Genomic DNA, 71173 nt, shown 5'->3' with positions numbered 1-71173 from the left:
TCAATGGGTGCTATTTGGATTGGCGGTTGGTGACTAGTGGAGTGCCCCAGGGGTTGGTGCTGGGGCCTCAGCTATTTACCATTTATGTAGATCTGGAGGAGGGAACCGAGCGTATGGTGTCGAAATTTGCTGATGACACCAAGATTGGTGGAACGGCAAATTGTGCGGAGGGTGTGGAGAGTCTGCAGAAGGATCTAGATAGGCTGGGCAAATGGGCCAGGAACTGGCAAATGGAATTTAATGTTGGCAAATGTGAGGTTGTCCACTTTGGTAGGAATAATGGTAGGAAGGACTATTACTTACATGGCGAAAAACTGCAGCATGCGACGGTGCAGAGGGACCTCGGGGTCCTTGTGCATGAGTCGCAAAAACCCAGCCTGCAGGTGCAGCAGGTGGTCAGGAAGGCGAATGGGATGCTGGCCTTCATAGTGAGGGGGATTGAATATAAAAGTAGGAGGTCTTGCTGCAGCTGTGTAGGGCACTGGCGAGGCTGCAGCTGGAGTACTGTGTTCAGTTTTGGTCGCTGCACTTACGCAAGGATATTTTGGCCTTGGAGGGAGTGCAGAGGAGGTTTACTAGGCTGATTCCGGAGTTGAGGGGGTTGAACTATGAGGAGAGGCTGAATAAACTAGGCTTATACTCGTTAGAGTTTAGAAGAATGAGGGGAGATCTCATTGAGACGTATAAGATGTTGAATGGGATGGATAGGACAGAGGTGGAGAGGCTCTTCCCGCTCAGAAAGGACAGTAGGACTAGAGGGCACAGCCTCAAGATAAAGGGGGGGCAGTTTGGAACGGAGTTGAGGAGGAACCTCTTTACTCAAAGGGTGGTGAATCTCTGGAATTCTCTGCCCGTTGAAGTGGTGGAGGCTACCTTGCTCAATATTTTTAAGACACGGGTTGATAGGTTTTTGATAGGCAAGGAGATTAAGGGTTATGGGGAGAGGGCGGGAAAGTGGAACTGAGCCACAACAGATCAGCCATGATCTTATTGAATGGTGGGGCAGGCTTGAGGGGCTAGATCGCCTACTCCTGCTCCTATTTCTTATGTTCTTATTCTTCCAATCTTCCGGCATCTCACCCTATGTTGAGTGATGATTAGAAATTCATCCTCAGAGCATCATTATCTCCTGCCTCACCTCCTACAACATCCTAGGGGATAATCCATCCAGCCCCGGCAACTGTTCCTCCCCACCCTCTCCGCTTACTATCCCAGATCCTAAACACTCCTTTCTGGGTGAAGCAGTGTTTCACATGCACCTCCTTTAATCTGGTCTATTGTATTCGCTGCTCCCAATGCAGTCTACTCGACTATGGAGAGACCCATTGCAGACAGGGTGACCTCTTTGCAGAACACCTTTGATCCATTTCAACACACCACCCTCCTCTCCTGCCCACATGTCCATCGTTGGTCTTTTGCAATGTTCTTGTGAGCCCCAATGTAAACTGGAGGAACAGCACCTCACGTTCGGTTAGGCATTTCACAGCCTTCGGAATGAACATTGAGTTCAACACCTTCACAGCCTGAACTTGTTCCTCCACCTTCACCACATTTTCATTTATTTTATTTCACTTCATTTCATTTATTACTTTTATTGTTTGATTTCTCGTATTTAAATTTTCATTTCTTCCATTGTTTCATTTTACCAATTATTTAAAATCTCGTTTTCCAGCTTATTCCTCCCTCCACACCCCCTCCCCCCACCCCACTAGGGCAATCTGTTCCATGTCTCAAGTTGTCCTTTGCCAATCTGCTTACCTCTGTTCTGACATTTACACATTCTGATCTCTTCATGGCTGGTATTAGCACCCTTTTTAACTGTGGTAACTACTACTGACATCCCCTTTGCCTTTTTGTCTATAATATCTTTGACAATTAACACCCCTGCCTCCACCCCTTCATCCCTCACCCTAACAGTATAAACCTTGTCCTATTTTCTTCATCTTCAACTCTGACGAAGGATCATCCAGACGTGAAACATTGGCTCGATTCTCTCATCATAGATGCTGTCAGACCTACTGAGGTTTTCCAACATTTTCTGTTTTTGTTTCAGATTCTAATAGCTGTAGAAATTTGCTTTCACCTCGGATCAGCTGCCTGAGCTGGGGCCTGCAGGACTGTGTCGGAGAGCAGATCTGGATCATATATCATTGTGTCCACATTCCAGGGCAGCTCTAGGATTCATCTGGAAGGCACTGATTAAAGCAACACCCTGGGCTGAAAAAGTTTCATTTGTTTGATTCAATTGTGCAGGATTCATCATCACTGGAAAACTGGAGATTCTTATCTGACTTCAATAGACCTTTAATGGTCTGTTCCCCTCCCTCCCTGCTAGAATTCCTGTGCTGAGCGGGATGGGAGAATTAATATCTCACACTTCCAACTCCTCTGGAATGTGAATGGCAGCAATAGCTGAGCTGATTTACTCAGATTTTTAGCACAAGGTCTGACAGGTGGTGAGTGTTCAGGTTTGTCCAGCAGAGCTGTGACAGTGGCTGAATGTGTAAAGGAAAATCGGAGCATGGGGACTGGAGGAAAACCTCCCCCTGTCAGTTTCTCAAGTGCTTCCACATTCTCTGCTGTTATAGCGCTGTAACATTGTGGGCTAAACAGAGGTGAATATCCACTTGTTAGTGACAAATTCGCCAACTTATTTTGAAGATTGTGACATGGTCCGACGCTGCCACTGTCCCAGTACTTTCAGATCGACACAGACACAGGATCACAACACCAATGTTAAGGTGAAAGTGTGTAACTTTAATGCAGCCACCAACACAACAATTCACACATTCGGAACAGTTCACTAGACTCGCTCCCAGTCACCAGAGGGTGTCAAACAGTAATGAGCTTGGTTTCTGAGATGCGGGTCACCCAGGGTGTGCTCTATTCTGAATTTTTACGGCATATCTGTTCCAGTTGTGAAATGTTCCAAGTAAAGGTGGGTCACCCTTTGGGAGTTTGTGTTTTGTGGGTGGATTCAGTAGCTGCTGATTGCCTATTGGGTGATGATTATTGATTATATCATGTTGAGTCAGCAGAGGGAGAGAGTATAAAAACCTCACTCTCACACCAAGAAACCATCGTTAGATTTCACTGCTGCTCATCGCACTGAAACCTGACAACAGAAACACAGCCGCTGACACCATGAACAAGATTGTGCTGTTCGAAGAGCCAGATTGCAGAGGCAACTGGAAGGAGTTTACAGACAGTGTTTCCAAGCTAGAGACTGAGTCATTTGCTAAAACTGCTCGCTCCCTGAAAATGGAGGGCAAACACAGGGTTGCTTACAAGGACAAAGCCATGAAAGGGGATTTCATGGTTTATGGGCCAGGTGAACACAACAACCTTGGCTGCATGGACAGAGAGATTATGTCATTGCACCTGGTGAAGGAGGAATTAAGAAATCCTGAAATCGTTCTATATGAACATGTCGAGTTTCGGGGTCAATCTCGAAGCATCGATGGACCTGTTGATGATCTGAGGAGAGCTGGTTTCAACGACCTCGTCTCATCCCATGAGGTGAAGCAAGGTGTGTGGATTCTACACAAAGGTCTCAATCAGACTAAGAGCCGCCTGATTACATTTAAGGGTGAGAAATGTTCCAACTACTGTCTGTTTGACTGGAATGACAAACTATCTTCCCTCAGACCCTTGCTGAAGAGTGATCATGAAGTGTGAATACTTCACCTTGTGAAGAGTTTGAGCTGGTCTATCCCAGGCTGATCTGCTTTGACTGCTGCTTACCCGCTGGTGATAGACTGCCCTCCCTGTCGTAACCGCACTGTCTGTAAGAGAGACCGAGCCTGCACCGAAAACCTGTACTCAAATAACCTGCCGCTCCCAGCAAACTGATTTCAAATCCATATCACCCTGAAAAAGCGAATCCTTGTTGTTCCTCGGTGCAAGATGAATTATATTCCTTTGGTTTTATATTCTGTAACACTGCTTTACTGTCAGTGAATAACCAATCAAATAAAATACAAATGCTGCAAACTCATTGTTAATGTTACTGTTTGTTAGTCTCCAATTTCCTGGAAATCTTTGGTTAAAGTAACAGGAAATGAGTGAAATTTATGACTCAAGGCTGTGATACTCTGTCACTGCAAAAACTATCTTTAAATAACCAGATACAGATGGGAGTCAAAGGTGAAGAATTACATCCGGGGACAGGATCCTCACTCTCTGAGCTGATGAAGCTCATTCCAGAGACACTGAGCCACAAGACTGGTCTCTGTAACATGATCCTCTTTCTAATTTGTTTTATCTGAACAACAATATTTAAACTAACTTCCTCCAGACCCAAGCAGAGGGATTTTTTCAAAGTGGTATTGGAATCTGTGGTGAGATTTATTAGAGGGTTTAAAACGAGAAAGGATTTGGGGGAAAGATTGGGTTTGTTAATTGAGAGAAGAGGTCATCAATTATAAACTTGTCATTGTGACGGAGGAGAGAAATGGGGAGTGTGGTCTACTCCACCCTGACTTCCAATAATAAGTCTAGGATTGCAGGAATTTTCTCACCCATGGGGAACATCTGACTAACTGCCTCTCCTCTCCCTCCCCCTCGCTCACAGGACTAAACTTCTCCATTGCTCCCACTGACCTGGCCCGGAATTCACATCTTCATCCAGTTTCTCGCCCATCTCCCACCTCCCTCAGCACCCACTGCCGCTGAGAACCCGCTGCCACTGAGAAGCCACTGAGCACCCACTGCTATTTAGCACTCACTGAGCACCCATTGTCACTGAGGGCCCACTGTCACTGAGCAGCTACTGTTACTCAGTACATCTTGCTGTCCCTTGACTGATTTTGGTAACACGTCTTGTCCTTTTAAACACAATCAACATTGAGCCAATGAGCATAACCACAAAAATAACCCCACTCAGGCCAAACGTAGAACAATACAACACAGGAACAGGCCATTCAGCCCATCATGTCATCCTGAACATGACACCAAATTGTATGAACTGCTTCTGTCTGCCTGTGGTCCATATCCCTCTGTACCTTGCATATCTAAAAGCTCATATCGTATCTGCCTCCTCCACCACCCCTGACAGCACATTCCAAACTGTCTGTGTGTAAAAAAAAATTGAACTTCCAACTCTCTCCTTACGTGTGTGCCCTCAAGTATTGGACATTCCAACTCCGGGAAAACATTACTGAACCTTCTGAGCTGCTTCCAATGTAATACATCCCTTCTTAAATCAACAGACCAAAACTGTGTGCAGCACTCTCAGTATGGGCTCAACAATATACCCTGTACACTTGTAGCAAAACTTCCCAACTTTCTACCCCCTTGAATTAAAGCTCCAAATCTCAGTTTGGCTTCCATTTCACTTGCTGCACCTTTGGGTTAACTTTTTTTGTGTTTCATGAAGGGGATACCCAGATGTCTCTGAACATCATTGTTCTGCAGTCTACCACCCAAATCCCCCCTCCTGACAAAACACCCCAACCACCCAAAATCTCCCTAACCCTAACTGCCTTCCTCACCTCCTGACAAAACACCCCAACCACCCAAAATCTCCCTAACCCTAACTGCCTCCCCCACCTCGCCTGCTGCCTGATCATGACAACACCCCATATCGGACCACCTGATTAGCCCTTCAATTTGCAACTTCTCCAACATTACTGCTCCCCATCCCCCGAATTTCCTATCACCTCTTAAAATCCCAACTATACCAACAACCTCCCGGACCACCACATCAAACCCTGTCCCCGACTACCCACCACATCCCCAACCATCTGACTATCACCCACCCCGCGAGCATTAAACTATCTCTCACTCCATCTCCTTGATCACCTACCAATCTACCTGATTACCCCACTACCCCACCCACTCCCTGACCACCCCACTAATTCTCTCACAACCCCAACATCTGCCCATCCCCAGTGCCACCCAATTACCCCGTTTGGCTTTCACACTTCTGTCAACCACCCTACTAACCCATAACGCCACCCGCCCCACACCCACCCACCATGACAACCAGACTCCACTTAACTACCCCAATCACTCCAGTAACCCTCCCCTCTCTGAACATACAACCACCCCCACTCCCCAATTACTTCCTAACCACCTCCAACAGGCACAATCTCCAGACCCTCCATTTAGAGAAATCACTCCCCTGACATATCCACCTCATTAGCCTTACACACTCACATTATCTCCTAATGGAGGCCTTTCAACTTCTTGGTTAGTGCCTTAAAAACAAACCTTCATGACCCCTAAAGATCACGCACTGCACTGAAGGGACCCCTGAGGCTGATTGTCTGCACATCTGTCACTTCTCTAGGGTACCTGAAAAGGATTTGAACGGCAAACTGATAGTGATTACCACTCCAAGGTAGATTTGGCTGCCTGTTTTCTGGTGATTGGCCAATATTTTATCTTGGCTAATATAGCACTGTAAGGTTTGATCTGTTGCAGTAAAATTTCAAGTGGCACTTTATGTAATGCCTCCTGGAAATCCAATTACACCACATCTACTGGTTCCCCTTTATTCATCCTGCTTATTACATACTCCTGAAAAGACTCCCTCCATTTTAAAGGCAGGGAAGGAATCCCAATTCTGCTTAATAACTGGATAAATAACAACAATCAATTTCAAACCTTTCACTCCAGGTCTTGTTGGGAATATCGCCACCTCTTCAAACTATCAAGTACTGATCCTCGACTCGTTCCCCAGAAAAAGAAACACAGATTGAAATTCAAACAGTGCACTGGGCAGAAAATGTGCATATCCACTGAGTTTCTCACTGGCCACTACCCACTGTAGCTCACGTCACCTATGGATTGTCACTGATGTGGAGATTGCTTGTGTTCTGAGTCTACAATCTGTGTTGTTATTTGTGAGACAGTGGCCCGAATTTCACATTTCCCCAGTGAGGGTCTTTAAGCAGAGGGACTGAGCATGAAATTGAAGGAATGGATTCCCTCTGGCTTCTCACCCATCCTGCCTCACATCAATTTTACTCCTTATCCTTTCTCCAAATTGTGATCAATTACTTGCCAATTTCGGGCATTTTCCCACCTAACCCTCAATGTTTGGACTGATGGCAGGATTAATAGTCCTAAAAACGAACAGGCTTAGATCTTAGGCGGGAAGGAGAGGTGGGCTTGGAGGCAGGGGGTGAAGTAGGGGAGGCCCCCATTTGGTCACACTCCAATAATGTTCCATAACTGCCGGACCTCCCGACCCAATCCAATCAGTCTCCCCAAAACTTCAATCAGCTATTTAACTCCTTCCCTCGATCCTCTTTGCCCTCCCTACCCCTACATGCCTAAACCCTACCTTGCCATATGGTCCCGGGACCAAGGTTCTTGTATGTTGCACTACTACCTCTTTTGTCCATTGTGGCTGTTGTGACTTCAGGGACCAGCCAGTTGGCCAGCAGAGCCCTAACGCAGTGAGGGGCAGAGGTCCTGCCTGCAGCGAGTTACTGCTCACTGAACAGTGAAATGGTTATGGAAAATATATAGTTTGATTTATTATTGTATCAGTAGACAGTGAAAGTATTGTTTCTTGCGTGTTATACAGCCAAAGCATTCTTTTACTTCACAGGACATTCGGTCCGCCTTGTTGACCAACAAGGGGCATACACGCAGTGGTTGTGCTCTTGGATGTTGCTTCGAGAGTTCACTAGTGCTTCACGTAGTTAGCGTAGGCTTAAACTGGACCATCTGACGGGCAACACGACAGCTCAGTGACTATCACTGTTTGCTGTGCAGGTACATGGATTTGGGCCAGTGTCTGCGGGTGTTTGCATATTCTCCCCGTGATTGCGTGGGTTTTCTCCAGGTGCTCCGGTTTCCTCCCACATCCCAAAAATGTGCTCTTAGGCCGAATGATGTAACAAATTGTCCATAAATTAGTCTTCCCTCAATCTTCCCCAAAAGGTGTAGACAAAGGTCATGGGTAGAGGAGGGCACTCAATTTTAAAATGGCGGCGCAGGCTCATTGGGCCAAAGGGCCTGCTTCCCGTGCTGTGTTGTTTGTTTTCTTTGTTCTCTTTGTTTATCATATTGTACATCGAGAAGGAAAGGAGAGAGAGTGCAGAATGATGTGTCACATTCATAACTAGGGTATAGAGAAAGTGAATTAGAGCATTGTTAGGGAGTTTAAAAGACTTCGAATAAAGATTTCGAAACATAGAACAAGAGTAAAAAATAGAATTCAAAGGTATGCTAGGCACAGCTTGCAAGAAGTCACCTTGCTCCAGTGCCATCTGGAATAGGGTTCACAATATGTCCATTATCTCTTCAACGGGAAGAAAAAGTCCACCACGAATGAGACATGACTGCAGGCTGTGGAATCATACAATCCCTACAGTGCAGAAGGTGGTCATTCAGCCCATCAAGTCTGCACAAACCCTCTGAAAGACCATCTTATCCTAGCCCACATCCCTGGTCCTATCTTCATACCTGCTTATTTACCATGACCCAAATGTATTAGGAAACAGGAACACCTGGAGGAAACCAACACAGACACAGGGAGAACATGCAAACTCCACACAGTCACCCAAGGCTTGAATCGAACTTGGGTCCCTGGTGCTGTGAGGCAGCAGTGCAAACTACTGTGCCGCTCAATGTTTGTTGCCCGTTGTCTGTTCTGGGCCTCTTTTGTAATCAGATTTAATAATTGTCAACTTACACTGTGGAGGAATACACACGGTAGCACAGTGGTTAGCACTGCTGCTTCATAGCTCCAGGGACCTGGGTTCGATTCCAGGCTCGGGTGACTGTCTGTGTAGAGTTTACACATTCTCCTCGTGTCTGCCTGGGTTTCCTCCGGGTGCTCCGGTTTCCTCCGACAGTCCAAAGATGTGCGGGTTCGGTTGATTGGCCGTGCTGAAAATTGCCCCTTAGTGTCCTGGGATGTGTAGGTTAGAGGGATTAGAGGGTAAATGTGTAGGGATATGGGGACAGGGCCTGGGTGGGATTGTGGTCGGTACAGACTCGATGGGCCGAAGGGCCTCTTTCTGCACTGCAGGGTTCTGCGATTAAACATTCTCCTGGAACTCCAGGTTGCCACAGAAGCTGGCTTGAAAATAACTGGTCTAAATTGTAATCCATCTCTCTCTCTCTCTCTCTGTACCACTTGAAAAGGTTCTTAGTCTGGGAGATACAAAGTGAATTTATTCACTGAAATATCTGCACTTACTCTGTTCAGCCCGGCTCCAGACGGAACGCATTAAAACACTGCCACAAGAATCTTTCTGATTGATGTAAACACTGATTGTTATTGCTCACATGCTCTGCCGTCAGGCTTTCCCTTCCGCCTGAGTTTTGAGCCGCCGCTTCCGAGGTTTTGATTCCATTCCTGAGATTTGAATTTGTTTTCAGTTGGCGGTTGGCCCGCGCGGTGCACCCTGGGACACCCCAGCGCGCATGCGTTCTTCAGCAGTTCATTCAAAATCGAGAACTATTCTTTCCGTTTTGTTCTGTCAATTCTCCTCCCGGGGGTGGGGGGTGATGTCCGGCTCAGGATTTAATCTCCTTTCTTCATTTTTTTTTCCTGGGTCAGAATTTAAAAACAAAATGCACATTTGGGGAAATGGGGTGTTCGCTCTGACGTCACTCCAACGTGACGTTTCCTGTGACGACACTCCAAGATGGCGGTTGTTCCTGACGTCACTCCGAGACGGTGGTTGGCCTGACGTCACTCCAAGACGGCGGTTGCCCTGACGTCACTCGAAGACGGCGGTTGGCATGACGTCACTCGAAGACGGCGGTTGGCCTGACGTCATTCCAAGACGGCGGCCGCTCCATGCAGGTATATCCACATTATCTAATTTCAGAATAATACTGACACAATTTTAACTTTGCTTGTGTTATTCTTCCGGTGAACTCCAGGATGATTAGAGTTAGATTGATATTCATCCTCTTTGATCTATCTGTGTGTCTTTCTGAATATGAGTGTGCTTGTAAGATAGTCTGTGTTTCTTTGTTTCTGCCTGTGTCTGCTTGTTGATAGAGTGTGTCATGTCTGTGGCTGTTTGCCTGTGTGTGTTTGAGAGTGATTCTGTATTTGCCTGCGTGTATCTCTGTGTGTCAGTGCGTGGTGAGAATGTGCACGTGTGTTGGTTTGTGTCTGTGTTGATTTATGTCTGCCTGTGTGCATGTGTGTCAGTATCTGTGTGTCAGCTTGTGTCTGTAGGTGTTTGGGGATAACTGTCCAGGTGTGTGGTGTGTTTGTGTCTGTGGGGGAACGTATATCGGTGTGGGTGGCGAGTGCAGGATGCAAATGTGTGCTTGTGTGTCTGTGTATTTGTGCGTGGGTTTGTGCAATTATGTGTTTCTTTCTGTGTCTTTGTGCCAGTATCTGTGTGAGATTGAGATTATAAAGCATTAACACGTTTCACCTTTGGGACAGAATCACATTAACTGACCTGTGCATTCTATATGTAAACAGTCCCAGAAATAATCACAGTATCATGTACCCTCTGTGTATTTATCTGGGCCTGTATTCTTTGGTGTTTAGAAGAGCGAGGGATGACCTTATTTAAATATAATCCTGATGGAGCTTGACCGGATAGACAGTGAGATGTTTTCACTCGTGGGAGAGTCTCAAACAAAGGAACACAATGACAAGAAAAAGGGCCAGTCATTTGCAACCGAACTGCGTAGAAATTTCTTTTCACAGAGAGTGGTGAATCTCTGAAATTCAGCAGTGGAGGCTGGATCATTAGAAGTTTTTGAAGTAGAGCTGGTCAAATATTTGGTAGATCGAGGAGTAGAAATGACACAGAAAAGGGGCAGATGCAAGCATATATCAGCCATGTTCATATTGAGTGGCGGGGCAGGCTTGAAGAACTTGGTGGCCTATTCCTGCTTCTATGTCTTATGTTCTTGTCTGTGATGTGGAGATGGCGGCATTGGACAGGGGTGGCATAGTAAGAAATCTCACACACCAGGTTAAAGTTCAACAGGTTTATTTGGAATCACGTGCTTTCAGAGCGCTGCTCCTTCCTCAGGTGAGTGCTGATCAGAGACTCACCTGATGAAAGAGCAGTGCCCCAAAAGCTCGCGATCCAAGTAAATCTGTTGGGCTTTAGGCTGGTGCTGTGAAACTTCTTACTGTTCTTGTCTATATTAGGGAATGTTCCTCCTGTTTCACCAGTCAACATTGAAACTCTCCCTGGTTAATATGTGTGAACTATTGTTGAGGTTTATAACTGGCAGGGTAAATGTAACCTGTGGAACAGATGCTGCAGGATGGGAATTTTTTTTTGATCTTTTGGGAACAATGGGAATAAGGCCGTCAATACGTCAAACATTCTGCTACATAAATAATTGTGTTTTCAATGTTCAAAGAATTGGTCCGTGAAATTGCGACAATTATCTTGGACGCGTTAAAAAGAAACATTCAGTAAGGTCCACTGTGTCAGATTAACCACTGACAATGTCCGGCAGAGGAATTGCAGAGTTTCCCCACTCCCATTCTGAACGGGATTAGTGTCTGGTATCTGCACCAAATGTACACGTTCCAGTCTGAGATTATAGACAATATCTCCCATGGGGGATAACTGACAGAATTCGTGTACAGTGTCTAGTGATAAATGGAAGAATAAACTAGCCCAAGGTTCTGCTGCAAATTTCAATCCCTGATAATATTGTTCAATATTCGCACTTCAGCAATCGGTTCCCAGCTGCAGGCATGGGGGTTACTGAACTTCTCTGAGGCGAACAGACTGCATCACTTGCAGTAGCTGTGAGTCACCAGCAAACAGTAGCATTGTTTCACTTTAATCACAAGGTAGCGAAAGAAGTTTGAGGAGAGGCTTGGAGCCATTCACAGAGACACAGAGGAAGGCACGCTGTTACCAACCTGCCTTCTGCTGGATACTGTCAGAATCAAACACATACACTTTTCTGTCCCTGGAGCATATGCCTGCTGCTGCCTTTTGAAGGGAGGGGGAAGGAAGACTTTGCTGCTGAGAGCATTGACAACACATTGCTGCTTAAAAATGGTTTGCAGCAATCTTTCCTTAAAGATGCTATGGGACATTCTAAAGATCAGGATTAAACGGTCAGTGGTTGTGGTTAATATTGGCACCAACATAGTTAAAATGGATAAGGCTGTGCATGAAGAATATACTCCTTATCCTCCATATACATGAAAGATTGGGACACAAATTGAAACGTGGGACCTCAAATGTTAAAAAAAGTTCAAATGATGTTTGTTTATTCATATATTTTGAAAAATGCTACTTCAGTGTAACCAGAGTGATCAGTGCTGTTTGGGAATGCATCGAATCAGATTAGTACAGAGAGGTTGCCTGCCACACGAAGGGCAAGATCATTTCACATTGATAATGAATGACACATATGCTTTGGAAAATGCATTTATTGTTCGTTTCTTCGTTGATATGTCATTCAGGCATTGATCAGCGATGCAATGTATTTAATCAAATAACTTGATTTATCTTCATGAGTTGCATTATATTTCATCATTCAACACTAAGTCACTGTTTAAAACTCACATGTGCTCCAAATTATAATTGGTGAAGTAACATTTAATGTTACATCAGAACTCGGGGAAAGCAAAAAGTCTGCAGGAAGGATTTAATTGGAGACAGAGTAAAAGCAGACCGAGAGGGTGTCACTCACAAGACAGATAGATCTGACGCTACTCGTGATGTGTTAGAGGGAGTAGATATTAGTCCAAATTGTACACATGCTGTAGAACATGTGACCCCGGTAATGAAGTATTACTGAGAGTGTCTGTCACTATGAATTTAAAGAAGAATGGCTCACTAGCTATCATTAAATAAATGGGTTCAGTTATAAAATCCAGCCTTATTTCACTGAATGAACCTTCACCTGCAATGAGCTGCAGCTGTTGGAAATGTAACAGGTTGACAAGAACACGTTGTTTTTGGGTGGGTGGTGTTGTGGGTTGTGAATATTTATGGGGGACACTTTCGATTACTATCAGATTGTGGAAATGAAACGGGAAGAAGTTCAAAATACAGCTCAAGAACAGGCCTTTGGGCCCTCTAAGGCCATGCCAATCATGACACCCGAACCAAACTAAGGAAAACACCTCTTAGTCTGGATCTGTCTATTCCCTCCTGAATCACCCCTCACGCTACACAACATCAGCCGAGCTGGACACTGCCAAGTTGACACAACCACACAATTAATGCATCTCAAAATGTTGACTCCAGATATCCACAGAGAGATAATTTGCAGAAAAGTATGAGCAAAGTTCGAGATATTCATTTTATTTTCCAACTCAGAGCTGATGAGGAAGTGAAGATTTACTGTGGGTCAAGAGGATGAGGAACTATCAACTCAAGCTATTTGAAATGAAGTGCTGGGAATGAGACAGAGGGAGATGGATTGTGTTGTGAAGTTAGTGTTTGTAAAATTTAAAAAAATGTAAAAATGTAGAGAGTCTGATGAAAATAAAGACAGGTTTTTTTGCTATGCTTAGAGAATTAAGGAGGCACAGGTGTGCAGTACACAGAGAGCCTAGAGTGAAACATTGTGTTGTGACACTGGGCAGAAATGCTGCCAAGAAGACAGGTTGTTTTTGAATTTTAACCAATCAATTTGAAATAGGCATTTGAATAGCAGCAGACTATCAGATTGAATTTGATGTTTTGAAAGCCTGTAAACCAATCCTATTGTGGGGGTTTTTGGAATGTCATCAAGGAAATAAAACCAGCTCCTAGCTCTAGAGAACTACCAGAAGACTGCCTGTCGGTATTTGCCACAATCACAGCTTGTGAGAGAGACACAGACAGCAACTGTCTCTAACAGCATACCAGCCACATGTATGTCTCAAAAGAAAGCTTCATCTCAATTGTAAAGATATCAATAGAAGACAGAAGAAAATCAGTAAAGGAAGAAGGTCTGAGAAGATGATAAACTTGATTGGAATTTGATTGACTAAAATTTTATTTCTTTTGGTTAATTAATATGTTGCATTTATCTAAACAGCATTCCATTAGAATAGTGTTTATTTGATATCTTTATTCGTTTAGTTAACCTGTTTACTATTAGTTAGAAAAATAAAATGTTACTTCTTGTTTTTCTGAAAGGAATCTCAGGAAGTTATTGATTTTACCACTAAAAGTTGCTGAAGGAGATATTACCCCTTCTCACATAGTCTTCAATGGTTTGTAAAGGAAGTTACTTCTCTTTGAGTGGTTGCATGTTAGTTCTCAGAGAGGAGGTCAACCTCCCCTTCACAACAATAGTCACCACAAGCTCAGATCATTATGTGTGTGCCACAATGTCTTTCCCCACAGGACATTTAAAGGTTGCTGGAGTGGGAAAAGAGGGGAGAAATCGCTGAAGAAAGGATTGATGCCAAATTGGGAAAAGTGATCTATTTGTAATAATTAACAGTTGACTTCTGCTTTAGCCTGTCCTGAAATAGAGGTGTATAAGATTATGAAGGGTATAGATTGAGTGAACAGTGGGAAGCTTTTTCCCTGGTTGGAGGCAAAGATCACGAGGGGTCACGGGCTCAAGGTGAGAGGGGCGAGGTATAACTCAGATGTCAGAGGGACATTTTTTTACACAGAGGGTGTTGGGGGCCTGGAATGCGCTGCCAAGTAGGGTGGTGGAGGCAGACAATGTAGGGTTGTTTAAGACTTATCTGGATAGTCACATGAGCAGACTGGAAATGGAGGGATACAAACGAATGTTCTAGTTGAAGATCAAGAGCCTCATGATGTTCCTGGGAATGAATAGATTCCTATCAGTCGTCCAACAAATTTCAAAGCTCACCTTGTCACTTACGTTGGAGCTATTGGGGATCTTCCATCACTGCCTGTATAGCCTGTTGTATGTCTATTTATGTTTATTGATGTCTCCTTTTACATCCACAGGTGATTCAGTCCACCCGTTGGTCACCAAGGGGCATCCACGCGGTGGGTCGTGTGAGGTTGCTCTTGGATGGTGTTTCGAGAGTTGCCTAGTGCTTCACATCCATTAGTGTACGCTTACTCTAGACCAATTGACAGGCAACACGACAGCTCAGTAACTGTCACTGTCTGCTGTACAGTTACAGGGACCCGTGCCGGATCTCCAGCTTGGATCAATGTCTGTGGGAGTTTGCACATTCTCCCCGTGCTTGCGTGGGTTTTCTCCGGGTGCTCCGGTTTCCTCCCACATCCCAAAAACGTGCTTTTTAGGCTGATTGGTGTCAATAAATTGTCCTTTAATTGGATCTCCCTTAATCTGGCATACATACAATACCCCCAAATTTCCACCCCCTTTATTGTGGAGTTCCACTAGAGGTAGACAAAAACGTCTATGAGCGATATGAGACTCAAATAAGGCACTCACTGAGTGTGTTAAAATGGGCAGTATGGGCTGGTAGGGCCGAAGGGCCTGTCTCCTTTGCTGTGCTGTTCTTTGTTCTTTGAACAAGATGATCAGAGCCTTTTTCCTCGGATGGTGATGGCTAACACGAGGGGACATAGCTTTAAATTGAGGGGTGGTAATTATAGGATGGATGTCAGAGGTAGGTTCTTTACTCAGAGGGAAGTAAGGGCGTGGAATGCCCTGCCTGCAGCAGTTGTGGACTCGCCAACTTTAAGGGCATTCAAATGGTCAGTGGATAGGCATATGGATAATATTGGAATAGTTTAGGTTAGAGGGACATTAGATTGGTTCTACTGGTCAGTGCAACATCGAGGGCTGAAGGGCCTGTACTGCGCTGCAATGTTCTATGTCTCAGCAACACCGGACGTTGCCCTGGAAGCAGCTGTGGGGCGGTTGGAGGGGGTCAGGGTGGTGTGGTGGATGAGATGGTCGCACACCTCCTTGTGGAATGTACCTTTGCAAAGACGGTGTGTAGAGAGATTAGGTTTCTGCTGAGGTTCATCCCAAGCAGTTCTATGACACAGGACTTCAGGCTCAGTGGGCTGTTCCTAGGTATGCACACTGAGACAAATACCAACTGCTGCTGCACTCTCACCAACTCGGTGACAAATGCCCTTTGGCCTGTCCGCAACTTGTTGACCAGCGCAGTACTCGTTCTCCACCGAGTATTGCAGACTGGTCCAGGATAAGGAGCTGAGCGTCACTCTCCAGCATGGGGCAGCTGCCATTAAGGCAAAATTGGGAAAGGCCACAGTGTAAGACTTTTCAGCCAATGTAGACTGAGGGGCTAGTAACCGGAAAGAAACCCTTGGGCTGCCTATAATGTCTAACTTTGTGTAATTCTATTAAAGCACCACAAAGTGCAATTGGACCAATGGACAAAGTTTCATAAGAAGGGAGGGAGGCAGCAGACAGGAAATTATCGGTGGATTAGCCTGACTTCGGTCACTGGCAAGATTCTGGTGTCCATAATTAAAGATGAGACTGCAGGTTCACTTGGAAGAGCGTGATAAGGTACGGCTGAGTCAGCACGGTTTCGTCAAGGGGAAGCCATGTCTGACAAATCTGTCAGAGTCCTTTGAGGAGAACCAGTGGGAATGATTTATTTAGATTTCCAGAGGCCTTTGACAAGGGATCGTATAGGAGACTGTTCAATAAGTTAAGTGCCCATGTGTTAAGAGGAAGATGCTGACATGGAGAGAGGATTGGCTGACTGACAGAAGGCAAAGAATAGGGATAAAGGGATCTTTTTCAGGATGGCAGCTGGTGACTAGTGGTGTGCCTCCGGGGTCAGTGCTGGGAACACAACTCTTTACAATATACATTAACAATTTGGAGGAAGGAACAAAAGGCACTGTTGCTAAGTTTGCAGATGGTACAAAGACATGTAGAGGGACAGGGAGTATTGAGAAAGCAGGAGGCCGCAGAAGGAATTGGACAGTTGAGAAGAGCGGGCAAAGAAATGGCAGATGGAATACAATGTGGAAAAGTGTGAGGTTATGCGCTTTGGAAGGAGAAATAGAGGCACAGACTATTTTCTAATTGGGAAAATGCTTCGGAAATCAGAAACACAAAGTGACTTGGGATCATTGTTCAAGATTCTCTTAAGGTTAACGTGCAGGTTCAGTCGGCAGTTAGGAAGGCAAATGCAATGTTAACAGGAAGCTTGCCAGACAGCACTCTGTAACAATGGAAAGGAAGAAGGAAACACCCATGTCTGTTCTTCAGTTCGATTGCAATCTTCTCTGGTCAGCTACTGACAGTATTGTCACTTGGGAGCACAATCTCCTGAGCTTTTTATACCTTTTTGAGGACAATGAATTAGAGGCAATAAACGTTGGCCTGGCCAGTGACACCCACACCCGCGAAATGAATAAAAGAAACACAGTGTGGGAGGGCTGGTGATTGGGATCATTCCGAGCACTGAGGCGAAGTTGGCATCTTCCAATCGGGGGACTGTCCGATCCTGTGGAGGGTCACACCAGTGACATGTCTGAGCCCAAGAAGGGGGGAAACAAGAAACCCCTCATTTCAGAATTTAAATGATGAATTCATTTCTTCATGGCATGTGGGCGTTGCCGATCCATAATTGCTCTTTATCCAATGTGGATGTGGCGTTGTTGGCAGGCCCAGCATTCATTCCCATCCTGAATTGCCAGTCGGATGGCAGTGGTGGGATCCTTTTTTGAACCAGAGAGGTAGATAGTACCCACAGTTCTGTTTGGAATTCCGGGATTGTGGTTTAATCGGCCATTTCTGAAGGAAGTTTAAGACTCAGCCAGATTGCAATGGATCGTGAATCTCTTTTAGGCCAGACCATGTATGGACATGTACTGAAAGAGCAGGGAAGGACAGGTACTTAGAGGACATTAGCTTTTCACAATGATTGACAACGGATTCATTCGGCTTTTTAATTCCAGACTTCAAATTTCACTGGTGAGATTCGAAGTCAGCGTTCTCCTGATTATTCACCCAGTGACAATGCCACAAAACATAGATAAAGGGGCACAATAAAGTGGATGAACTTTAATCGACTTCCTGAAAGTATTTGTAAATTTGCCCCATCAAACGTCATTGTGGAAAATTAAAGTTCATGGTGCAGAGAGTAACATTTGGGCTGGGATTGAACATTGACAAGCTTACAGGAAGCTGAGAGTTTGCATTATTGTGTATTTTTTGGTTGGCAGGATATAACAAGGGATGTGCTACAGAGATCAATGCTGTGGCCCCGAACGTCTACAATTTATATAAATGGAAAAATCTCCACCTGTCTGGATGTGTGCAGCTCCAACAACATTCAAGAAGCTCGATTCCATCAAAACAAAACAGTCCACCTCATTGCTACCCGATCCACAAACATTCATCCCTCCACCACCGGTGCACAATAAGGACCTCGTGTGCCACTTACAAGATGGATTGCAGGAACCCACTGAGACTTCTTAGATAGCACTTTCCAAACCCACGACTATTAACATCTAAAGGAAAGGAGTAGCAGATACAGTGGAATACCACCACGGGCAACTTCCCCTCCCAAGTGTCTCACCGTCCTGACTTGTAAATATATCACTGTTCCTTCACTATCATTAGGTCAAAACAACTGGAACACCCCCTCTAACAGCACTGCGAGTGGATCTTGGGACTGCAGAGGTTCAAGAAAGCGGCTCACTACCACTTTCTGAATGGCAAATAAGAATGGACATTAAATTCAGGCCTTGCCAGCAATGCGACATTTAGTAAATTAATAAAAATAAACGAGTTGAATGAAGAGACCGAAGGCGTGGTCACCAAAGTATTCATGATACAAGGATAAGTAAGACAGTAAATTGTGAAGAGGACCTGAGGAGGAGACAAAGGCAGAGAAATAAGTTAAATTAGTTTGCAATAATATGGCAATTGGATTAGCGTTTGGTGAAATGTGAAACCATCCATTTTGGCAGGAAGAATAAAAAAGCATAGGATTCAAATGATGAGAGATTGCAAACTGTATGGTGCAGAAGGATCTCATTATCAGAGTTCTTGAATCATAAAAGATTACTAAACAGGCGCATCACCTTCTTACAAAAGCGACTAGTCAAGTTGTAATGCATCAGTAGCACAGGGCATTTGTGAGATTCTATTTGGAGTACAGTGTGAGGTATTGGCCTCCTTATTTCAGGAAAAGTATAAATATGTTAGAATCAGTTTAGAGAATGTTTACCAGACTAATAGCAGGAATGGCTCTGTTGTCTTATGAGGTAAGGTTTGAGAGGAGATGTTTGCGTCCATGCGATCAACAAGCGCCTTAAGTTAAGTTTAAGTCTATTTAAATTTGTTTTTTAGTGTCACAAGTAGGCTGACAGTAACACCGCAACGTAGTTACTCTGAGAATCTACTGTTCGGCTTCACTGAGGGGAACTTACCGTAGTCAATGCACTTTACCGACTTGAGTCAAATGATTAAAACTCTGATGGGGTATTGAAGGAGAGGGTGGGCTATCCTTCTCAGGAATGTTGAATTACGGATCACTGTTGAAACAGAACGGGGTCTCTCTTTTCAGGCAGAAATGATATGGATGTTGAAGCATAAGTGAGAGCAGGGTAGGAAAGGAGGACGTAGCGGGCAAGAGAGAACATTATGGTCACATGAAGTATGGGAGGCTGGGAGAGAGGGCAAAAGGCCAGTGTAGTGGGTGCACAGTGGCTGGGAGGCGGAGGGTGTGAGAGAGAGATAGCAGGAGGGTACGAGAAAATTGAGAGAGTGCGAGAGAGAGTGAGAGGGTTAGCGAAAGCTGGATAGGATGGAAAAATGTGGGGGTGGGGGTTCAGTGGGAAAGAGAATAGGTAAGAGGAGAGAATGTGCAACATGGAATGGGTGAAAACGTGTGAAGGGCGGAGGAGAAAGTTCAGGAAAGAGGAATAAGAGCAGAAGTGCGAGTGAGTGGGAAAGGTACAGCAGAATGATAATGGAAAGAAAAGGAGAGAACATAGAACATTACAGCACAGAACAGGCCCTTCGGCCCACGATGTTGCGCCGACCAGTTAAAAAGCAATGACCTTCTAACCTAAACCAATCCCTTTCCATCCATAAACCTATCCACGGATCTCTTAAACGCCCCCAAACTAGGCACATCTACACCTGCAGCAGGCAGGGCATTCCAATCCCTTACCACCCTCTGGGTAAAGAACCTACCTCTGACATCCGTCCTATAACTACCCCCCCTTAATTTAAAGCTATGCCCCCTCGTGCTAGCTTTCTCCACCTGAGGAAAAAGACTATCACTGTCCACCCTATCGAAACCTCTAATCATCTTATATGTTTCAATAAGGTCTCCCCTTAGCCACCCTCTTTCTAACGAAAACAACCTCAAATCCCTCAGTCTCTCCTCATAGGACCTCCCCTCCATACCAGGCAATATCCTCGTAAACCTCCTCTGCACCCTCTCCAAAGCCTCCACATCCTTCCTATAATGTGGGGACCAGAACTGCACACAATACTCCAAGTGCGGCCGCACCAGAGTTTTGTACAGTTGCAACATGACGCTGTGGCTCCTAAATTCAATCCCCCTACCAATAAACGCCAAGACACCGTATGCCTTCCTAACAACCTTATCCACTTGATTCCCAACTTTCAGGGATCTATGTACACATACACCGAGATCTCTCTGTTCATCCACACTATTCAGAGTCCTACCGTTAGCCCTATACTCTACACATCTGTTATTCCTGCCAAAGTGTATTACCTCACACTTTTCTGCATTAAACTCCATCCGCCACCTCTCGGCCCAGCTCTGCATCTTGTCCAAGTCTCTCTGTAAACTATGACACCCTTCCTCACTATCTACCACACCTCCAACTTTGGTGTCATCAGCAAATTTACTAATCCACCCAACTATGCCCTCATCCAGATCATTTATAAAAATTACAAACAGCAGTGGCCCCAAAACAGATCCCTGAGGCACACCGCTAGTAACTGAACTCCATGACGAATACTTACCATCAACCACCACCCTCTGTCTCCTATCTGCTAGCCAATCCCTGATCCAGTTACCTAAGTCACCCCCAATCCCATACACCATGGAAGGCTTCTGCATTTTCTGCAGAAGCCTTCCATGGTGAACCTTATCAAACGCCTTACTAAAGTCCATATATACCACGTCAACTGCCTTACCCCCATCCACCTCTTTGGTCACTTTCTCAAAAAACTCTAAGGTTAGTAAGGCACGACCTACCCTCCACAAAACCATGCTGACTATCTCCAATCAATTCATTACTCTCTAAATAACTATAAATCCTATCCCTAATAATTTTTTCTAAAACCTTGCCCACAACAGAAGTAAGACTCACCGGTCTATAATTCCCGGGGAAGTCTCTGTTCCCCTTCTTAAACAATGGGACAACATTCGCTATCCTCCAATCTTCTGGCACTATACCTGTGGCCAACGACGACCTGAAGATCAGAGCCAGAGGCTCTGCAATCGCCTCTCTTGCCTCCCAGAGAATCCTAGGGTGAATCCCGTCCGGCCCAGGGGACTTATCTATTTTCAAACCCTCAAGAATATCTAGCACATCCTCCCTATCAACTGCAATACTATCCAGTTTACAACCCTGTAACCCAGTGTTCTCCACAGCTACATTTATGTCCCCCTGCGTGAATACCGAAGAGAAATATTGGTTCAATGCCTCTCCAGTCTCTTCCGGTTCCACACATAACCTCCCACTGCTGTCTCTAACTGGCCCTAATCTTTCCCTAACCAATCTTCTGTTCTTAACATATCTATAGAACGCCTTAGGATTCTCCTTAACCCTATCAGCCAAAGTCTTCTCATGTCCTCTTTTAGCCCTTCTTAACTCACTCTTTAACTCCCTCCTAAAGGGGGTGTGAGTAGGCAGAATAGACAATGGAAGTGGGAGAGTCTGAAGGGGAGTTTGACAGCTAGTGGGACAGAATTTAGATCTTGCAGGAGTGAAGATGGAGACAGAAGCTGCATTGCAGAGAGATGGAGACAGTGTAATGGAAAGGGGGATGGAGAGGTTATGGGAAAGGCAGCAGTAAAAAGGAGAGGAAATGGTAAAAAGGAAGAGAGAATGGGAGGGGAAGTGATAGAGTGTGGAGAAAATCAGGGAGAAAAAGTGCGGATAAAGGATGGAGAGAGAAAATGGAATTCAGTCGGTGAGAGCATGAATCGATGCTAATGAGCCGCCTTCTTCCTTTTCGTAAAGGTTTTCCATGCTGTTAAACCGTCAAGTCCAATGGTTCAGACAGTTTGAAAAGACAGGGATAAGGTAGGAATGCCAGTTGCCTGGGTGGGGTGTTTGCAAAGGATGGGCACTGGAGGAATTTCCACCGTCATTGGGCAGGGATACTGTGTCATTTGGCAGTTCAGCTGGGGAGTTGTTTGTCAGAGTATTCGGTGGTGATTGGTGTGGGGTTTGATGGACAATATTTTTAAAACTCAGTTGGTTGGTGCTCGCTTCCCCTCTCTCTGCTCTCGGCCATTGGATCGTCTACAATGGCTGTCGTGCTTTAGCTGTGGTACAGTGGCATTTTCACTGAGTTAGTAATGCTGAGACCCAGAGGAATAACCAGGTTCAAATCCCACCAAGGCAGATGGTGAAATTTAAAATCAATAAAACATTGAAATGAAATCACCGGTGATAACGATGAAACCAGCATTGATTATTGCAGAAATAATGTTCTACAAGTAAGGAGTTTCGCCCTCCTTACCTGGTCTGACCTACATGTGACTCGAGGGCAGTTAGCGTCGGGCAATAAAATGAATGAATTTCATCCATTTCTGGAGATGATCAGCGTGGGAAATCACCGAGCAACATGGGTGATAATTGCAGTCTTGGTACTGAGCGGTCTGCTGGGTGATTTGGGAATTAGTCAATCGTTAGTTGGTTCTACCACTGTTGTTGTTTCTGGAAAGCGTAGATTCTGATCCCGTGAGTGCATTGCTGGAGACGTAAAGAACGAAGCTTTAAAGTTGGATATTGCTGCAAATCTGATCCTGGGATGGGCTCAATGTTTAGGACAATCTGAATCTGGGAAGGTTCAATCCCTGAGTGACCAAACCTGGGGATGATCTGAACATGGAATTGTGGTAGACTGGGGAGGGTGTACTCCGTACAAGGGTTTAAACTTGGTGGAAGTCTCAATCTGATGCTGGGGAGGGTCCATACTTGGGGAGGCTTAATCAGATTTAGTCAAATACATCCATCCTTTTAATTCAGATTGCCAGCACATTCTATGGGAAAGGTTCCCTGTCTGCCCTCTGAACTGCTTCAATTAAAGCTTCAGTGGATGGATGGATGGAGGTGACTTCATACCGGTGTTCCGACTTTTCATTAGATTTTCAACAGTTACCTGCCTCAAACCTTTTCCTTCTTGCTGCTCCAGTCTGGTTACTAATACCTGCAGCAGACACAGATAATGTTTGATTCATAACTGCCAGTCTCGTTTCCCTTCTCTCTCTGTTCCAGTTAATGTATTGGCGATTGGGATCCTGACTCGTGGGAAGTGCGGCCTCTCCACCTGCACCACGCGTTACCTGGTTGTCATGGCAATAGCGGATCTCCTCGTCTTGGTCACTGACGTTCTATTGAAGAACATCAACGTTTATTTTTTCCCAATATCTTTCCTGTACATCACACCTGTCTGTAGTTTCGTAACTGTGCTGCGCCGGGCATCAACAGACTGCTCTGTCTGGTTTACTGTTGCGTTCACCTTTGATAGATTTGTTGCCATTTGTTTCCAGAAGCTGAGAACAAATTATTGCACCAAGAAAACAGCATCAACAGTTCCAGCAACAACCTGCTTTCTGCTCTGTTCAAAAAACATCCCTTTCTATTTTGTATATCAACCTGGAATGATAATTGATAATGTACCGTTGTGTTGTCCCACAAAGTTAAGCTATTATACTGACTCTCATGGGTAGGATTTGATTGGTTCAATACAGTTTTAACACCTTTGCTTCCATTTGCATTAATTCTGTTGCTCAATGCTCTGACAGTCAGACACATTTTAGTGGCCAGTCGAGTCCGTAAAGTACTGAAGGGTCAGAGCAATGGAGAGAATCACAGAGACCCAGAGATGGAGAGCAGAAGGAAGTCTATGATTTTACTCTTCACCATATCTGGCAGCTTCGTATTTCCGTGGTTGTTAACTGTAATAGATTTTTTATATTATACCATTCAAAGAGCAGATCCCCTATTTTACAATGACTCTGAATATATATTTCCACAAGTAGGGGTGTTGCTGTGGAATTTGAGCTGCTGCACAAACACATTTATTTATGGTGTAACTCAGTCCAAATTCAGAGAACAGATCAAGAATGTGGTGAAATATCGATTTATATCAATTATTCAGCTAATAAATAAAAAATACAGCTGACAGTGCCCGAGAGGCAGCTTCCCTAATCTTGTCCAGTCAATAGATGGAATATTGATCACCAGGCCTTCAGTACCAACATGAAATAAAAGCATACCATTGGATAAGAGGAAGATGTAGGACATGTTTGAAAGGAGGGAAGAGCAGCGTTAGAGCACCACCTGACTGGATGCACAGTGGCAGTCACTCATTCGTGTCCATCGTTTCAACTCTCGGATCATCTCTCACACTCAAGGAGTGACGATTTTGCTTTCTTTCTATTTTGAGAAAACGGGGAATTCTGCAGATGCAAAAAAAACCCTTGTTACTAGAATTTCCCTAGGCTATTTCCCCGGTTTGAAATGGTCGCTACGAGAGGACACAGATTTAAGGTGCGGGGAGGAAAGTACAGAAGTGATGTTAGGGGTAGGTTTTTCACTCAGAGGGTGGTGAGTGAATGGAATCAGCTGCCGTCAGTGGTGGTGGAGGCGAACTCACTGGGGTCTTTTAAAAGACTTCTGGATGAGTATATGGGGTTTAATGGGATTGGGGGTTATAGATAGGTCTATAGATTGGTAGGTGTTGATGTGTCGGCGCAACTCGTGGGCCGAAGGGCCTGTTTGTGCTGTAGTGTTCTATGTTCTATGTTCTAATTTCTTCTCATCGTTTTCTGCAGGATGTTATGTTGTTTCCATCTCCTATCAATGACCCCACCCATACATTGCCATTTCCTTCTCTCTCACACACACATATCTCTTTATAATATTCTCTATGTCTCTCTTTTCTCCCTGCCTCCCTCTCTGTATTGATCAATATACATCTGCAAAAAGGAGCTGAGGGGCTCATCCTGGAAAGGAAGCCGTGCCTGGGACACGTTCACCTGACAGCTCAGTGAGTGCTCGGTGACAATGGGTGCTCAGTGGATGGTCAGATACAGGCTGAACAGGGCAAGAAGCGGGTCTCATTGTCCAGACCAACTCAGGGAGTGCATGAAGGGGAGATGACAGCAAAACCTGCCTTTCTCCCTGATGGTCCAATGGTTAGGATAGGGCACTCTCACCGCTGTGGCCCGGATTTGATTCCTGGTCAGGGAATGAACATTTATGGGGTGGCACAGTGGTTAGCGCTGCTGCCTTACAGTGCCAGGGAGCGGGTTCAATTCCCAGTTTGGACTACTGTCTGTGAGCAGCTTGCACATTCTCAGTGTGCCTGCGTGGGTTTCCTCCGGGTGCTCTGGTGTACTCGCACAGTTGAAAGATGTGTGGGTTGGGTGGGTTCGCCATGCTAAATTGCCCTTTAGTGTCAGGGGGAATAGCTAGTGTAAATGCATGGGTTTGTGGGGATAGTGCTCGGGTGGGATTGTGGTTGGTGCAGACTCGATGGGCCGAATGGTATCTTGCTGCACTGTAACAAAGATTTCCAGGAAATCGGAGACTAAACAAGCAGAGACATTTTCAACTCATTGGCATTTTATTTGATTGGTTATTTCATGACAGAGCAAAACAGCGTTACAGAACAAAGTAATATAATTCACCTTGCACGAGGAACAACAAGCATTTGCTTTTTCAGGGTTACATGGATTTGACATCAGTTTGCTGGGAGTGACTGGTTATTTGAGTGTAGATTTTTGGTGCAGGCTCTCTCTCTGTCTCTGTCTCTGTCTCTCTCTGTCTCTGTCTCTCTCTCTCTCTGTCTCTCTCTCTCTGTCTCTCTCTCTCTCTGTCTCTCTCTCTCTGTCTCTCTCTCTCTCTCTCTCTGTCTCTCTCTCTCTCTCTGTCTCTCTCTCTCTTCTCTCTGTCTCTCTCTCCCTCTCTCTGTCTCTCTCTCTCTCTCTGTCTGTCTCCCTCTGTCTCTATGTCTCTCTCTTACAGACTGTGTGGTTATAACAGAAGGACAGTCTATCACTGGAGAGTGGCCAGCAGTCAAAGCAGATCAGCCTGGGATAGACCAGCCCAAACTCTTCACAAGTTGCACTGTCTCAATCACTGCCTTTGGAATGAATTCTGGAGTTGCCCCAGAACGTGGACACAATGATATATGGCCCAGAATGGTTCTCCCACCCTAGCCCTGCAGGCCCGAGCTCAGGCAGCTGATCCGAGGTGAAAGAAAAATTCTGCAGATGCTGGAATCTGAAACAAGATTCTGGAAAATCTCAGTCTGACAGCATTTGTGGTGAGAGAATCGAGCCGATGTTTCACGTCTGCATGATCCTTTGTCAGAGTTGAAGAAAAATAAAATAGGACAAGATTTATACTGTTAGGGTGAGGAATGGGGGAGGGGTGGGGGTAGGGGGTGGGTTAATTGTCAAGGATATAGAGAAAAAGGCAAAGGGGATGTAAGTGGTTGTTACCATGGTTAGAAAGGGTGCTAATACCAGCCATTGAGAGATCAGAATGTTTAAATGGCAGAAGCGAGTTCATAGATTGTCAAAGGACAACTTGAGACATGTAACAGATTGGGAGGGGGGTGGTGCGGGGGTTGTTTGGTTGTGCGGGGGGTGGGGGGAGGGGTGGAATAAGTTGCAAAGCGATATTTTAAAAAATGGTAAAATGAAATGAAAATTTAAATCTACAGAAATAAACTAATGAAAATAAGAAATGAAATAAAATAAATGGAAGTTGGATGAAGATGGTGGAGAAAGTTCAGGCTCTGCAGTTATTTAACTCAATGTTGAGCCCCGAAGGCTATAAAATGCGGAAAGGGAAGATGAGATGCTGTTCCTCCAGTTCACATTGGGGTGACTGGAAAATTGTTTGGTTGTGGGGAAGTTGTGGGGGTTACAGATAGTGTGACATGAACCCAAGTTCCCGGTTGAGGCCGTTCTCACGTGTGCGGAACTTGCCTGGACTTGCAAAATCTCACTAACTTTCCTGTCTGGAAACAATACACATCTCTTTAACCTGCGCTTAATGCTCTCTCCACTCACATTGTCATAAGAACATAAGAACATAAGAACATAAGAAATAGGAGCAGGAGTAGGCCATCTAGCCCTTCGAGCCTGCCCCGCCATTCAATAAGATCATGGCTGATCCGTTGTGGCTCAGCTCCACTTTCCCGCCCTCTCCCCATAACCCTTAATCCCCTCTCTTATCAAGAACCCATCAACCCGCTTCTTAAAAATATTTAGCGAGGCAGCCTCCACCACTTCAACGGGCAGAGAATTCCAGAGATTCACCACCCTTTGAGTGAAGAAGTTCCTCCTCAACTCCGTTCTAAACCGCCTCCCCTTTATCTTGAGGCTGTGCCCCCTAGTCCTACTGTCTTTTTTGAGCGGGAAGAGTCTCTCCACCTCTATCCTATCCATCCCATTCATCATCTTATACGTCTCAATGAGATCTCCCCTCATTCTTCTAAACTCTAACGAGTACAAGCCTAGTTTATTCAGCCTCTCCTCATAGCTCAATCCCCTCAACTCCGGTATCAGCCTAGTAAACCTCCTCTGCACTCCCTCCAGGGCCAAAATATCCTTGCGCAGGTGCGGCGCCCAAAACTGCACACAGTACTCCAGCTGCGGCCTCACCAATGCCCTATACAGCTGCAGCAAGACCTCCCTACTTTTATATTCAATCCCCCTCGCTATGAAGGCCAGCATCCCATTTGCCTTCCTGACCACCTGCTGCACCTGCAAGCTGGGTTTTTGCGACTCATGCACAAGGACCCCGAGGTCCCTCTGCACCATCGCCTGCTGCAGTTTTTCGCCACGTAAGTAATAGTCCTTCCTACCATTCTTCCTACCAAAGTGGACCACCTCACACTTGCCAACATTAAATTCCATTTGCCATTTCCTGGCCCATTCGCCCAGCCTATCTAGATCCTTCTGCAGACTCTCCACACCCTCCGCACAATTTGCCGTTCCCCCAATCTTGGTGTCATCAGCAAATTTCGACACCCTGCACTCGGTTCCCTCCTCCAGATCATCTATATAAATGGTAAATAGCTGAGGCCCCAGCACCGACCCCTGGGGCACCCCACTAGTCACCATCCGCCAATCCGAATAGCACCCATTGACCCCCACTCTCTGCCTCCTATTTGACAACCAATCCTCTATCCACGCTAACACCCTACCCCCAACTCCATGTCCCCTGACCTTCTGCAATAACCTCTTGTGAGGTACCTTGTCAAACGCCTCCTGAAAATCCAGAAAGACCACATCCACCGGCTCTCCTCTATCCACTGCCCTAGACACATCCTCATAGAACTCCAGTAAATTTGTCAGACACGACTTCCCTTTAATGAAACCGTGTTGCGTCCGCCCTATCAAGCAATTCCCTTCAAGATGCCTCGCAATTTCCTCCTTAATGACGGATTCTAACATTTTACCTACCACAGACGTTAAACTAACCGGCCTATAATTCCCCGCCTAAACCTTTAAGAATTGATTAGCTGTAAAGACTCACATTCCAATCATTATGCATGTAAATTGAGTTTATGTCTTTGTGCCCTGTTTGTGATCAGAACTCCCAGCCACCTGACGAAGGGACAGCCTCTTCCGAAAGCTTGTGGGATTTGCTACAAATAAACTTGTTGGACTTTAAGCTGGTGTTGTGGAATTTCTCTCTGTTTCACTCTCAGATGGTCAGTACTGAAATAGAGCCGCTGTGTCTGAGGGTCACTACCGAGGTAGCACTACATTGTCGTGTTGCCAGTAGTGAGAGATTGCTGAATTGTCTGAGGCTCAGTACTAAGGGAGCGCCGCACTGTCAGAGGGTCAGTGCTGAGGGAGTGCTGCACTGTCAGATGGTCAGTACTGAGAGAGTGTGGCACTGTCAGAGGGTCAGTACTGAGGGAGTGCTGCACTGTCAGATGGTCAGTACTCAGGGAGTGCTGCACTGTCAGAGGGTCAGTGCTGAGGGAGAGTGGTACTGTCAGAGGGTCAGTACTGAGGGAGTGCTGCACTGTCAGAGGGTCAGTGCTGAGGGAGTGTGGCACTGGAAGAGGGTCAGTCCTGTGGGAGCACCGCACTGTCAGAGTGTCGGTAATGAGGGACTGCTGTATCTTCAGAGGGCCAGTACTGAGGGACTGTCGCGCTGTCAGACAGACAGTATGATGGAGTGCCACACAGACAGACTGTCAGTGCTGAGGGAGGCCGTAATGTCAGACGGTCAGTACTGAGGGAGTGCCGCACTGTCACAGAGTAGGTACTGAAAGAGCACTGTTCTGTCAGATGTTCAGTACTGAAGTATTGTCTGTCTGTCAGAGGGTCAGTAATGAGGGAGTGCTGCACTGTCAGAGGGTCAGTAATGAGGGACTGTTGCATGATCAGAGGGTCAGTGCTGAGGTAGCGCTGTGCTGTCGTCTTGTCAGTACTGACAGACTGCTGCATTGTCAAATATTCAGCACTGAGTGGGGGAAGGGGGAGTGCGTCACTGACAAATGGTCAGGAGTGAGAGAATACTGCAGTGTGAGAGTGTCAGTACTGATTGAGTGCTGCACTGTCAGAGGGTCAGTGTTGAGGGAGCTCTGCACTATCGGAATATCAGTACTGAGGAAGTCAGAGGTATTGCAATGCTGGAATACAATGCAGAGGGATACAAGGACAGGTATCTAGATGGATTGAAAACTGGCTAGGCAACAGGAGACAGAGAGTAGTAGTGGAAGGATCCTTTTCTGGCTGGAGGTCTGTCACCAGTGGTGTGCGCAGGGCTCAGTACTGGGACCTCTTCTTTTTGTAATATATACAAACGACTTGGAAGAGGGCGTACGTGGTGTGATCAGCAAGTTTGCAGATGACATCGAGATGGCAGGATTGGCGGATACTGAGGAAAATTGTCAGGTGACACAGCAGGATATAGATAGGTTGGTATACTGGGCAGATAGATGGCAGGTGGAATTTAATCCTGATAAATGCAAGGTGATGCATTTTGGAAGGAATAATGTAGGGAGGAATTACATGATAAAAGGTAGACCAAGTATAGAAATGCAGAGGGACCTGGGAGTGCAAGTGCACAAGTCTCTGAAGGAGTCAACACACGTGGAGAAGTTTGCAAAGAAAGCTTATGGAATGCTAGCCTTTATAGGAAGGCAGGGGAGGTATGTTCCGGTTAAGCGGAAGGATGGGAAAGGTAGGATTATAGAGCCGTGGATTACAGCGGGTATTGAAGACTTGGTCAGGAAGAAGAGGGAGGCGTATGTTAGGTCGAAACAACTGGGTACGGAGAGTGCACTGGAGGAATATAGAGAGAGTAGGAGGGAGCTAAAAAGGGGAATTAGAAGGGCGAAGAGAGGGCATGAAATGGCTTTGGCTGGTAGGATTAAGGAAAATCCAAAGGCATTTTATTCCTATATTAGGAGCAAGAGAGTAGTTAGAGGGAAAATTGGTCCTCTTAGGGACAAAAGTGGGGAGTTATGTATTGAGTCGGAGGGAATGGGGGATGAATACTTTGAATGAATACTTTGCGTCGGTATTCACGAAGGAGAGGGGTTCAGAGTCGTGCGGTCTCTTGGAGGGAGCTGAGGATCAGTTGCAGGAAATATCTATTACGAGGGAGGAAGTGCTAGGGCTTTTAGGTAGCGTAAGGACAGATAAAGCTCTGGGGCCTGATGGTATTTATCCCAGGCTGCTTAGGGAGGTGAAAGATGAAATTGCTGGGCCTCTGGCGCAAATCTTTGTCTCTTCTTTGGACACAGGTGAGGTCCCAGAAGACTGGAGGGTAGCAAATGTGGTACCGCTGTTTAAAAAGGGTAGTAGGGATAACCCTGGAAATTATAGACCGGTGAGTTTGACATCGGTGGTAGGGAAATTAATGGAAAAAATACTTAGGGGTAGGATGTACGAGCATTTGGAGCGTTGCGATCTGATTAGGGATACGCAACATGGCTTTGTTAGAGGGAGGTCTTGCCTTACGAATCTGGTGGAATTCTTTGAGTTGGTGACAAAAACGGTTGACGATGGGAGAGCCGTTGATGTCATCTATATGGATTTCAGTAAGGCGTTTGACAAAGTCCCTCATGGTAGGCTGGTAGAAAAGGTTAAGGCGCATGGGATACGAGGTCAGGTAGCTAGGTGGATTTAGAACTGGCTGGGCAATAGGAGACAGAGGATAGTTGTGGAGGGGACCTTTTCGGGCTGGAGGCCAGTGACCAGTGGTGTGCCGCAGGGCTCAGTACTGGGACCTCTCCTCTTTGTAGTATACATAAATGACTTGGAAGAGAGTGTAGGTGGTGTGATCAGCAAGTTTGCGGATGACACCAAGATGGCAGGGTTGGCGGGTACTGAAGTGGAATGTCAGGTGATACAACAGGATATAGATAGGTTGGTGCATTGGGCAGATAGGTGGCAGATGGAATTTAATCCTGACAAATGCGAGGTGATGCAGCTATTTACCATTTATATAGATGATCTGGAGGAGGGAACCGAGTGCAGGGTGTCGAAATTTGCTGATGACACCAAGATTGGGGGAAAGGCAAATTGTGCGGAGGGTGTGGAGAGTCTGCAGAAGGATCTAGATAGGCTGGGCGAATGGGCCAGGAAATGGCAAATAGAATTTAATGTTGGCAAGTGTGTGGTGGTCCACTTTGGTAGGAAGAATGGTAGGAAGGACTGTTACTTACGGGGCGAAAAACTGCAGCAGGCGATGGTGCAGAGGGACCTCGGGGTCCTTGTGCATGAGTCGCAAAAACCCAGCTTGCAGGTGCAGCAGGTGGTCAGGAAGGCGAATGGGATGCTGGCCTTCATAGCGAGGGGGATTGAATATAAAAGTAGGGAGGTCTTGCTGCAGCTGTATAGGGCATTGGTGAGGCCGCAGCTGGAGTACTGTGTGCAGTTTTGGGCGCCGCACCTGCGCAAGGATATTTTGGCCCTGGAGGGAGTGCAGAGGAGGTTTACTAGGCTGATACCGGAGTTGAGGGGATTGAGCTATGAGGAGAGGCTGAATAAACTGGGCTTGTACTCGTTAGAGTTTAGAAGAATGAGGGGAGATCTCATTGAGACGTATAAGATGATGAATATATGGATGGATAGGATAGAGGTGGAGAGACTCTTCCCGCTCAAAAAAGACAGTAGGACTAGGGGGCACAGCCTCAAGATAAAGGGGAGGCGGTTTAGAACGGAGTTGAGGAGGAACTTCTTCACTCAAAGGGTGGTGAATCTCTGGAATTCTCTGCCCGTTGAAGTGGTGGAGGCTGCCTCGCTAAATATTTTTAAGACGCGGGTTGATGGGTTCTTGATAAGAGAGGGGATTAAGGGTTATGGGGAGAGGGCGGGAAAGTGGAACTGAGCCACGACAGATCAGCCATGATCTTATTGAATGGCGGGGCAGGCTCGAAGGGCTAGATGGCCTACTCCTGCTCCTATTTCTTATGTTCTTATGTTCTTATGTTCAGTTTGGAAGGAATAATGCAGAGAGGAGCTATGTGATAAAAGGTAGACCGATTAGGAGTATAGACATACAGAGGGACCTGGGAGTGCAGGTTCACAAATCCATGAAGGTTGTGACACAAGTGGAGAAGGTTGTTAGGAAGGCTTATGGAATGTTAGCCTTTATAGGAAGGGGTATAGAGTATAAAAGCTGCCGTCTAATGCTTCAGTTGTATAGAACGTTGGTTCGACCGCATTTGGAGTACTGCGTCCAGTTCTGGTCACCTTACTACCGGAAGGACGTGGAGGCTCTGGAGAGGGTTCAGAGGAGGTTTACCAGGATGTTGCCTGGCATGGAGGGGCTGGGGTACGAGGAAAGGTTGGAGAAACTGGGACTTTTCTCCTTGGAAAGACGGAGGTTGAGGGGGGACATGATAGAGGTATATAAGATACTGAAGGGAATAGATAGAGTCAATAGTGAGAGACTGCTCCCTAGACTGGGTACAAATACGAGAGGTCATGATTTAAGGGTGAGGGGGGAGAGGTATAATTTGGATGTGAGAGGAAGGTTCTTTACGCAGAGAGTTGTGGGAGTATGGAACGCGCTACCGAGGAGGGTGGTGGAGGCAGGAACGTTGGACTCGTTTAAGGTTCAGTTAGACAGATACATGAGTGAAACGAGGATGGAGGGTTATAGTAGGGGCTATTAAATAAGGTCAGAACCTCGGGAGGCACCGGAAATGCAGACTTGTAAGTTAACATTTTTGTCTTTTTACTCCGCAGGTGGAGGTCCACCTCGTTGTCAAACGAGGGGCATGCACACAGTGGGTCGTGCGTGGGCTGCTCTTGGAGGTTCTGGGAGTGGCCTAGTACTTCGTGTCGGTGTGTGTGCTTGATCCTGGACCGGTAGACAGGCGCCGCAACAGCTCGGTGACTAGCACTGCTGGCTGTGCAGATACATGGATTTGGGCCTGTGTCTGTGGGAGTTTGCGCATTCTCCCTGTGGTTGCGTGGGTTTCCTCCGGGCGCTCCGGTTTCCTCCCACACCCCAAAGCTGTGCTGTTAGGCTGATTGGTTTACCAAATTGACACTATTCTCCCCTGAATCTGGCTAAGAACATAAGAACATAAGAAATAGGAGCAGGAGTAGGCCATCTGGCCCTTCGAGCCTGCCCCGCCATTCAATAAGATCATGGCTGATCTGTCGTGGCTCAGTTCCACTTTCCCGCCCTCTCCCCATAACCCTTAATCCCCTCACTTATCAAAAACCCATCAACCCGCTTCTTAAAAATATTTAGCGAGGCAGCCTCCACCACTTCAACGGGCAGAGAATTCCAGAGATTCACCACCCTTTGAGTGAAGAAGTTCCTCCTCAACTCCGTTCTGAACCGCCCCCCCTTTATCTTGAGGCTGTGCCCCCTAGTCCTACTGTCTTTTTTGAGTTAGGGGTTCCATTCGTAGACACGCAGGGTAGAATAGGTGTAGGGTGATGCGGCGGCGCGGGCTCGTTGGGCCGAAGGGCCTGTTTCCTGTGCTGGGTTGTTCTTTGTTCTTTGTTCTTTGTAAAGAGTACAAGAGCTGTTGTCTAATGCTTCAGTTGTACAGAACGTTGGTTAGACCGCATTTGGAGTACTGCGTCCAGTTCTGGTCACCTTACTACCGGAAGGACGTGGAGACCCTGGAGAGGGTGCAGAGGAGGTTTACCAGGATGCTGCCTGGTATGGCAGGACTGGGTTATGAGGAAAGATTGGGAAAATTGGGGCACTTCTCCTTAGAAAGACGGAGATTAAGGGGGGATCTGATAGAGGTGTATAAAATAATGAAGGGTATAGATAGAGTCAACAGTGGCAGGCTTTTCCCTAGATTGGAGACAACTATCACGAGAGGTCACGATCTAAGGGTGAGGGGGCAGAAGTATAATTTGGATACTAGAGGGAGGTTTTTCACACAGAGGGCCGTGGGGGTATGGAATGTACTACCAAGTAAGGTGGTGGAGGCAGGCATGCTGGACTTGTTTAAGGTTTATTTAGATAGACACATGAGTGAAACAGGGGTGGAGGGTTATAGGAGATGGTTTTAAAAAGGGTCAGAGCCTCAGGTCGATACTGGAAATGTAATAGAACATAGAACATAGAACACTACAGCACAAACAGGCCCTTCGGCCCACGAGTTGCGCCGATCACATCAACACCTACCAATCTATAGACCTATCTATAACCCCCAATCCCATTAAACCCCATATACTCATCCAGAAGTCTTTTAAAAGACCCCAGCAAGTTCGCCTCCACCACCACTGACGGCAGCCAATTCCATTCACTCACCACCCTCTGAGTGAAAAACTTACCCCTAACATCACTTCTGTACTTTCCTCCCCGCACCTTAAATCTGTGTCCTCTCGTAGCGACCATTTCAACCCGGGGAAATAGCCTCTGAGAATCCACCCTATCTATTCCTCTCAACATTTTATAAACTTCTATCAGGTCACCTCTCAACCTTCGTCTCTCCAGGGAGAAGAGTCCCAGCTCCCTCAACCTAACTTCATAAGGCATGCCTCCCAGTCCAGGCAACATCCTTGTAAATCTCCTCTGCACCCTCTCAATAGCTTCTACGTCTTTCCTATAGTGAGGCGACCAGAACTGCGCACAGTACTCCAAATGAGGCCTGACAAGGGTCTTATAAAGTTGCAGCATTACCTCCCGATTCCTAAACTCAATCCCTCGATTAATGAACATCCTCCACCTGCGAGGCCGATTTAAGAGTCCTGTGGACCCGGACCCCAAGATCCTTCTGCTCTTCAACACTACTAAGACTCCTGCCCTTGATAGTGTACTCGTTCATCCCGTTGGTTCTGCCAAAATGGACGACTACACATTTATCCGCGTTGAAGTCCATCTGCCACTTCTCCGCCCAGTCCTGCATCCTATTTATGTCCTGCTGCAACTTTTGACATCCTTCCAGACCATCCACAACACCACCGACCTTCGTGTCATCAGCGAACTTACTTACCCATCCCTCCACTTCCCCATCTAGGTCATTTATGAAAATGACAAACAGCAAGGGTCCTAGAACAGATCCCTGGGGCACTCCACTGGTGACTGACCTCCATGCCGAAAAAGACCCATCCACAACCACTCTCTGCCTTCTGCAGGCAAGCCAGTTCTGGATCCACAAGGCCAAAGGCCCTTGGATCCCATGCCCTCTCACCTTCTCAAGAAGTCTTGCATGGGGGACCTTATCAAACGCCTTGCTGAAGTCCATGTACACCAAGTCCACTGCACTTCCTTCGTCAATGTGTTCAGTCACATTATCGAAGAACTCAACTAGGCTCGTAAGGCACGACCTGCCCTTGACAAATCCATGCTGACTATTCCTGATCATGTCAAACCTCTCCAAATGCTCGTAAATCTTGTCCCTCAGTAGCCTCTCCATCAGCTTACCAACCACTGAGGTCAGACTCACCGGTCGGTAATTTCCCGGGCTATCTCTGTTCCCTTTCTTGAAAATAGGAACTACATCCGCAATCCTCCAATCTTCCGGAACCTCTCCCGTCTCCATTGACGACGCAAAGATCATCGCCGGGGCTCTGCAATCGCTTCCCTCGCCTCCCACAGTATCCTGGGGTACATCCCATCTGGTCCCGGCAACTTATCTATCTTGATAGAATTCAAAAGTTCTAACACATCCTCCTCCTTAATATCCACATACTCAATCTTTTCCATCTGCTGCAAATCCATAGCAAAATCTCCCAGATCAGCTTCCACTGTGAATACTGAGGCAAAGTACTCATTAAGCACCTCTGCCATTTCTTCTGGTTCCACACAGACCTTTCCCCCTTCACCTTTTATAGATCCTATCCCTTCTCTTCTCATCCTTTTACCTTTCACATATTTATAGAAGGCCTTGGGGTTCTCCTTAATCTTACCCGCCAAGTTCTTCTCATGACCCCTTCTGGCTCTCCTAATTTCCCTTTTAAGCTCCTTTCTACAGTCCTTTTACTCCTCAAGATCCTTAACATCTCCTAGTTCCCTGAACCTTTTGTACACCTTCCTTTTCCTCCTGACTAGGTTCAACACAACCTTCGTGCACCACGGTTCCCGCGACCTACCAAAACCCCCTTGTCTCATCGCAACGTTGTCATGCAGAGCTCCAGACAAACATTCCTTGAATATCCGCCACCTTCCTTCGGTACTTTTCCCTAAGAACGCCTCCTTCCAGTTTATTTGTCCAAGTAACTTCCTGACTTCTTTGTATCTCCCCTTACTCCAGACAAACACCTTCCTAGCCTGCCTGATCCTATCTCGTTCCAATGCAATTGTGAAGGAGATAGAATTATGGTCACCATTCCCAAGATGCTCTCCTACCGAGAGATCCATCACCTGCCCTGGTTCATTCGCCAGTACCAGGTCAAGTACAGCCTCTCCCCTCATAGGCTTATCCACATACTGCGTCAGGAAACCTTCCTGAACACACCTAACAAACTCCTCCCCATCCAAACCCCTTACCTTTGGGATATTCCAGTCGATGTTTGGGAAATTGAAGTCTCCCATCACGACAACTCTGTTATTACTACATCTCTCCAGAATCTGTTTCCCTATCTGCACCTCAACTTCCCTGTCACTATTGGGCGGCCTATAGAATACACCCAGCAAAGTTTTCGACCCTTTGCTGTTCGTAACTTCCACCCACAGAGACTCTGTAGATTGTCCCTCCACGGCATCCTCCTTCTCTGCAGCCATGACACTGTCCCTGATCAACAGTGCCACTCCACCACCTCTTCTGCCACCCTCCCTGTCCTTCCTGAAGCATCTGAAACCTGGCACCTGAAGTACCCAGTCCTGTCCCTGAGACATCCAAGTCTCCGTAATGGCCACCACGTCACATTCCCAAGCAGCAATCCACGCCCTAAGCTCATCTACCTTATTCACTACACTCCTGGCGTTAAAATAGATACACTTCAGCCCCTCAGTCTGGGCATTTCCCTTCTCCACCCCCTGTCTAACCTCCCTCTCATACTGCCTGCAGTCCTCCCCTACCTAGGAGCTAACCTCCTCCGTCCCAGTCTCCCCATCACAATTCCCTCCCCCCCATCCTTTCTAGTTTAAAGTCCCCCTGGTAGCCTTAGCCAGTCTTCCCGCCAAGATATTAATCCCCCTGGGATTTCATAGCGAGGGGGATTGAATATAAAAGTAGGGAGGTCTTGCTGCAGCTGTATAGGGCATTGGTGAGGCCGCAGCTGGAGTACTGTGTGCAGTTTTGGGCGCCGCACCTGCGCAAGGATATTTTGGCCTTGGAGGGAGTGCAGAGGAGGTTTACTAGGCTGATACCGGAGTTGAGGGGGTTGAGCTATGAGGAGAGGCTGAATAAACTAGGCTTGTACTCGTTAGAGTTTAGAAGAATAAGGGGAGATCTCATTGAGACGTATAAGATGATGAATGGGATGGATAGGATAGAGGTGGAGAGACTCTTCCCGCTCAAAAAAGACAGTAGGACTAGGGGGCACAGCCTCAAGATAAAGGGGGGGCGGTTTAGAACGGAGTTGAGGAGGAACTTCTTCACTCAAAGGGTGGTGAATCTCTGGAATTCTCTGCCCGTTGAAGTGGTGGAGGCTGCCTCGCTAAATATTTTTAAGAAGCGGGTTGATGGGTTTTTGATAAGAGAAGGGATTAAGGGTTATGGGGAGAAAGCGGGAAAGTGGAACTGAGCCACGACAGATCAGCCATGATCTTATTGAATGGCGGGGCAGGCTCGAAGGGCCAGATGGCCTACTCCTGCTCCTATTTCTTATGTTCTTATGTTAAGTGCCACCCGTCTTTACTGTACAGGTCACACCTGCCCCTAAAGAGGTCCCAGTGATCTAGGAACCGAAATCCCTGCCCTCGACACCAGTCCCTCTGCCACGCATTCAGCCTCCACCTCATTCCATTTCTTCCCTCATTCTCCCGTGGCACAGGCAGGAATCCTGAGATTACTACCTTCGCTTTTCTCTTCCTCAGCTGCCTACCCAGTTCCCTATAGTCCCTTTTCACGATTGCCTCCCTCTTCTTGCCTATGTCAGTAGTACCTATATGCACTACAACCTCTGGTTCCTCACCCTCCCCTTTCAGGATGTCTGGGACACGCCCAGAGACATCTCGAATCCCAGCCCCAGGGAGACAAACCACCATCCGCGACTCCCGTCTACATCCACAAAAACGCCTGTCTGCCCCCCTCACTGTGGAGTCCCCTATTAATACTACCTTTCTGCTCTCTTTTTTAATTTTTTGACTTACTGGCTCAGCTCCAGAGACCTGGCCACCGCTTCCTCCCTCAGATGAGCTGTTCCCTCAGGCCGGAGTACTTATTTTGAAGGGGGACATCCACCGGTGTGCTCTCCATCACCCGAGGTTTCCCCTTCCTAATAGTTACCCAAGTGCCCTCTTCCCGTTGCCTTGGTGTGACTACTTGCTGATGGCTCCTGTCAATTATCTCCTCACTCTCTCGAATGAGCCGAAGGTCCTCGAGCTGCATTTGGAGCTCCTTAACCTGGTTCCGTAGGGACTGCAGCTCCACACACCGAGCACAGGTGTGGATGTCTGGTAGACCAGGAGCTTCCAAGACCTCCCACATGTTGCACTGGCAACAACATACTGGCCTCACACCCATACTTGCCCCTTTTAGCAACCCAGAGGAAAAAGTAAAAAAAAACTTATAACTTACCTTATCTCTTTGGCCCTGTGAGCCAAAGCCCTTACGGCACACACAAAACAAAAACAGTCTTACCTGCTCTCAGACAGAGCCTCTCACTCTCTCTCTTTTTTAGGTTAGAGGAGGGGGGAGGGCTGGGGTACTCTACCTATGTGGAGTATCGGGAATTCCCTCCGGTCTAATTTATAGTAGGGTGAAAAAAAAACTTGACCCGAGTCCCCTTGCAACTACTTCCGGGGTAAAACTTAAAGCAAGCAAAAAAAAACCCACTAAAACAAAGTTAGTTTTTAAAAGAAAGAAAAAGTCGCTGTACTCACCCACAAGCTCTCCACTCGCAAATCATAGCCTCTCTTCAGTGCTCCCACGGAACAATGATACATGTTAATACTACATGTTAGTGTTTTGTCTCTTTTAATCCACAGGTGTCGGTCCACCTTGTTGTCAAACGAGGGGCATGCACACGGTGGGTCGTGCGTGGGCTGCTCTTGGATGTTTCGAGAGTGGCCTAGTACTTCGTGTCGTTGTGTGTGCTTAAACCTGGACCAGCAGACGGGCACCACAACAGCTCAGTGACTATCACTGCTAGCTGTGCAGATACATGGATTTGGGCCAGTGTCTGTGGGAGTTTGCGCATTCTCCCTGTGGTTGCGTGTGTTTCCTCCGGGTGCTCCGGTTTCCTCCCACACCCCAAAGCTGTGCTCTTAGGCTGATTGGTGTACCAAATTGACCCTACACTATTCTGCCCTGAATCTGGCTACAATAGGGGTACCATTCACATACACACGGGGCAAGGTAGCTGTAGGAAAATGCTTTGTTAAAATGGCGGCGTGGGCTCGTTGGGCCGAAGGGCCTGTTTCCCGTGCCGGGTTGTTCTTTGTTCTTTGGAATGCTGCACTGTCAGTGGGAAATTTCTGGGAGTGTTCTGCACGATCCTCACACTTATTGTTGGAGGTCTGAATGGAGGAGACCACACCCTCTGTGTCTCTCCTCAGTCACAATGACAAGTTTATAATTGATGACCTCTTCTCTCAATTAACAAACCCAATCTTTCCCCCAAATCCTTTCTCATTTTAAACCCTCTAATAAATCTCACCACAGATTCCCTCTGCTTGGGTCTGGAGGAAGTTAGTTTAAATATTGGTGTTCAGATAAAACATAAATTAGAAAGAGGATCATGTTCGAGAGACCAGTCTTGTGGCTCAATGTCTCTGGAATGAGCTTTATCAGCTCAGAGAGTGAGGATCCTGTCCCCGGATCTAATTCTTCATCTTTGACTCCCATCTGTATCTGGTTATTGAAGATACTCTGTCACTGCAAAAACTATCACAGCCTTGAATCATAAATTTCACTCATTTCCTGTTACTTTAACCAAAGATTTCCAGGAAATTGGAGACTAACAAACAGTAACATTAACAATGAGTTTGCAGCATTTGAATTTTATTTGATTGGTTATTCACTGACAGAGTAAAGCAGTGTTACAGAATATAAAAACAAAGGAATATAATTCATCTTGCACCGAGGAACAACAAGGATTCGCTTTTTCAGGGTTATATGGATTTGAAATCAGTCTGCTGGGAGCGACTCGTTATTTGAGTACAGGTTTTCGGTGCAGGCTCGGTCTCTCTTACAGACAGTGCGGTTACGACAGGGAGGGCAGTCTATCACCAGCGGGTAAGCAGCAGTCAAAGCAGATCAGCCTGGGATAGACCAGCTCAAACTCTTCACAAGGTGAAGTATTCACACTTCATGATCACTCTTCAGTAAGGGTCTGAGGGAAGATAGTTTGTCATTCCAGTTGAACAGACAGTAGTTGGAACATTTCTCACCCTTAAATGTAATCAGGCGTCTCCCAGTCTGATTGAAGTGTTCGTATAGAATCCACACACCTTGCTTCACCTCATGGGATGAGACCAGGTCATTGAAACCAGCTGTGTTCAGATTATCAACACGTTCATCGATGCTTCGAGGTTCACCCCGAAAGTCTACATGTTCATATAGAACGATTTCAGGATTTCCTAATTCCTCCTTCACCAGGCGCAATGACATAATCTCTCTGTCCATGCAGCCAAGGTTGTTGTGTTCACCTGGCCCATAAACCATGAAATCCCTTTTCATGGCTTTGTCCTTGTAAGCAACCCAGTGTTTGCCCTCCACTTTCAGGGAGCGAGCAGTTTTAGCGAATGACTCAGTCCCTAGATTGGAGACACTGTCTGTAAACTCCTTCCAGTCGCCTCTGCAATCTGGCTCTTCGTACAGCACAATCTTGCTCATGGTGTCAGCGGCTTTGTTTCTGTTGTCAGGTTTCAGTGCGATGAGCAGCAGTGAAATCTAACGATAGTTTCTTGGTGTGAGAGTGAGGTTTTTATACTCTCTCCCTCTGCTGACTCAACATGATATAATCAATAATCATCACCCAATAGGCAATCAGCAGCTACTGAATCCACCCACAAAACACAAACTCCCAAAGGGTGACCCACCTTTACTTGGAACATTTCACAACTGGAACAGATATGCTGTAAAAATTCAGAATAGAGCACACCCTGGGTAACCCACATCTCAGAAACCAAGCTCATTACTGTTTGACACCCTCTGGTGACTGGGAGCGAGTCTAGTGAACTGTTCCGAATGTGTGAATTGTTGTGTTGGTGGCTGCATTAAAGTTACACACTTTCACCTTAACATTGGTGTTGTGATCCTGTGTCTGTGTCGATCTGAAAGTACTGGGGACAGTGGCAGCGTTGGACCATGTCACAATCTTCAAAATAAGTTGGCGAATTTGTCACTAACAAGTGGATATTCACCTCTATTTAGCCCACAATGTTACAGCGCTATAACAGCAGAGAATGTGGAAGCATTTGAGAAACTGACAGGGGGAGGTTTTCCTCCAGTCCCCATGCTCCGATTTTCCTTTACACATTCAGCCACTGTCACAGCTCTGCTGGACAAACCTGAACACTCACCACCTGTCAGACCTTGTGCTAAAAATCTGAGTAAATCAGCTCAGCTATTGCTGCCATTCACATTCCAGAGGAGTTGGAAGTGTGAGATATTAATTCTCCCATCCCACTCAGCACAGGAATTCTAGCAGGGAGGGAGGGGAACAGACCATTAAAGGTCTATTGAAGTCAGATAAGAATCTCCAGTTTTCCAGTGATGATGAATCCTGCACAATTGAATCAAACAAGTGAAACTTTTTCACCCCAGGGTGTTGCTTTAATCAGTGCCTTCCAGATGAATCCTGGAGCTGCCCCAGAAAGTGGACACAATGATATATGATCCAGATCTGCTCTCCGACACAGTCCTGCAGGCCCCAACTCAGGCAGCTGATCCTAGGTGAAAGCAAATTTCTACAGTTATTAGAATCTGAAACAAAAACAGAAAATGTTGGAAAACCTCAGTAGGTCTGACAGCATCTGTGATGAGAGAATCGAGCCAATGTTTCACGTCTGGATGATCCTTCGTCAAAGTTGAAGATGAAGAAAATAGGACAAGGTTTATACTGTTAGGGTGAGGGATGAAGGGGTGGAGGCAGGGGTGTTAATTGTCAAAGATATTATAGACAAAAAGGCAAAGGGGATGTAAGTAGTAGTTACCACAGGTAAAAAGGGTGCTAATACCAGCCATAAAAAGATCAGAATGTGTAAATGTCAGAACAGAGGTAAGCAGATTGGCAAAGGACAACTTGAGACATGGAACAGATTGCCCTAGTGGGGTGGGGGGGCGTGGGGCCGGGGGGGGGTGGGGGGTGGTGGTGTGGAGGGAGGAATAAGCTGGAATGCGAGTTTTTAAATAATTGTAAAATGAAACAATGGAAGAAATGAAAATTTAAATATGAGAAATCAAACAATAAAAGTAATAAATGAAATGAAGTGAAATAAAATAAATGGAAATGGGGTGAAGGTGGACGAACAAGTTCAGGCTGTGAAGGTGTTGAACTCAATGTTCATTTCGAAGGCTGTAAAATGCCTAACCGAACGTGAGGTGCTGTGCCTCCAGTTTACACTGGGGCTCACAAGAACATTGCAAAAGGCCAACGATGGACATGTGGGCAGGAGAGGAGGGTGGTGTGTTGAAATGGATCAAAGGTGTTCTGCAAAGAGGTCACCCTGTCTGCAATGGGTCTCTCCACAGTAGAGTAGACTGCATTGGGAGCAGCGAATACAATAGACCAGATTAAAGGAGGTGCATGTGAAACACTGCTTCACCCAGAAAAGAGTGATTAGGATCTGGGAGAGTGAGCGGAGAGGGTGGGGAGGGGGTGGGGGGTGGGGGTGGGGGGAGGGGGGGAGCAGTTGCCGGGGCCGGATGGATTGTGTCCTAAGATTTTGTAGGAGGTCAGGCTGGAGATAATGATGCTCTGAGGATGAACTTCCAATCGTCACTCGAAATAGGTGAGATGCCGGAAGATTGGAAGAATGGAACTGTGGTTCCATAGTTTAAAAATGGTATGAAAGAATTGCTATCAATGATTTGTCAGAAAGTCTTGATTCAGTCATGGGCCAATTATTAGAATCAATCCTGAGAGATTGGAGAAACTGTCACTCAGAAAAACATGGACTTATCAGGGATAGCGTGGCTTTGTTAAGGGAAGGTCAGGCTGTACAAAATTGATTGAATTGTTTAAGGAAACGATAAGGAGGATCGATGAGGGTAGAACAATGGATGTTGTCTATATGGATTTTAGTAAGGTGTTTGACAAGGTCTCACATGGCAGACTGGTCATAACAGTAAAAGCCCATGGGGTACAGGACAATGTGGTGGATTGGAACCAAAGTTGTCTTTGTAACAGGAAACAATGAGTAGTGGTTGATGACTGCTATTGTGAATAGGATGGGTGGCACAGTAGCACAGTGGTTAGCACTGCTGCTTCACAGCTCCAGGGGCCTGGGTTCGATTCCTGGCTTGGGTCACTGGCTCTTGGAGTTTGCACATTCTCCTCGTGTCTGTGTGAGTTTCCTCTGGGTGCTCTGGTTTCCTCCCACAGTCCAAAGATGAGAGGGTTTGGTTTATTGGCCATGCTAAAATTGCCCCTTAGTGTCCTGAGATGCGCAGATTAGAGTGATTAGAGGGGAAATAGGTAGGGATATGGGGGTAGGGTCTGGTTTGGATTGTGGTCGGTACAGACTCGATGGGCCAAATGGCCTCTTCCTGCACTGTAGAATTTCCATGATTCTCTGAACCTAGGCTGTGTCAGGTGATGTTCAGGAGTGCTCTGTGTTGGGAACCCACTGTTTGTTTTATATAGTAACAACATGGACATGACGTGAAAGGCAAAATTGGGAAATTTTCAGATGGCACAAAACTTGGCTGTGTGATGGATTGTGTAGAGGATAGCTATAATCTCAATGGATTGGTGAAGTGGACAGAAAAGTGGCAGGTGAAGTTCAACTCTGATAAATACGAGGTAATACATTAAGGGAGGTCAAACAGGAAAAGGGAGTACACAATAAACGGGAATATATTGAGAGGGGTAAATAAAGCGAAAGTGTTTGGCATGCTGGTGCACAGGTCCCTGTAGGTAGCAGAACAGGTAGAAAAGATGGTAAAGAAGGCATATGGAATGTTCTTTTTCATTGTCAGAAATATAGAATATAAAAGTAGGGATATAATGATGAAAGTATATACGATACTGATGAGTCCACAACAGGAGTATTGTGTGCAGTCCTGGTCACCACATTACAGGAATGACATAATTGCTCTGGAGAGAGTGTAGAGGAGATTTAGAAGAATGTTGCCAGGGCTGGAGAATTGAGAATTTGGGGTGTTTTTCTTTGGAGAAGAGAAGGCTGAGGGGTGACATGAATTAGATATACAAAATTGTGAGAGGTGGCGAGAGAATAGACAGGAGAAATCTGCTTCCCTTGGCAGAGAAATCAACTATCAGGGTTCATAGATTCAGGATAAGTTGCAGAAGCATTCGAGGGCACATGTGGAGAGTGGAGGGTGTCTGGAATTCACTCAGTTGGTGATGGAGGCAGAGAACCTAAACTCATTTAAAAAGTCCCTAAAAATTCTCTGCACCGTAATCTTAGGAGCCATGAACAGGAAGATAGGGTTAGAAAAGGTACCTGGTTGCCCTTAGGTTGGCATGGTCATGATGGGCCGAAAGACCCCTTTCTAAGCTGAATCATTTCTATTGTTGAAATGAAGGGCTAAAACCTGAGGAATCAAAGCGGATCTCCATGAGGAAAATCATTTAAAGAGGGAGTCTCTCCGTCTGGAACCCTGTTTAAAGAAGGAGTCTCTCCATCGGGGCCCTTTTAAAGAGGGAATATCTCCATCAGACTCCCTGAAAGAGCGAGTCTGTGCTTAACGGACTAATTCAAAAGAGAGTTCTACTTTGTCAGAGACCCTGTTTAAAGAGAGAGTCTCTCTTCGTCAGAGACCCTGTTTAAAGAGAGAGTCTCTCTTCGTCAGGGACCCTGTTTAAAGAGAGAGTCTCTCTTCGTCAGGGACCCTGTTTAAAGAGAGAGTTTCTCTTCGTCAGGGACCCTGTTTAAAGAGAGAGTCTCTCTTCGTCAGGGACCCTGTTTAAAGAGAGAGTCTCTTCGTCAGGGACCCTGTTTAAAGAGAGAGTGTCTCTTCGTCAGGGACCCTGTTTAAAGAGAGAGTCTCTCTTCGTCAGGGACCCTGTTTAAAGAGAGAGTCTCTTCGTCAGGGATTCTGTTTGAAGAGAGAGTCTCTTCGTCAGGGACCCTGTTTAAAGAGAGAGTCTCTTCGTCAGGGATTCTGTTTAAAGAGAGACTCTCTCTTTGTCAGGGACCCTGTTTAAAGAGAGAGTCTCTCTTCGTCAGGGATTCTGTTTAAAGAGAGAGTCTCTCTTCATCAGGGATTCTGTTTAAAGAGAGAGTCTCTCTTCGTCAGGGACCCTGTTTAAAGAGAGAGTTTCTCTTTGTCAGGGACCCTGTTTAAAGAGAGAGTCTCTCTTCGTCAGGGATTCTGTTTAAAGAGAGACTCTCTCTTCGTCAGGGACCCTGTTTAAAGAGAGAGTCTCTCTTCGTCAGGGATTCTGTTTAAAGAGAGAGTCTCTCTTCATCAGGGACTCTGTTTAAAGAGAGAGTCTCTCTTCGTCAGGGATTCTGTTTAAAGAGAGAGTCTCTCTTCGTCAGGGACCCTGTTTAAAGAGAGAGTTTCTCTTCGTCAGGGACCCTGTTTAAAGAGAGAGTCTCTCTTCATCAGGGATTCTGTTTAAAGAGAGAGTCTCTCTTCGTCAGGGACCCTGTTTAAAGAGAGAGTTTCTCTTCGTCAGGGACTCTGTTTAAAGAGAGAGTCTCTCTTCGTCAGGGATTCTGTTTAAAGAGAGAGTCTCTCTTCGTCAGGGACCCTGTTTAAAGAGAGAGTCTCTCTTCATCAGGGACTCTGTTTAAAGAGAGAGTCTCTCTTCGTCAGGGATTCTGTTTAAAGAGAGAGTCTCTCTTCGTCAGGGACCCTGTTTAAAGAGAGAGTTTCTCTTCGTCAGGGACCCTGTTTAAAGAGAGAGTCTCTCTTCGTCAGGGATTCTGTTTAAAGAGAGAGTCTCTCTTCGTCAAGGATTCTGTTTAAAGAGAGAGTCTCTCTTCGTCAGGGACCCTGTTTAAAGAGAGAGTTTCTCTTCGTCAGGGATTCTGTTTAAAGAGAGAGTCTCTCTTCGTCAGGGACCCTGTTTAAAGAGAGAGTCTCTCTTCGTCAGGGATTCTGTTTAAAGAGAGAGTCTCTCTTCGTCAGGGACCCTGTTTAAAGAGAGAGTCTCTCTTCGTCAGGGACCCTGTTTAAAGAGAGAGTCTCTCTTCGTCAGGGACCCTGTTTAAAGAGAGAGTCTCTCTTCGTCAGGGATTCTGTTTAAAGAGAGAGTCTCTCTTCGTCAGGGATTCTGTTTAAAGAGAGAGTCTCTCTTCGTCAGAGACCCTGTTTAAAGAGAGAGTCTCTCTTCGTCAGGGATTCTGTTTAAAGAGAGAGTCTCTCTTCGTCAGAGATTCTGTTTAAAGAGAGAGTCTCTCTTCGTCAGGGATTCTGTTTAAAGAGAGAGTCTCTCTTCGTCAGAGATTCTGTTTAAAGAGAGAGTCTCTCTTCGTCAGGGATTCTGTTTAAAGAGAGAGTCTCTCTTCGTCAGGGATTCTGTTTAAAGAGAGAGTCTCTCTTCGTCAGGGATTCTGTTTAAAGAGAGAGTCTCTCTTCGTCAGGGACCCTGTTTAAAGAGAGAGTCTCTCTTCGTCAGGGACCCTGTTTAAAGAGAGAGTCTCTCTTCATCAGGGATTCTGTTTAAAGAGATAGTCTCTCTTCGTCAGGGATTCTGTTTAAAGAGAGAGTCTCTCTTCGTCAGGGATTCTGTTTAAAGAGAGAGTCTCTCTTCGTCAGGGATTCTGTTTAAAGAGAGAGTCTCTCTTCGTCAGAGATTCTGTTTAAAGAGAGAGTCTCTCTTCGTCAGGGATTCTGTTTAAAGAGAGAGTCTCTCTTCGTCAGAGATTCTGTTTAAAGAGAGAGTCTCTCTTCGTCAGGGATTCTGTTTAAAGAGAGAGTCTCTCTTCGTCAGGGATTCTGTTTAAAGAGAGAGTCTCTCTTCGTCAGGGACCCTGTTTAAAGAGAGAGTCTCTCTTCGTCAGGGACCCTGTTTAAAGAGAGAGTCTCTCTTCATCAGGGATTCTGTTTAAAGAGATAGTCTCTCTTCGTCAGGGATTCTGTTTAAAGAGAGAGTCTCTCTTCGTCAGGGATTCTGTTTAAAGAGAGAGTCTCTCTTCGTCAGGGATTCTGTTTAAAGTGCGGTCTTTTCATCAGGGACCAAGTTTAAAGAGGGTGTCTGTCCATCAGGGATCTGTTTAAAGATGTGTCTCTGCTTAAGGGCCACGGTTTAAAAAGGGAGTCTCTCTTCATCAGGGAACTTCTCTCCCTCCCTCTGCCTTTCTACCATCCCTCCCCCGCCTCAATCCTCTCTTTCCCCTACCTCCGCCTTCCCTCCATACCCTTGTCCCCTCTTTCCCCAACCCCCACTTCCCGACTCCCTCCTTCCTGTCTTCTCCCCTCCTTCCCTTCATCCCCAGTTTTACCTTCCCCACTCTGTCTTCCCGCTTCCCCTCACTCCCTGCATTCTTTCCCGTGCTCCCCTCATCCCCAACCTGCACCTGTGCTATTTCTCCTCCCTCCCCCACCTCCTATTTCCTACTCTTTGCCCTCACCCCTCTCGACTCCCCTCCCTCACCCCCACATCTCTTCACCGCCAGCTCCTCTATTTCTCTTTCTTACTCCCCCTTTCTCCTCCCTCCTCTCTTCCCACTCCACACTCTCTTCCTCTTGACCCCTCCCTCCCACTTCCCCATTCCCTTCTTTCCTCCCCCTTTACCCCTCCCTTCGGTTCCCACCCTCTCTTCTTTCTCCTCCCTTTACTCACATACACTCAGCAACTTCTCCCTTTCTTTGTCCTCTCTTGTTCCCCATCTCCTCCTTCACTCTTCCCCCCTCCCTCTTCTTCCCACTTTCCTGCCTCACTTGCCTCTTTCCCCTCAATCAACTCTTTCCCCTTCGTCTTCCTTTTCCCCTCCCTCCTTCCACTTTCCCTCCCTGTGATCACCCCGCACAATATTTCCACCTCCCCCTCCCGTTACTCCCTGTCCTCTCCGTCTCCGACTGTTCACCTTGTTCCCTCCTTTCTTTGCCCCATCCCATCCCCACTTGTCCCTCTCTTTTCTCCGCCTCTCTTCCCATCCACTCTTTCTCCTTCTCCACTTCCCCCTCCTCCCCGTCTTCTACTCCTTCACGCCACTCTTCTCCCACCTCCTCCCTCTCCTACTTCCACCCACATTCTCCTCTATTTCCCCCCTCCTCATCCTGTTCCCCCCAATTTTTATCCCTTTGCTCACTCGCTCACTTTCCTCCTCCCTCTCCTAACCTCCCCTTTCAAAGAACAAAGAACAAAATCAGCCTGGGAAACAGGCCCTTCGGCCCAACGAGCCCACGCCACCATCTCAACACCACCTCTCTACCCATGACCCCTATCTAATGTTTTATGGCCATCCAGATTGAGGGAAATCTGATTTAGGGACAATTTATTCCTGCCAGTCAGCCTAACAGCACATCTTTGGGGTGTGGGAGGAAACCGGAGCACCCAGAGAAAACCCACGCAAGCACGGGGAGAATGCGCAAACTCCCACAGACACCGGCCCAAATCCATGTGTCTGCACAGCAATCAGCGATAGTCACTGAGCTGTCGTCTTGCCCAGTATCTTGTCCAGTTTAGGCGCACACTAACGACATGAAGCACTGGGCCAATCTCGAACAACCAAGAGCAGCCCCAGTACGACCCATCGCGTGTATGCCCCTCGTTGGACACAAGGTGGACCGACTTAAAACCTGTGAATGAAAAGAGAAAAACATTATTATCATACTATACCCATTTACATTTCTAAGGACACCCCAATGCTAATGACCCTTAATTAAAGGTTCTGCTATATCCACCCATCTCTAACTCAGTCATGTGCCTGTCAAAGTTACTCTTAAAGGACTCTAGCGTGTTTGCCTCCACCACCTTACTTGGCAGAGCATTCCATACCCCCACTACCCTCTGTGTGAAAAACCTCCCTCTAATATCTGTGTTGTACCTCTCCCCCCTCACCTTAAGTCCATGGCCCCTTGTCCTACGTGACTCTATTATAGGAAATAGCTTCCCTCTGTTTACTCTATCTATACCCTTCATAATCTTATTTACCTCTATTAGATCCCCCCTCAGTCGGCGTCTTTCAAGGGAAAAGAGCCCCAATTTCTTCAATCTCTCCTCATACCCAAGTCCTTCCATACCAGGCAACATCCTGGTAAACCTCCTCTGCACTGTCTCCAGAGTCTCCACGTCCTTCTGGTAGTAAAGCGACCAGAACTGTATGCAGTACTCCAAATGCGGCCTAACCAACGTTCTGTACAACTGCAACATTAGACTCCAGCTCTTATACTCTATACCTCTTCCTATAAAGGCTAACATACCATAGGCTTTCTTCACCACACTCTCCACTTGCACTGCTACCTTCAAAGACTTGTGCACTTGCACCCCCAGGTCTCACTGTGATTCTGTCCTCCTTATGGGCTTACCCTTTATCATATAACTTCCCCCTACATTATTCCGGCCAAAATGCATCACCTCACATTTATCTGGATTAAACTCCATTTGCCATGTATCTGCCCAATATACCAGCCTATCAATATCCCGCTGTATTGCTAGACACTGCTCCTCACTGCCCGCCAATCCAGCCATCTTGGTGTCATCAGCAAATTTGCTGATCACACCACCTACTCCCGCTTCCAAATCATTTATATACACTACAAAGAGAAGAGGTCCCAGTACCGAGCCCTGCGGCACACCACTAGTGACAGACCTCCAGCTAGAAAAAGACCCCTCCACAACTACTCTCTGACTCCTCTTTGCTAGCCAGTTCTCTACCCATCTAGATACCTGACCACATATCCCATGAGCTTTAATCTTCTGTACCAACCTACCATGAGGGAATTTGTCAATTGCCTTACCGAAATCCATATAGACGACATCAACGGCTCGTCCTTCGTCAACCGTTTTTGTCACCTCCTCAAAGAATTCTACCAGATTCATAAGGCAAGACTTCCCCTTGACAAAGCCATGCTGCGTATCCTTAATCAGATCGCAATGCTCCAAGTGCGCATATATCCTATCCCTAAGAATCCTCTCCATCAACTTGCCTACCACTGACGTTAAGCTCACCGGCCTATAGTTACCCGGGCTATCCCTCCTACCCTTTTTAAACAACGATACCACGTTTGCTATCCTCCAGTCCTCTGGGACCTCACCTGTGTCCAAAGAAGAGACAAAGATTTGCGTCAGAGGCCCAGCAATTTCATCCCTCGCCTCTCTAAGCAGCCTAGGATAAATGCAATCAGGCCCTGGAGATTTATCGGTCTTAATGCCCTCTAAAAGCCCTAACACTTCTTCCCTTGTAATCAATAGATCTTTCAATCGGTCTACCGCTCCCTCAATGACCGTACTAGACATCAAGCCCCTCTCCTTCGTGAATACCGACGCAAAGTATTCATTCAGGATCTCCCCCATTCCCTCTGCCTCTAAGCACAATTCCCCACGTCTGTCCCTGAGAGGACCGATTTTACCCCTAGCCACCCTTTTGTTCTTAAGATAGGAGTAAAACGCCTTTGGATTCTCCTTAACCCTACCTGCCAAAGCCATCTCATGCCCCCTCTTTGCTCTCCTAACTCTCCTTTTGAGATCCCTCCTACACCCTCTGTATTCCTCCAACGCTCTTTCCGTTCCCAGCTGCTTAGACCTGGCATATGCCTCTCGTTCCTTCCTAACCAGGTCTTCTATATCTCTAGTAATCCACGGCTCTCTAATCCTACCTTTCCCATCCTTTCTCCTAACCGGCACATGCCTTTCCTGCACCCTTTGCAGTTTTCCCTTGAAAGACTCCCACATGCCTAACGTGGTCTTGCCCTCCAACAGCCTATCCCAGTCTGTATCCCTAAGCTCCTGCCTAATCCGGCTGTATCTACCCTCCCCTTAGGACAGCTCTCATCTTTTCCCATTCGTATCCTAAAGTAGACAGAGTTGTGGTCACTGTTAGCCACATATTCGCCTACCGCAACCTCGACCACCTGACCTGGCTCATTGCCCAGAACTAAATCAAGTATCACCCCCTCTCTAGTCGGGCTATCTACATACAGTTGCAAGGATCCTTCCAATACACATCTTACAAATTCCTCCCCATCAGACCCCCCAGCTCTAGGCACCTTCCAATCCACCCCAGGGAGATTAAAATCTCCCACTACAACAACCCTATTCTTCCTACACTTATCCAAAATGTCCCTACATATACCCTCTTCCACTGCCCATGGGCTATCACTCTTAGCATAGTAATTGTCCCCTTCCTATTCCTCAACTCCACCCACAAAGACTCAATGTCCAACCCCTCCATGTTATCCTCCCTCTGCACTGCTGTGATCTGCTCCCTAACTAAGAGCGCCACTCCCCCTCCTCTTTCCAACCCTCCTCTATCACACCTAAAACACTTATACCCTGGAACATTTAGCTGCCAGTCCTGCCCCTAAGGTCCTTTCCCCCTCTCTCCACTTCTCTCTTTCCTGCCTCCCACTCTTCTTCCCCAATACCCATTCCCTCCCTGCAATATTTCCTCCTCACTCCACACTAATCCCTCTCCCTCCTTTTTCCCTCCTCACTTTCCTTCATCATCTACTACTTCCCACTCGCCTCCTCACTCCACCCTACCTTCTTTGCCCCTTCCCCCTTTCCCACTCCCTGTCTCCCTCGTTGGCCCCCTCTTTTCCCCTTTCCACCTTTCTTTTCTAACTCTCTCCCCTTTGCGTCTTCCCCTCCCTTCACCTCCCCTCATTTCGCCCCCTCTCCTCCCCTCCACCTCTCTCCCATTTACCCGCCCTCACTTTACCCGCTCCACTCTCTGATTTTCAGTAATAATCAGTGAATTGATACACACAAATATACTGTTTCTATATACTGTATCTGCTTGTGTAGTCCCATACTGTTTATAGAGAAGTAGACAAGAAAGTGCAGAATGTAGTGTTACAGCCATAGCTGGAGTGTAAGAGAAAGATCAACTTACTGCAAGGTATTCCATTCAAAAGTCTGATGGCAGGAGGGAGGAAGCTATTTTTGAGTCCGTTGGTACATGACCTCAGACTTGTGTATCTTTTTCCCGATAGAACTCCCACTGACCTGATGAAGGGGCAGCGCTCCGAAAGCTTGTGGCTGGTGCTACCAAATAAACCTGATGTTTTGAGACTTCTTACCGTGCTTACCTCAAGCTGGCATCTCCACACCAGAGGGTCAGTACACAGTGGCTGCAGCACCATTGGATGGTCAGTATTTAGGGAGTGCTGCACTGTCAGAGGGTCAGTACGGAGGGAGTGCCGCACTGTCAGTGGGTCAGTACTTGAGGGAGTGCCGCACTGTCAGAGGGTCAGTACACAGTGACTGCAGCACCATTGGATGGTCAGTACTTACGGAGTGCCGCACTGTCAGAGGGTCAGTACGGAGGGAGTGCCGCACTGTCAGAGGGTCAGTGCCGAGGGAGCGCCGCACTGTCAGAGGATCAGTGCTGAGGGAGTGCCGCACTGTCAGAGGGTCAGTGCTGAGGGAGTGCCGCACTGTCAGAGGGTCAGTGCTGAGGGAGTGCCGCACTGTCAGAGGGTCAGTGCAGAGGGAGTGCCGCACTGTCAGAGGGTCAGTGCAGAGGGAGTGCCGCACTGTCAGAGGGTCAGCGCAGAGGGAGTGCCGCACTGTCAGAGGGTCAGTGCAGAGGGAGCGCCACACGGTCAGAGGGTCAGTGCAGTGGCTGTGCTGCACTGTCAGAGGGTCAGTGCTGAGGTAGTGCCACACTGTCAGAGGGTCAGTGCTGATGGAGTGCTGCAGTGTTGGAGGGTTAGGAATGAGGGAGTACAGCACTGTCAGAGGGTCAGTACCAAGGGAGGACAGCATTTTTAGATGTTCAGTATTTTGGGAATACTGCACTCTGAGAGGGTGAATATTGAGGGATTGCTGTATTTTTGAATGATAAGTACTTAGGACGGCTACACTATCAGTACAGGGTCAGTACAGAGGGACTGCTGCACTGTCAGAAGGTCAGTAAAGAAGGAGTGTCAGACTGTAAGAGGGTCAAAATGGAGGGAGTACTGCAGTGTTGGAGGGTCATTACTGAGGGAGTGCTGCACTGTCAGAGGGTCAGTGCTGAGGGAGCGCCGCACTGTCAGAGGGTCAGTACTGAGGGAGTGCTGCATTGTCAGAGGGTCAGGACTGAGGGAGTTCTGCACTGTCAGAGGGTCAGTACTGAGCGAGTGCTGCAATGTCAGAAGGTCAGGACTGAGGGAGTGCTGCACTGTCAGAGGGTCTGTGCTGAGGGAGTGCCGCACTGTCAGAGGGTCAGTGCTGAGGGAGTGCTGCACTGTCAGAGGGTCTGTGCTGAGGGAGTGCTGCACTGTCAGAGGGTCAGTGCTGAGGGAGCACCGCACTGTCAGAGGGTCAGTGCTGAGGGAGCACCGCACTGTGAGAGTTTCAGTAGTGAGGGGTTGCCTTAATGTCAGAGGGTCCGTGCTGAGGGATTGTCACACTGTCAAAGGGTCAGTGTTGAGAGTTCCACACTGTCAGAGGGTCAGTGCTGAGGGCGCACCGCACTGTCAGAGGGTCAGTATTGAGAGAGTTCCACACTGTCAGAGGGTCAGTATTGAGAGAGTTCCACACTGTCAGAGGGTCAGTGCTGAGGGAGTGCCGCATTGTCAGAGGGTCAGTGCTGAGGGAGTGCCGCACTGTCAGAGGGTCAGTGCTGAGGGAGTGCCGCACTGTCAGAGGGTCAGTATTGAGAGAGTTCCACCCTGTCAGAGGGTCAGTAGTCAGGGGGCACCGCACAGTCAGAGGGTTATTGCTGAGAGAGTGCTGCACTGTCAGAAGGTGAGTACTCAGGGATGCCACACTGTCAGAAGCTCAGTACTGAGAAAGTGCCACACTGTCAGAGGGTTAATGCTGAAAGAGTGCTGCACTTTCAGAGAGTGAGCACTCAGGGAGTGTAGCATTCCCCGATTTTCAGCCCGAGTGGTGTGCTATTCTGTCAGAGGGTCAGTACTGACGGTCTGCCACACTGTGAGAAGGTCAGTGTTCCCAGGAATGCTATTCTTTCAAAGGTTCAGTGCTCAGGGAGTGCACCATTGCCCGAGTGTCAGTGCTGATGGAGTGCTGCACTGTCAGTGGGTCCGTGCTGCGGGACTGCTGCACTGTCAGAGGCTCAGTACTCAAGGAGTGCAGCATTGCTTGAGGGTCAGTGCTGAGGGTGTACAGCACGCTCAGAGGGTCAGTACTGAGGAAATGCCGCAATGTCAGAGGGTCAGTACTGAGGAAATGCCGCACTCTCAGAGGGTCAGTACTGAGGAAATGCCGCACTGTCAGAGGGTCAGTACTGAGGAAATGCCGCACTCTCAGAGGGTCAGTACTGAGGAAATGCCGCACTCTCAGAGGGTCAGTACTGAGGGTGTACAGCACGCTCAGAGGGTCAGTACTGAGGAAATGCCGCACTGTCAGAGGGTCAGTACTGAGGAAATGCCGCACTCTCAGAGGGTCAGTACTGAGGAAATGCCGCAGTCTCAGAGGGTCAGTACTGAGGGTGTACAGCACGCTCAGAGGGTCAGTACTGAGGAAATGCCGCACTGTCAGAGGGTCAGTAGTGAGGAAATGCCGCACTGTCAGAGGGTCAGTGCTGAGGGAGTGCCACACTGTCAGAGGGTCAGTGCTGAGGGAGTGCCCCACTCTCAGAAGGTCAGTGCTGAGGGAGTGCAGCATTGTCAGAACGTCAGTGCTGAGGGAGTGCTGCACTGTCAGAGGGTCAGTGCTGAGGGAGTGCCGCACTGTCAGAGGGTCAGTGCTGAGGGAGTGCCGCACTGTCAGAGGGTCAGTGCTGAGGGAGTGCCGCACTGTCAGAGGGTCAGTGCTGAGGGAGTGCCGCACTGTCAGAGGGTCAGTGCTGAGGGAGTGCCACACTGTCAGAGGGTCAGTGCTGAGGGAGTGCCACACTGTCAGAGGGTCAGTGCTGAGGGAGTGCCCCACTCTCAGAAGGTCAGTGCTGAGGGAGTGCAGCATTGTCAGAACGTCAGTGCTGAGGGAGTGCTGCACTGTCAGAGGGTCAGTGCTGAGGGACGACCGCACTGTCAGAGGGTCAGTGCTGAGGGAGTATGGCACTGTCAGAGGGTCAGTACTGAGGGAGTGCCACACTGTCAGAGTGTTGGTAGTGAGGGACTGCTGTATCTTCAGGGGGCCAGTACTGAGGGACTGTCACACTGTCAGACGGACAGTATGATGGAGGACCACACGGACAGGGGGTCAGTGCTGAGGGAGAGCCGTAATGTCAGAGGGTCAGTGCTGAGGGAGTGCCGCACTATCAGAGGATCAGGAACAAAGGAGAGCAGAGTTGTTAGATGTTCAGTGTTTAGGCAGCGTTGTACTCTGAGAGTGTCAATATTTCGAGATTACTGTATTTTTAAATGATAAATACTTCGGGACTGCTGCACTATCAAAGGGTGAGTATTGCGGGACTGCTGTACTGTCAGAGGGTCAGTGCTGAGTGAGTGCCGCACTGTGAGAGTCTCAGTGCTGAGTGAGTGCCGCACTGTCAGAGGGTCAGTGCTGAGGGAGTGCCACACTCTCTGAGTGTCAGTATTGTGGGAGCGCTGCATTGTCTGAGGGTCGGCAGTGAGGGAGTGCCGCACTGTCAGAGGGTCAGTGCTGAGGGAGTGCTGCAGTGTCAGAGGGTCAGGACTGAGGGAGCGCCGCACTGTCAGAGGGTCAGTGCTGAGGGAGTGCTGCAGTGTCAGAGGGTCAGGACTGAGGGAGCGCCGCACTGTCAGAGGGTCAGTGCGGAGGGAGTGCTGCATTGTCAGAGGGTCAATGCTGAGCGAGTGCTGCACTGCCAGAGGGTCATTGCTGAGGGAGCGCCGCACTGTCAGGGTGTCAGTCGTGAGGGAGTGCAACACTGTCAGAGGGTCAGTGCTGAGGGAGTGCCGCACTGTCAGTGGGTCAGTGCTGAGGGAGTGCTGCATTGTCAGAACATCAGTGCTGAGGGAGTGTTGCACTGTCAGAGTGTCGGTCGTGAGGGAGTGCAGCACTGTCAGAGGGTCAGTGCTAAGGGAGTGCTGCAGTGTCAGAGGTTCAGTGCTGAGGGCGTGCTGCACTGTCAGTGGGTCAATGCTGAGAGAGTACCGCACTGTCACAGGGTCAGAGCTGAGGGAGCGCTGCACTGTCAGAGGATCAGTGCTCAGGGAGTGCTGCAGTGTCAGAGGGTCAGTATTGAGGGAGTGCTGCACTGTCAGAGGGTCAGTACTGAGGGAGTGCCGCACTGTCAGAGGGTCAGTACTGAGGGAGTGCCGCACTGTCAGATGGTCAGTGTTGAGGGAGCTCTGCACTGTCGGAATATCAGTACTGAGGAAGTCAGGGGGATTGCAATGCTGGAATGCTGCACTGTCTGAGGGTCAGTGCTGAGGGAGTGCTGCACTGTCACAGGGTCAGTACTGATTGAGTGCTGCACTGTCAGAGGGTCAGTGTTGAGGGAGCTCTGCACTTTCGGAATATCAGTCCTGAGGAGGTCAGGGGGATTGCAATGCTGGAATGCTGCACTGTCAGTGGGAAATTACTGGGGGTATTCTGCACTATCAGAGGGTCAGTACTCAGCGTGTGTGGCACTGACACAGGGTCAATATTCAGGGTGTGTTTCACTGTCAGACAGTCATTGGTGAAGGAGCACAGCGTATCCTGAGCTGATGTTCGATTGGGCAGTTGATGGTCGCAGCTCTAGAAAGGATATTAATCCCAGAACCTTACCAGTCAAGCTCGGAGGGAGCGAGTGAAACAGACAATGGGAAAATAATTGGGAAGTGTCCTTTCACATCGAGGTAAGAGAGAACATAAGAACATAAGAAATAGGAGCAGGAGTAGGCCATCTAGCCCTTCGAGCCTGCCCCGCCATTCAATAAGATCATGGTTGATCTGTTGTGGCTCAGTTCCACTTTCCCGACCTCTCCCCATAACCCTTAATCCCCTCTCTTATCAAGAACCCATCAACCCACGTCTTAAAAATATTTAGCGAGGCAGCCTCCACCACTTCAACGGGCAGAGAATTCCAGAGATTCACCACCCTTTGAGTGAAGAAGTTCCTCCTCAATTCCGTTCTAAACCGTCCCCCTTTTATCTTGAGGCTGTGCCCCCAAGTCCTACTGTCCTTTCTGAGTGGGAAGAGTCTCTCCACCTCTATCCTATCCATCCCATTCATCATCTTATACGTCTCAATGAGATCTCCCCTCATTCTTCTAAACTCTAACGAGTACAAGCCTAGTTTATTCAGCTTCTCCTCATAGCTCAACCCCCTCAACTCTGGTATCAGCCTAGTAAACCTCTGCACTCCCTCCAAGGCAAACAGCATTCCCATTTTAACATTTCATTTATTATCTGATCTTTCTCCGACTTCAATCAATAACAGTGCCCAAAGGGCTCCCTTCAAATAAAACGTGCCCGAGGAATGTGTAAGATCAGGTTGTTTGTGAGAAGCGTTTATTGGAACATATATTCCCCATGCAAGTCAGAACAATGATGTTTTACAGGAATATGCTCAGATCTCGATGGAAATGATAAGGGTGTTATTTGGAGTCAGTCATTACAGGTGACTTTCAGTAAACAAGGCATTCCAGGGAGCGGCAGTGAATGACATTCACTCACTCGGCCATTCAGTCCTTTGTAGCTGTGCTGGTTATGTGAAATGTCCATGACATTAATCACAATCCCTTTTTTCTATCCACATGTCCTTTCCAATGTTTCCCTGCTAGATTGCACCAAATTCCGATTAGAAAGATCATGTTGAATGTGATTTGAGGATTGCAACAACTCACTGCATCAAATCATTTTCCATACTCTTCCCAAATTGTTTCCTTTCCAGTGATCCGAGTTCTGAATCTTCATAACGAGTACTGCACAGTTAGAGGGTCAGTGCTGAGGGAGTGCTGCACTGTCAGAGGGTCAGTACTGAGGAAGCACCGCACTGTCAGAGGGTCAGTGCTGAGGGACTGCCGCACTGTCAGAGGGTCAGTGCTGAGGGAGCGCCGCACTGTCAGAGGGTCAGTGCTGAGGGAGGGCTGCACTGTCAGAGGGTCAGTGCTGAGGGAGTGCTGCACTGTCAGAGGGTCATTTCTGAGGAAGCGCCGCACTGTCAGAGGGTCAGTGCTGAGGGAGTGCTGCACTGTCAGAGGGTCAGTGCTGAGGGAGCACTGCACTGTCAGAGGGTCATTTCTGAGGAAGCGCCGCACTGTCAGAGGGTCAGTGCTGAGGGAGTGCCGCACTGTCAGAGGGTCAGTGCTGAGTGACTGCCGCACTGTCAGAGGGTCAGTGCTGAGGGAGTGCTGCACTGTCAGAGGATCAGTGCTGAGGGAGTGCCGCACTGTCAGAGGGTCAGTGCTGAGGGAGTGCTGCACTGTCAGAGGATCAGTGCTGAGGGAGTGCCGCACTGTCAGAGGATCAGTGCTGAGGGAGTGCCGCACTGTCAGAGTGTCAGTGCTGAGGGAGTGCCGCACTGTCAGAGGATCAGTGCTGAGGGAGTGACACACTGTCAGAGGGTCAGTGCTGAAGGAGCGCGACACTGTCAGTGGGTCAGTACTGAGGGAGTGCCGCACTGTCAGAGGGTCAGTGCTGAGGGAGTGCCGCACTGTCAGAGGGTCAGTGCTAAGAGAGTGCAGCACTGTCAGTGGGTCAGTGCTGAGGGAGTGCCGCACTGTCAGAGGGTCAGTGCTGAGGGAGTGGTGCACTGTCAGAGGGTCAATGCTGAGGGAGTGCTGCACTGTCAGAGGGTCAGTGCTGAGGGAGTGCCGCACTGTCAGAGGGTCAGTGCTGAGGGAGTGGTGCACTGTCAGAGGGTCAATGCTGAGGGAGTGCTGCACTGTCAGAGGGTCAGTACTGGGGCACTGCCGCACTGTCAGAGGGTCTGTGCTGGGGGAGTGCTGCACTGTCAGAGGGTCAATGCTGAGGGAGTGCTGCACTGTCATAGGGTCAGTACGGAGGGAGTTCCGCACTGTCAGAGGGTCAGTGCAGAGGGAGCGCCGAACTGTCAGAGGGTCAGTGCTGAGGGAGTGCCGCACTGTCAGAGGGTCAGTGCTGAGGGAGTGCTGCACTGTCAGAGGGTCAGTGCTGAGGGAGCGCCGAACTGTCAGAGGGTCAGTACTGAGGGAGTGCTGCACTGTCAGAGGGTCACGACTGAGGGAGTGCCGCACTCAGAGGGTCGGTGCTGAGGGAGTGCTGCACTGTCAGAGGGTCAGTACTGAGGGAGTGCTGCACTGTCAGAGGGTCACGACTGAGGGAGTGCCGCACTCAGAGGGTCGGTGCTGAGGGAGTGCTGCACTGTCAGAGGGTCAGTGCTGAGGGAGTGCTGCACTGTCAGAGGGTCAGTACTGAGGGAGTGCCGCACTGTCACAGTGTCAGTGCTGAGGGAGTGCCGCACAGTCAGAGGGTCAGTGCTGAGGGAGCGCCGCACTGTCAGAGGGTCAGTGCTGAGGGAGCGCTGCACTGTCAGAGGGTCAGTGTTGAGGGAGTGCCGCACTGTCAGAGGGTCAGTGCTGAGGGAGCGTTGCACTGTCAGAGGGTCAGTGCTGAGGGAGTGCTTCACTGTTAGAGGGTCTGTGCTGGGGGAGTGCTGCACTGTCAGAGGGTCAGTGCTGTGGGAGGGCCGCACTGTGAGAAGGTCAGTGCTGAGAGAGTGTGGCACTGTCAGAGGGTCAGTACTGAGGGAGTGCCGCACAGTCAGAGGGTCAGTGCTCAGGGAGTGCTGCACTGTCAGAGGGTCAGCGCTGAGGGAGCGCTGCACTGTCAGAGGGTCAGTGCTGAGGGAGCGCTGCACTGTCAGAGGGTTAGTGCTGAGGGAGTGACGCACTGTCAGAGGGTCAGTGCTGAGGGAGTGCCGCACTGTCAGAGGGTCAGTGCTGAGGGAGTGCCACACTGTCAGAAGGTCAGTGCTGAGGGAGCGCTGCACTGTCAGAGGGTTAGTGCTGAGGGAGTGACGCACTGTCAGAGGGTCTGTGCTGTGGGAGGGCCGCACTGTCAGAAGGTCAGTGCTGAGGGAGTGCTGCACTGTCAGAGGGTCAGTACGGAGGGAGTGCTGCACTGTCACGGGGTGAGTACTGAGGTAGTGCTGCACTGTCACAGGGTCAGTGCTGAGGGAGTGCTGCACTGTCAGAGGGTCAGTGCTGAGAGAGTGCCCCACTGTCAGAGGGTCATTGCTGAGGGAGCGCCACACTGTCAGAGGGTCAGTGCTGAGGGAGTGCCGCACTGTCAGAGGGTCAGTGCTGAGGGAGTGCCGCACTGTCAGAGGGTCAGTGCTGAGGGAGTGCCGCACTGTCAGAGGGTCAGTGCTGAGGGAGTGCCGCACTGTCAGAGGGTCAGTGCTGAGGGAGCGCTGCACTGTCAGAGGGTCAGTGCTGAGGGAGTGCTGCACTGTCAGAAGGTCAGTGCTGAGGGAGTGCCGCACTGTCAGAGGGTCAGTGCTGAGGGAGTGCTGCACTATCAGAGGGTCAATGCTGAGGGAGCGCCGCACTGTCAGAGGGTCAGTACTGAGGGAGTGCTGCATTGTCAGAGGGTCAGTACTCAGAGCGCGCCACACTGTCAGAGGATTATTGCTGAGAGAGCGCTGCACTGTCAGAAACTGAGTACTCAGGGAATGCGAAACTGTCAGAAACTCAGTACTGAGGGAGTGCCACACTGTCAGAAGGACAGTGTTGAGGGATTGCTGCAGAAAGACAGTGCTGAGGGAGTGTGGCATTGTCAGAAGGTCAGTACGGAGGGAGTGCTGCACTGTCAGAGGGTCAGTGCTCAGGAAGTGCCGCACTGTCAGAGGGTCAGTGCTGAGGGAGTGCTGCACAGTCTGAGGGTCAGTGCTGAGGGAGCGTGGCACTGTCAGAGGGTCAGGACTGAGGGAGGGCTGCACTGTCAGAGGTTCAGACGTGAGGGAGTGCCGCACTGTCAGAGGATCAGTGCTGAGGGAGTGACACACTGTCAGAGGGTCAGTGCTGAAGGAGCGCGACACTGTCAGAGGGTCAGTGCTGAGGGAGTGCCGCACTGTCAGAGGGTCAGTGCTGAGGGAGTGCCGCACTGTCAGAGGGTCAGTGCTGAGGGAGTGCCGCACTGTCAGAGGATCAGTGCTGAGGGAGTGACACACTGTCAGAGGGTCAGTGCTGAGGGAGTGCCGCACTGTCAGAGGGTCAGTGCTAAGAGAGTGCAGCACTGTCAGTGGGTCAGTGCTGAGGGAGTGCCGCACTGTCAGAGGGTCAGTGCTGAGGGAGTGGTGCACTGTCAGAGGGTCAATGCTGAGGGAGTGCTGCACTGTCAGAGGGTCAGTGCTGAGGGAGTGCCGCACTGTCAGAGGGTCAGTGCTGAGGGAGTGGTGCACTGTCAGAGGGTCAATGCTGAGGGAGTGCTGCACTGTCAGAGGGTCAGTACTGGGGCACTGCCGCACTGTCAGAGGGTCTGTGCTGGGGGAGTGCTGCACTGTCAGAGGGTCAATGCTGAGGGAGTGCTGCACTGTCATAGGGTCAGTACGGAGGGAGTTCCGCACTGTCAGAGGGTCAGTGCTGAGGGAGCGCCGAACTGTCAGAGGGTCAGTGCTGAGGGAGTGCCGCACTGTCAGAGGGTCAGTGCTGAGGGAGTGCTGCACTGTCAGAGGGTCAGTGCTGAGGGAGCGCCGAACTGTCAGAGGGTCAGTACTGAGGGAGTGCTGCACTGTCAGAGGGTCACGACTGAGGGAGTGCCGCACTCAGAGGGTCGGTGCTGAGGGAGTGCTGCACTGTCAGAGGGTCAGTGCTGAGGGAGTGCCGCACTGTCAGAGGGTAGTGCTGAGGGAGTGCTGCACTGTCAGAGGGTCAGTACTGAGGGAGTGCCGCACTGTCACAATGTCAGTGCTGAGGGAGTGCCGCACAGTCAGAGGGTCAGTGCTGAGGGAGCGCCGCACTGTCAGAGGGTCAGTGCTGAGGGAGCGCTGCACTGTCAGAGGGTCAGTGCTAAGGGAGCGCCGCACTGTCAGAGGGTCAGTGCTGAGGGAGCGTTGCACTGTCAGAGGGTCAGTGCAGAGGGAGTGCCGCACTGTCAGAAGGTCAGTGCTGAGAGAGTGTGGCACTGACAGAGGGTCAGTGCTGAGGGAGTGCCGCACGGTCAGAGGGTCAGTGCTGAGGGAGTGCTTCACTGTTAGAGGGTCTGTGCTGGGGGAGTGCTGCACTGTCAGAGGGTCTGTGCTGAGAGAGTGCCCCACTGTCAGAGGGTCATTGCTGAGGGAGCGCCGCACTGTCAGAGGGTCAGTGCTGAGGGAGTGATGCACTGTCAAAGGGTCAGTGCTGAGGGAGCGCCGCACTGTCAGAGGGTCAGTGCTGAGGCAGTGCCGCACTGTCAGAGGGTCAGTGCTGAGGGAGTGATGCACTGTCAAAGGGTCAGTGCTGAGGGAGCGCCGCACTGTCAGAGGGTCAGTGCTGAGGCAGTGCCGCACTGTCAGAGGGTCAGTGCTGAGGGAGTGCTGCACTGTCAGAGGGTCAGTGCTGAGGGAGTGCCGCACTGTCAGAGGGTCAGTGCTGAGGGAGCGCTGCACTGTCAGAGGGTCAGTGCTGAGGGAGTGCTGCACTGTCAGAAGGTCAGTGCTGAGGGAGTGCCGCACTGTCAGAGGGTGAGTGCTGAGGGAGTGCTGCACTATCAAAGGGTCAATGCTGAGGGAGTGTCGCACTATCAGAGGGTCAATGCTGAGGGATTGCCGCACTGTCAGAGGGTCAGTGCTGAGGGAGTGCTGCACTGTCAGAGGGTCAGTGCTGAGGGAGTGCCGCACTGTCAGAGGGTCAGTGCTGAGGGAGTGCTGCACTGTCAGAGGGTCAGTGCTGACGGAGTGCCGCACTGTCAGAGTGTCAGTGCTGAGGGAGTGCCGCACTGTCAGAGGATCAGTGCTGAGGGAGTGACACACTGTCAGAGGGTCAGTGCTGAAGGAGCGCGACACTGTCAGTGGGTCAGTACTGAGGGAGTGCCGCACTGTCAGAGGGTCAGTGCTGAGGGAGTGCCGCACTGTCAGAGGGTCAGTGCTAAGAGAGTGCAGCACTGTCAGTGGGTCAGTGCTGAGGGAGTGCCGCACTGTCAGAGGGTCAGTGCTGAGGGAGTGGTGCACTGTCAGAGGGTCAATGCTGAGGGAGTGCTGCACTGTCAGAGGGTCAGTGCTGAGGGAGTGCCGCACTGTCAGAGGGTCAATGCTGAGGGAGTGCTGCACTGTCAGAGGGTCAGTACTGGGGCACTGCCGCACTGTCAGAGGGTCTGTGCTGGGGGAGTGCTGCACTGTCAGAGGGTCAATGCTGAGGGAGTGCTGCACTGTCATAGGGTCAGTACGGAGGGAGTTCCGCACTGTCAGAGGGTCAGTGCAGAGGGAGCGCCGAACTGTCAGAGGGTCAGTGCTGAGGGAGTGCCGCACTGTCAGAGGGTCAGTGCTGAGGGAGTGCTGCACTGTCAGAGGGTCAGTGCTGAGGGAGCGCCGAACTGTCAGAGGGTCAGTACTGAGGGAGTGCTGCACTGTCAGAGGGTCACGACTGAGGGAGTGCCGCACTCAGAGGGTCGGTGCTGAGGGAGTGCTGCACTGTCAGAGGGTCAGTGCTGAGGGAGTGCCGCACTGTCAGAGGGTAGTGCTGAGGGAGTGCTGCACTGTCAGAGGGTCAGTACTGAGGGAGTGCCGCACTGTCACAGTGTCAGTGCTGAGGGAGTGCCGCACAGTCAGAGGGTCAGTGCTGAGGGAGCGCCGCACTGTCAGAGGGTCAGTGCTGAGGGAGCGCTGCACTGTCAGAGGGTCAGTGTTGAGGGAGCGCCGCACTGTCAGAGGGTCAGTGCTGAGGGAGCGTTGCACTGTCAGAGGGTCAGTGCTGAGGGAGTGCTTCACTGTTAGAGGGTCTGTGCTGGGGGAGTGCTGCACTGTCAGAGGGTCAGTGCTGTGGGAGGGCCGCACTGTGAGAAGGTCAGTGCTGAGAGAGTGTGGCACTGTCAGAGAGTCAGTACTGAGGGAGTGCCGCACAGTCAGAGGGTCAGTGCTCAGGGAGTGCTGCACTGTCAGAGGGTCAGCGCTGAGGGAGCGCTGCACTGTCAGAGGGTCAGTGCTGAGGGAGCGCTGCACTGTCAGAGGGTTAGTGCTGAGGGAGTGACGCACTGTCAGAGGGTCAGTGCTGAGGGAGTGCTTCACTGTCAGAGGGTCTGTGCTGTGGGAGGGCCGCACTGTCAGAAGGTCAGTGCTGAGGGAGTGCTGCACTGTCAGAGGGTCAGTACGGAGGGAGTGCTGCACTGTCACGGGGTGAGTACTGAGGTAGTGCTGCACTGTCACAGGGTCAGTGCTGAGGGAGTGCTGCACTGTCAGAGGGTCAGTGCTGAGGGAGCGCCGCACTGTCAGAGGGTCAGTGCTGAGAGAGTGCCCCACTGTCAGAGGGTCATTGCTGAGGGAGCGCCACACTGTCAGAGGGTCAGTGCTGAGGGAGTGCCGCACTGTCAGAGGGTCAGTGCTGAGGGAGTGCCGCACTGTCAGAGGGTCAGTGCTGAGGGAGCGCTGCACTGTCAGAGGGTCAGTACTGAGGGAGTGCTGCACTGTCAGAAGGTCAGTGCTGAGGGAGTGCCGCACTGTCAGAGGGTCAGTGCTGAGGGAGTGCTGCACTATCAGAGGGTCAATGCTGAGGGAGCGCCGCACTGTCAGAGGGTCAGTGCTGAGAGAGCGCTGCACTGTCAGAAACTGAGTACTCAGGGAATGCGAAACTGTCAGAAACTCAGTACTGAGGGAGTGCCACACTGTCAGAAGGACAGTGTTGAGGGATTGCTGCAGAAAGACAGTGCTGAGGGAGTGTGGCATTGTCAGAAGGTCAGTACGGAGGGAGTGCTGCACTGTCAGAGGGTCAGTGCTCAGGGAGTGCCGCACTGTCAGAGGGTCAGTGCTGAGGGAGTGCTGCACAGTCTGAGGGTCAGTGCTGAGGGAGCGTGGCACTGTCAGAGGGTCAGGACTGAGGGAGGGCTGCACTGTCAGAGGTTCAGACGTGAGGGAGTGCCGCACTGTCAGAGGATCAGTGCTGAGGGAGTGACACACTGTCAGAGGGTCAGTGCTGAGGGAGTGCCGCACTGTCAGAGGATCAGTGCTGAGGGAGTGACACACTGTCAGAGGGTCAGTGCTGAAGGAGCGCGACACTGTCAGAGGGTCAGTGCTGAGGGAGTGCCGCACTGTCAGAGGGTCAGTGCTGAGGGAGTGCCGCACTGTCAGAGGGTCAGTGCTGAGGGAGTGCCGCACTGTCAGAGGATCAGTGCTGAGGGAGTGACACACTGTCAGAGGGTCAGTGCTGAAGGAGCGCGACACTGTCAGAGGGTCAGTGCTGAGGGAGTGCCGCACTGTCAGAGGGTCAGTGCTGAGGGAGTGCCGCACTGTCAGAGGGTCAGTGCTAAGAGAGTGCAGCACTGTCAGTGGGTCAGTGCTGAGGGAGTGCCGCACTGTCAGAGGGTCAGTGCTGAGGGAGTGGTGCACTGTCAGAGGGTCAATGCTGAGGGAGTGCTGCACTGTCAGAGGGTCAGTGCTGAGGGAGTGCCGCACTGTCAGAGGGTCAGTGCTGAGGGAGTGGTCCACTGTCAGAGGGTCAATGCTGAGGGAGTGCTGCACTGTCAGAGGGTCAGTACTGGGGCACTGCCGCACTGTCAGAGGGTCTGTGCTGGGGGAGTGCTGCACTGTCAGAGGGTCAATGCTGAGGGAGTGCTGCACTGTCATAGGGTCAGTACGGAGGGAGTTCCGCACTGTCAGAGGGTCAGTGCTGAGGGAGCGCCGAACTGTCAGAGGGTCAGTGCTGAGGGAGTGCCGCACTGTCAGAGGGTCAGTGCTGAGGGAGTGCTGCACTGTCAGAGGGTCAGTGCTGAGGGAGCGCCGAACTGTCAGAGAGTCAGTACTGAGGGAGTGCTGCACTGTCAGAGGGTCACGACTGAGGGAGTGCCGCACTCAGAGGGTCGGTGCTGAGGGAGTGCTGCACTGTCAGAGGGTCAGTGCTGAGGGAGTGCCGCACTGTCAGAGGGTAGTGCTGAGGGAGTGCTGCACTGTCAGAGGGTCAGTACTGAGGGAGTGCCGCACTGTCACAATGTCAGTGCTGAGGGAGTGCCGCACAGTCAGAGGGTCAGTGCTGAGGGAGCGCCGCACTGTCAGAGGGTCAGTGCTGAGGGAGCGTTGCACTGTCAGAGGGTCAGTGCTGAGGGAGCGCCGCACTGTCAGAGGGTCAGTGCTGAGGGAGCGTTGCACTGTCAGAGGGTCAGTGCAGAGGGAGTGCCGCACTGTCAGAAGGTCAGTGCTGAGAGAGTGTGGCACTGTCAGAGGGTCAGTACTGAGGGAGTGCTTCACTGTTAGAGGGTCTGTGCTGGGGGAGTGCTGCACTGTCAGAGGGTCAGTGCTGTGGGAGTGCTTCACTGTTAGAGGGTCTGTGCTGGGGGAGTGCTGCACTGTCAGAGGGTCAGTGCTGTGGGAGGGCCGCACTGTGAGAAGGTCAGTGCTGAGAGAGTGTGGCACTGTCAGAGGGTCAGTACTGAGGGAGTGCCGCACAGTCAGAGGGTCAGTGCTCAGGGAGTGCTGCACTGTCAGAGGGTCAGCGCTGAGGGAGCGCTGCACTGTCAGAGGGTCAGTGCTGAGGGAGCGCTGCACTGTCAGAGGGTCAGTGCTGAGGGAGTGCCGCACGGTCAGAGGGTCAGTGCTGAGGGAGTGCTTCACTGTTAGAGGGTCTGTGCTGGGGGAGTGCTGCACTGTCAGAGGGTCTGTGCTGAGAGAGTGCCCCACTGTCAGAGGGTCATTGCTGAGGGAGCGCCGCACTGTCAGAGGGTCAGTGCTGAGGCAGTGCCGCACTGTCAGAGGGTCAGTGCTGAGGGAGTGCTGCACTGTCAGAGGGTCAGTGCTGAGGGAGTGCCGCACTGTCAGAGGGTCAGTGCTGAGGGAGCGCTGCACTGTCAGAGGGTCAGTGCTGAGGGAGTGCTGCACTGTCAGAAGGTCAGTGCTGAGGGAGTGCCGCACTGTCAGAGGGTGAGTGCTGAGGGAGTGCTGCACTATCAAAGGGTCAATGCTGAGGGAGTGTCGCACTATCAGAGGGTCAATGCTGAGGGATTGCTGTACTGTCAGAGGGTCAGTGCTGGGGTAGCGCCGCACTGTCAGAGGGTCCGTGCTGAGGGAGTGCCGCACTGTCAGAGGGTCAGTGCTGACAGAGTGCCGCACTGTCAGAGTGTCAGTGCTGAGGGAGTGCCGCATTGTCAGAGGATCAGTGCTGAGGGAGTGACACACTGTCAGAGGGTCAGTGCTGAAGGAGCGCGACACTGTCAGAGGGTCAGTGCTGAGGGAGTGCCGCACTGTCAGAGGGTCAGTGCTGAGGGAGTGCCGCACTGTCAGAAGGTCAGTGCTAAGAGAGTGCAGCACTGTCAGAGGGTCAGTGCTGAGGGAGTGCCGCACTGTCAGAGGGTCAGTGCTGAGGGAGTGCCGCACTGTCAGAGGGTCAGTGCTGAGGGAGCGCTGCACTGTCAGAGGGTCAGTGCTGAGGGAGCACCGCACTGTCATAGGGTCAGTGCTGCGGGTGTGCTGCACTGTCAGAGGGTCAGTGCTGAGGGAGTGCTGCACTGTCAGAGGGTCAGTACTGGGGCACTGCCGCACTGTCAGAGGGTCTGTGCTGGGGGAGTGCTGCACTGTCAGAGGGTCAATGCTGAGGGAGTGCTGCACTGTCATAGGGTCAGTACGGAGGGAGTTCCGCACTGTCAGAGGGTCAGTGCTGAGGGAGCGCCGAACTGTCAGAGGGTCAGTGCTGAGGGAGTGCCGCACTGTCAGAGGGTCAGTGCTGAGGGAGTGCTGCACTGTCAGAGGGTCAGTGCTGAGGGAGCGCCGAACTGTCAGAGGGTCAGTACTGAGGGAGTGCTGCACTGTCAGAGGGTCACGACTGAGGGAGTGCCGCACTGTCAGAGGGTCGGTGCTGAGGGAGTGCTGCACTGTCAGAGGGTCAGTGCTGAGGGAGCGCCGAACTGTCAGAGGGTCAGTGCTGAGGGAGTGCCGCACTGTCAGAGGGTCAGTGCTGAGGGAGTGCTGCACTGTCAGAGGGTCCGTGCTGAGGGAGTGCCGCACTGTCAGAGGGTCAGTGCTGACAGAGTGCCGCACTGTCAGAGTGTCAGTGCTGAGGGAGTGCCGCATTGTCAGAGGATCAGTGCTGAGGGAGTGACACACTGTCAGAGGGTCAGTGCTGAAGGAGCGCGACACTGTCAGAGGGTCAGTGCTGAGGGAGTGCCGCACTGTCAGAGGGTCAGTGCTGAGGGAGTGCCGCACTGTCAGAAGGTCAGTGCTAAGAGAGTGCAGCACTGTCAGAGGGTCAGTGCTGAGGGAGTGCCGCACTGTCAGAGGGTCAGTGCTGAGGGAGTGCCGCACTGTCAGAGGGTCAGTGCTGAGGGAGCGCTGCACTGTCAGAGGGTCAGTGCTGAGGGAGCACCGCACTGTCATAGGGTCAGTGCTGCGGGTGTGCTGCACTGTCAGAGGGTCAGTGCTGAGGGAGTGCTGCACTGTCAGAGGGTCAGTACTGGGGCACTGCCGCACTGTCAGAGGGTCTGTGCTGGGGGAGTGCTGCACTGTCAGAGGGTCAATGCTGAGGGAGTGCTGCACTGTCATAGGGTCAGTACGGAGGGAGTTCCGCACTGTCAGAGGGTCAGTGCTGAGGGAGCGCCGAACTGTCAGAGGGTCAGTGCTGAGGGAGTGCCGCACTGTCAGAGGGTCAGTGCTGAGGGAGTGCTGCACTGTCAGAGGGTCAGTGCTGAGGGAGCGCCGAACTGTCAGAGGGTCAGTACTGAGGGAGTGCTGCACTGTCAGAGGGTCACGACTGAGGGAGTGCCGCACTGTCAGAGGGTCGGTGCTGAGGGAGTGCTGCACTGTCAGAGGGTCAGTGCTGAGGGAGTGCCGCACTGTCAGAGGGTAGTGCTGAGGGAGTGCTGCACTGTCAGAGGGTCAGTACTGAAGGAGTGCCGCACTGTCACAGTGTCGGTGCTGAGGGAGTGCCGCACAGTCAGAGGGTCAGTGCTGAGGGAGCGTTGCACTGTCAGAGGGTCAGTGCTGAGGGAGCGCCGCACTGTCAGAGGGTCAGTGCTGAGGGAGCGTTGCGCTGTCAGAGGGTCAGTGCTGAGGGAGTGCCGCACTGTCAGAAGGTCAGTGCTGAGAGAGTGTGGCACTGTCAGAGGGTCAGTACTGAGGGAGTGCTTCACTGTTAGAGGGTCTGTGCTGGGGTGTGCTGCACTGTCAGAGGGTCAGTGCTGTGGGAGGGCTGCACTGTGAGAAGGTCAGTGCTGAGAGAGTGTGGCACTGTCAGAGGGTCAGTAGTGAGGGAGTGCCGCACAGTCAGAGGGTCAGTGCTCAGGGAGTGCTGCACTGTCAGAGGGTCAGCGCTGAGGGAGCGCTGCACTGTCAGAGGGTCAGCGCTGAGGGAGCGCTGCACTGTCAGAGGGTCAGTGCTGAGGGAGTGCCGCACTGTCAGAGGGTCAGTGCTGAGGGAGTGCTTCACTGTTAGAGGGTCTGTACTGGGGGAGTGCTGCACTGTCAGAGGGTCTGTGCTGTGGGAGGGCCGCACTGTCAGAAGGTCAGTGCTGAAGAAGTGTGGCACTGTCAGAGGGTCAGTACTAAGGGAGTGCCACACTGTCAGAGGGTCAGTCCTGAGGGAGGGCCGCACTGTCAGAGGGTCAGTGCTGAGGGAGCGCTGCACTGTCAGAGGGTCAGTGCTGAGGGAGCACCGCACTGTCATAGGGTCAGTGCTGCGGGTGTGCTGCACTGTCAGAGGGTCAGTGCTGAGGGAGTGCTGCACTGTCAGAGGGTCAGTGCTGAGGGACCGCCGCACTGTCAGAGGGTCAGTGCTGAGGCAGTGCTGCACTGTCAGAGAGTCAGTGCTGAGAGAGTGCCGCACTGTCAGAGGGTCAGTATCGAGGGAGTGCAGCACTGTCAGAGGGTCACTGCTGAGGGAGTGCCGCACTGTCAGAGGGTCACTGCTGAGGGAGCGCCACACTGTCAGAGGGTCAGTGCTGAGGGAGCGCCAAACTGTCAGAGGGTCAGTGCTAAGAGTGTGCCGCACTGTCAGAGGGTCAGTGCTAAGAGAGTGCCGCACTGTCAGAGGGTCAGCATTGAGGGAGCGCAGCAATGTCAGAGGGTCAGTGCTGAGGGAGTGCTGCACTGTTAGAGTGTCAGTGCTGAGGGACTGTTGCTTGATCAGAGGGTCAGTGCTGAGGGACTGTTGCATGATCAGAGGGTCAGAGCTGAGGTAGCGCTGTGCTGTCGTCTTTTCAGTACTGACAGACTGCTGCATTGTCAAATAGTCAGCACTGAGTGGGGGAAGGGGGAGTGCGTCACTGACAAATGGTCAGGACTGAGAGAATACTGCAGTGTGAGAGTGTCAGTACTGATTGAGTGCTGCACTGTCAGAGGGTCAGTACGGTGTGAGTGCTGCACTGTCA

General features: G+C 49.5%; 1 protein-coding gene across 1 annotated transcript; it reads right to left on the bottom strand.

The window, feature by feature from the left end:
* Positions 1-40905: 40905 nt before the first annotated feature.
* LOC145338749 (epidermal differentiation-specific protein-like) lies at positions 40906-41439 on the bottom strand. The gene has a single exon (XM_080183138.1). It carries the CDS (start codon positions 41437-41439, stop codon positions 40906-40908), a length of 534 nt encoding a protein of 177 aa, XP_080039264.1.
* Between the last annotated feature and the right edge of the window lie 29734 nt (positions 41440-71173).

This window comes from Carcharhinus amblyrhynchos, unplaced genomic scaffold, assembly GCF_965287045.1.
Source record: "Carcharhinus amblyrhynchos unplaced genomic scaffold, sCarAmb.v2.hapA chromosome_161, whole genome shotgun sequence".
In the NCBI taxonomy this organism is placed as follows: domain Eukaryota; kingdom Metazoa; phylum Chordata; class Chondrichthyes; order Carcharhiniformes; family Carcharhinidae; genus Carcharhinus; species Carcharhinus amblyrhynchos.
The sequence above is the reverse complement of the archived record's forward strand: the minus strand, read 5'-3'. Positions and strand labels throughout refer to the sequence as shown.

What these genes read in the sequence shown, in the direction of transcription:
- LOC145338749 (XM_080183138.1), bottom strand. Translation starts at nt 41,439, where the DNA reads ATGAGCAAGATTGTGCTGTACGAAGAGCCAGATTGCAGAGGCGACTGG.